The sequence below is a fragment of the Vigna unguiculata genome, chromosome 8, assembly GCF_004118075.2.
Source record: "Vigna unguiculata cultivar IT97K-499-35 chromosome 8, ASM411807v1, whole genome shotgun sequence".
NCBI lineage: Eukaryota > Viridiplantae > Streptophyta > Magnoliopsida > Fabales > Fabaceae > Vigna > Vigna unguiculata.
The window spans coordinates 17,761,553-17,833,641 of record NC_040286.1 but is presented as its reverse complement, the minus strand read 5'-3'; the positions used below and the strand labels follow the sequence as shown (position 1 = coordinate 17,833,641).

Sequence of the window (72,089 nt, the reverse complement as noted above, 5' to 3'; positions counted from 1 at the left end):
CAAAATTAGACTACACCAAAATTCCCTTTATGTTCTTATGATATATTTGAATGCATCATAACAAGGGCTTCAAAATAACATCACAACTCAACTAAAGGCTTAATCTGTCACATAAGGCTAAGGGAAGGTTTCTACCATTTTAAGAACCAAAACTAATACTTGGTAACAAACTAATTTTAACTTGTAAGAAAAATTATCCAGACATACACATGAATTTTCAAGACGTCTCTTGTGATTACAAAAAGTAACGATTCTTATTTTTCAAAAAGTAACACAATCTAACAGAGAATGAGTATGACATAGGAGAAATCAAAAACGCATTGTGGACACATGGCAATCAACTAACATCTCCACCTATCCCCATATGCTTATGATCAAGATGAACCTGTGATACCATAAAACATCCAAGATAAGAAATTCAATAATAAGAAATTCAATAGTAATAGGAAGTGTAAAATAGAAGTCCACCACATTTTAGACATATAAGGACCAAAATAAATTTTACCAAATGTTAAGAGACCTACATAAGTATGCAGCAGAGCTACCAGCATGACAATAAATATGTCCTAATCATTCTCAATTTGTAGTATTAATAAAAGAATTTGGAATCCTACCTAAAGAATTTTTCTAATTATGATGCATTTACTGAAATAATAAGGAAGGGATCCTCGTGTCAAGATTATAAATGAGATCCTGCTATTTGGAATGTGCCTAGTAGAATGTTGACATATCATTTTTTTTAAATTGTTACCTGTAAAGACCATGCTTTTTAAGTTGTTCACAACATCCCTTGGAGCAAGCTCTGCCCTCTCATCATACACGAACACAAATCTTTCCCTGCCTAAATTATAAAGGATGCCTCCATCCCAAATGGGCTCTAGAAATCCAAACAATTATCTAAATAATATTTTTTACTGGAGGCAATTATGTTGCTCATATAAATCTCATTAAGTAGTAACTACATTGATTATTATTATGAAAGCTGTCACATAATCAAAATTACACTAAGACTTGAAATAGATATAACTTGTTGCACATTTTGTTTATTTTCAATTAATGGTGTGAAATATTCATTAAACAATAAATATTTAGTTTTGAAATAATTTACTCACTCAATGAGATGATTCATTACAATACTTTGAACACTGAGAACATATAATTTAAAATACAACACTTTTAGTTTCATGTATACTTCATGATTGCTAATTGATATTTATTTATACATTAATCATCCATTCTAAAATTATAGTGTATCATCCAAGTAAATAATAATAAATGACATTATGAATGACTTAGTAACTATAATAAGGAATCCTTTACTTTTAATTCTTTCTATTTGGAGGTAATCTTGTTTTATAATTATAATTGGTTTAGCTATTAGAATAAAACTACATTATGACCACCAATTGCTATGTGATATAAACAATTAAAACCATAACAGAAATTACCAAACAAATTAAAATTCAAACAATAGTTTTGACTAAAGTTGGAGCATCAAACAATTTTGCAATGTTGACCCTTACTGAAGTAAGAAAACCCAGAACATGTAGGAAATTTAACAAACATTTGCTCAAAACCCTACACATGGTATCTCAAATACCTTTCTATGGTAGTCACTTGCATAAGCTTAATGGGATCAACTTTTCCTAACCTTTCAATATAAATAGGTCTTTTATCCCTATCCACCCCATGATAATCATGTAGATAGTATTGAAGGACTTCATTCAACTCACTGAATTCAAAATCATAAAGATAAAGACATCAATACCATAATAGTTTATAGCATTAACAATGAATTGAACAAACAAAAATGTAAAGATGATCAAAATCAAACATCATCAACCAACATGAAAACAAAATATTATATTTTTCAATTCAAATGACTCACCTCCATAGGTTTCCTTTAAATGTGACCTGTCCCTTAAATTTAACTTGGTATACTCCAAACTTTTATTTCAACTCTAATCCCTGCCATAGGCCTTGTTGCCTCATTCACTAGACACTCAGATGACACCGAATATATAATATTGAAACCTATAATACAAAACAAATCCATACAAATTGATAAGGAGAAAACACAACCTTTGAGTGATTGATGAATTATAGACATTGAAAACATAACTATAACACAATAAATCATCATTATTCCCAATCTAAATTCCACACTGTTTATAAAGCACAAGCTTTGACTAGTTATATGAATTAAGATGTAGTGTGCGAATACCCCCTTTGTCTTTGCTGCCTCAAAATTAAAAGGGCCTGAAACACATTAGAATTTGTTACATGATCCATAAAGTAAACCTAGGGACAACAAATGTCACGACCGGAACCACACACCATAAAGTAAACCCATAGACAACAAATGCCATGACCGAAACCACACACCATAGTAAAGGAAAGAAGGTTTACTTGTATCCTCGCATAAATAACCCTAAATGTCAGTATGGGGAGGAGAGAAAAACCACCACCAAGATTCCAAGAACACACAAACCTAGCATTATGAGGACGAGTTGGCTTAATAAACAAAAATGATTAAAATCAAACTCAAAAATAATGGGAAATAATAAAAATTAAAACTTTTTCATCTTTTTGCTTAAGAACACATCAATGCCTTAGAAAATTTTAAAAACAAACAAAACTGAAGCAACACAATCCAAAACCAAGACACAAAACACGTATAGGCCATACGTGATGAAACTAAGGAAACCCATAACAAATAAACACCAAAAGCTAAAACTTTTTCGATACTCAATAAAAGTAAACCACAAACCATAGAATACATAATTCGTCAAATTCGACAAATGTAGAGAAAACAAGCACCGACAAAACCCAAATATGAAATAACAACCAAAATCTAAAACAAAAAATATAAATGCCTTAGTCAAACTATAAAAAAATAAAAAACCCGAGGAAGACAAACAAAAAACATAAAGGTCATACCTTGAAACTGAGGAAATCCAAAAGAAGTAACAATCGAAAACTAAAATCTTCCGAGAAGTGAAAAAAAGAATAAACGACATACGAAGGAAATGGAATACCTTGACAAAGGTAGAAAATCTTGAGAAAGGAACCACGCAACAACACCCTTACAAAATAAAAAATTATCACAATCAAACTGTGACCTAACATTTATTAATGGATGGAACATCCATCAACTCAATGCACAATATTCCCTCCACCCAGCAATCCCAGAGGCGGGAAAAGGCCAAATGATGAAAAGGAAGTTGGACAAGAATTTTAACTCAAACAAAAAAACAAGAAGGAAGCTAAGCAAGAAGGGTATAACAATCAAAGACTGATTCAAGCTTTTAAAACACAAAAAGCTTCTTCAGGACACATATAATTGACAAAAAAACCTATCAAATGAACATGTGTCAATTATTGAAGTTGGGTATTTATGTAATATCCAGAGGTGTTTGTTTTTATATATTTTAGAAGTTCGCCATTTCTCATGGTTGAACATTGCCCGTAAAAGAATTATACTTGGCAAAACATCTCTTTATAAGTGGTCACTTGTAAAAAGATGAAGACATATTATATTAAAATTATTTATTATAATTATAAAAATAAATATAAGCATAAATGATTTTTACAATATTATTATAAATTAGTTTTGTTCTATTTTGTAGACAAGTTTTCTATTATAAATAGTTATTTTAGTTAAAAATAGTGATTAATTTAAAAAAAAAATGTTAAATTGAAAAAACAGTAACTTTTTGAAAGAAAAAGCACTTAAAAGATAAATTAGTAAGAATTTGTGTATATTAAAAATATTTTTCTTATAATTTTCCTTATTAATATTATAGATATAGATAACATAATAAAGGAAATAGGTTTTAACTTGTACAAATATGTTATATAGGTATCATTCTCTCCGATTTTAGGGTCTCTTAATCTTTATTATCAATTGCACTTGATATGACTATAAAATAAAGAATAGAAACAATAATTAAAATAATTTAGGAAATGATGTAATTTCGATTAAAATAATTAAATTTTAGATCCGGTTAAAGTATATGTCGGTAAAAGTTGTTTCGAAATGAATAACTTTAATTAACAAACTTTATAATCGGAACATATAACGTGTCTACAGTACAATAAACATTAGTTTAAGTTGTACTTATTTAAGTTCGCACTCATTTAAGTTTGTATCTTGTCTAAATCTGTATTTGGAAAAGAAAATTTTCCGAATCAATAATTTTGTGACTTTATTTTCAGAAAAAATTATGTAAAGTCATGTGACAATTATTTTCAATTCGTTCACATGTAGTTGTTGATTGACCATTGTGTAAAATACGATGAAGGGTGAAGAACCCTTAGCTTGATTTAACGGATTTGATGATGAATAAGGAAAATCTTTCAACTCACTCATAAGAATAACATAAAATAACAAGTTCATACTAACATAAAATAACAAGTTTTTCATATAACATATCTCTTATATCTCACATCTCTCATATTTTCACAATTCTTACACATTTCCAACACTCATAATATTTAATAATGTAATTATATGCCCCTAATATTCCATATATTGTAATATGAATCATAAAACTTTATAAGTTAACATCTTAATAAAGTCTACATCAAACTTCCAAGATCAAAATGCGGACTTAAGCGAATGTTTATTATAAACATTCGCTTAAGTTCGCACTCATCTAAGTCCGCATTTCGCCTAAATCCGTATTTGAAAAGGAAAAATTCTCGGATCAATAATTTTGTGATTTTATTTTCCAAAAAAATCATGTAAAGTCGTTTGACTTTATATTATGTTACATTTTATTATATATATATATATATATATATATATATATATAATATGAATAAAATAAAATAACAAGTTCATTCTGTAATATATCTCTTATATTTATCATATCTCTCATATTATCACAATTAGTATAAATTCTCAATACTCATAATATTTCATACTCAATACTCATATATAATTCCTAATATTCCATATTATAATATGACTCTTGAAATTCCATAAGTCTGCATCCCAGTTAAGTCTGCATCAAATTCTCAAAATCAAAATGTGAATTTAAGCGAATGTTTACTATACATATTTGTATAAGAATAAAGGGTAATTATATAGACGGAAACAAATTATTTAAAGAAAATATTTTAAATTTTAATATAAAGGCTTATAAAACAGAATTAAACAATCATTATGAAGTAAAGCTTACAATAAAGATTAGTTCATTTCAATAGGCGTAAGTTAATTTATTATTATTTTTTGTTAAACTGAATTAAGAATAAGTTGTATACGAATATAAAATATTGCGCATGGCATGATGGACTGAAGGTTAAGTTTGAGTGTAGTTTTTAGAACCGAACCTAATGGTTAACTTAAAGTAAATGGTCAGATTGTTTGGGTGATTATGTTTTCTAATGCTATTCTTGTAAATTGATTATAGTAATTGAAAAATTGATTGCGTTTCTAATGTGTAGTTTATGTTTATGACTAGTTGGGAACGAGCTTGTGTGAATTATATAAATTGGAGTAGGTATTAAATCGCAACCCCTTAAAAAAATCACGTTTATAAAGAACCCCTCCCAAAAAAAAAATCCCAATTTGCAACTTATGCTGAGTAAGTCCATCAAGTGTTTGGATTTAAATTGAAAAAATTAAATTTGATTTTTTTCAAATTAAGTTTAATAAAAAGTAAGTTAAGTACATTTATTTTCTATATATAATTATTTAAGTAGGTATGGATTTTATAGTAATATTAATATTTTAATTGATGCATTTTCTTATTTTGTAATATGATATTAATATTATTAGTGAAGCTTATTTTTTTAAATTTTTTGTTATTAAAAAATAAATGAAAACAAAAATGTAATTGAATTAAGAACAATGAAATAATAAGGAAAAATAAAACATGTGATGGCTGTGAAATCCTCTTTAACTATTTCTCTTTTCTCTCGTTTGGAAAGACCTAAAGCCAGCTATTTCCACTCTCTTCCTCTGCTTCCAATTCTCCCTCAAACTTCTCCTCCTTGATCAGTTCTCTCACCATTTCTAAGAAATTTTAACCAGATTCTAGAAGAATAAACTAAATAGAACCCTCTGTTGCTTCCTCCCTCAGCTCCCTTCCTCCTAGGTAAGTTTCCATTTCTGCTTTGGTTCAATTCCAACTAGAATTCACCATTTTGTCTCTGATTCTGGGTTTAATTATGGGATTCTTCCTTCTCTATGTCTTGGTGATGAATTCTCTAGGTTGAATTAAGATTTCTGCCTTCTTACAACTAATTTGACTTCACCAAGTTCAAAACTTAGCAAAAAGGTAAGGGAAGCTAACTCTTTACTCAATTTTCGTGTATAAAGTGTCTTTAAGTACTTGGATTGCATGATTTTGTGTTTGATTGATGTTTGGAACTACTTGCTGTGTGAAATTGGGATTTTGGTATGAATTTCGTAGCTTTGCATGTGAAGAACAAATTGAAATCCTGATAATTTCTCCCAGGCGAGCAGCTCTCGCTTGAGCGAAAGTATCAGAGAGTCACCTCTGTCACTGCGCAAGGTCTCACCTAGGCGAGCTGGGTTCGCTTGAGCAAGGGATCCTCTCGTCTAAGCGAAATAGCTTAGTCTGAGCGAGAATTCGCTCAGAATTTGGGTTGCCCACTGTTTGGGGTCTCGCCCAGGCGAGAGTGGCCCACTTAAGCGAGATCACCCTCTAGCCTAGGCGAGATTCTCTAGCTTGAGCAAGTATCACTGCAAAGTTATGTTGCTTTCTCTATTTTAGGTGAATAAGGCTTTATTAAATGAAATAATGTGATGTTTGCTCATAGTATGCTTGGATAATCACGGTTGGTAGTATATATATATATATATATATATATATATATATATATATATATATATATATATATATATATAATTGTATGGGGAAATTTCATGGAATGAGATTGTGAAAATATGTGATTGAACTAGGATTTCAAGGGAAATTCTAGGGGAAGTATTTAGTGTATGTAAGAACTTAAGGACTCAGATTTGGTTGGTATCCTGACGCTCCAATAATCCATTAAGACTCATGTAGAGTGTAATGGATTATGTCGTGAGGAGTAGTAAGAGGTCCTAGTCTATGGACCCGATCAGTCATAGACGCGAATGAGACTTACCTTGGGAGTGGTTGGGTGATAACCCCTTGAGCCCAAACTCTGCAGAGTTTGGGAACCTTCAGAGGTGCAAGCCACCAAGAGATCTGATGTTGCTTACATAATCCAGATATTGAGTCTAGAGTCATGTATTTGTGTGTTTTGTGGTGGTGACTTAAATAATTCTGATGGATGTGAAAGTACTTGCTTATATTTATGATTAAACTGCATGATTGATTTTTAGTTAGCTTACCCTTCTTGTTTGGGCTTGTTTTTCTTATGTATGTCTTCTTTTGCGATGACCACTTAAGAATTGGTGTGAGCAAACAAAGATCCAGGTGAAGATACTCCACTCTTGGACCGGAGCTGACCCACAGCTACTGGTGTTTGTTTAGTAGCTTTGTTCATGTTTTTGGAATAGAGCATTTTGGGGTGTACATTGTACCACACCTAGCCGGTTTAACCCGACTATAGCCATAAAACCCGCCTATATAGCCCCCAAAGATGCAAGTAATCACCATGTATGAACGATTAACAATACCCGACTTAAGCTGTTAAAGGGTAACCGGCTTAAGCCGCTAACTTAGGATGATTAAGCAAGAACTTGACAAATTCAGAGCACTACCCGCAAGGCCCCTAAGGGCCCACGATAACCGTTCTAAGAGGCCTGGCCCAAGACTCAGGCCCACCTATGGCCTAAATAGGGGCCCAACCCATGACGTGGCTAAGCACAATTAATAATCTATAAATATGTATGGACTCCAGTAATTACAGTGACGAATTCATTACTCCCTTAATTACGAGATTTGACTTTCTGAGAGTTTTTGCTGACTTGAGCATCGAAATCTCTTCCGCAGGTAACCCCTCTCGGGTCCAAACCGGTCCACACCGAGATATCCCTAGACGACATATACCAGCCGAGAGGAAGCCTACTAAGGAGATTGCGGATTGGGGTAAGGTAACGCTTGTGTCTGACATATCTTATTTGTTCTCCGCAGGAACAATTGGCGCCCACCGTAGGGCACGAGATAACACTTTACGGACCATCCCACATTCTCTCGACGATGGTTTCTACTCGCAGCAGAGCAAAAGTTAACAAGCAAGCTGAAGCAGGTCTTGCAGCACCTGCTAATATCACCCTGGACTTGGCCGCTATCCTAGACGGTCAAGCCAAGATGCAACAGGAGCTGGCTGATTTGAAGAAACGCGGTGCAGATGAGATGGATGCACTACGACAGGAGAACTCACGCCTAAGGCGAAAGATTGAGGCCGATCTCGCTCAAAAGGGAAAGGCTAAGGACACATCCGATGCCGTAGGGTCCCCAGCTTTCCAGACCACCGAAGAAGAAAGCGCGTACAATCCTACCCCGCACACCTTCACCACCACTCAACAAACTCCCACCCTCTCAACCCATCATACATACTTCCACCCCACCCTTTCAGGAAACACTACGGCTCCTACCCCCGCCGCCACCTTACCTACCACCCACATCCCACCCAATAACATGCCTTCCACCCTACCCACCACCCAAATCCCACCCTATAACATGCCTCTCACCCTCTCCACCACCCATATCCCCCCTCACAACTTCACTTCAACTTTTCCCACCCTCGTTCACCATCCCATCCCCCCTCACTCGCTCCAATCCACACAACCTAGACGCCGTCATCCTTTTACCGATTTCATCGCCAACACCCCCTCCCTGTCCAGTGGGAACCTTTCACACGAGAACGCTACACATGTGAGACCGACCAAGACGAACACCTCAAGGTCTATATCACCCACGTCGCCCTCTACACTTCTCATGACGCTGTTTTCTGCAAGGCCTTCCCTACCACCCTTAAAGGCCCTGCCCTCGAATGGTTTACCACCCTTCCGCCGTACTCCATCGACTGCTTCGATACCCTCTCCAAGATCTTTACCACTCACTTCACCGGCAGCCGCCCACATCAAACTACAACAATCTCACTTCTCGGCATTAGACAAGAACAAGACGAGACGCTACAGGCTTTCATTGACCGTTTCAGTAAGGCTGCCCTTCGCACACCACACCTCAATCAGGAAATGATACTTCAATGCGATGAACTCACTCTCAAACCTGGCTCCTTCGCCAACAACGTCTACCTCCACCCACCCGCCTCCATGTATGAGTTGAAACTCCGCGCCGTCGATTATGTCCGCATGGAGGAGATGCAAACTCTCCATACAAAATTCTGCAATGACTATACACCCTCTACAGCAATCCCCTACACAACCTTCCCGGCCTGACCCGAGACCCCGAGAAGCCCAACAACACCGCTTCACCAGATATGCACCCCTAAACGTTCCTCGATCCCGACTCTTCGACGAAGCCCTACAGGCTGACCACATCCCACCACCACGCCAGACGACCACTGCTCCCAACGCGGACATGACTAAATATTGCCACTATCAACGAAACCACAGCCACACCACTAAGGAATGTAAAGCACTCCAAGACAAGATTGAAGAGTTGGTTTGTGTTGGCCACTTCCGCCGCTTCATCAATAAAGACGACCACTCTCCTCGATCCGATCACCTTCCTCGTTCTGACCACTTACGCCCTCCCCGCGATTCTCGCCACGACAAACGTCCAAGCCAGCCCACTAACTGCGACTCCCAACCGGCTCGCACCGATATCACCCCTACCGACCCCCCTACGTGACACTATTAACACCAGCTCTGGTGGCTTTGCTAGTGGCAGATCTACATCATCCGCCAGAAAGAGACACCTCCGCCACACACAATCCATCAACCACATTACCCACTCCTACCACAAACGTTGCATGCCCCCCATAACCTTCACAGACCATGACTTCCATGGCCTTGATCACCAGCAGGATGACCCCATGGTCATCACAGTTGAGTTAGAAAACTACGCCGTCAAGAAAGTCCTCATTGACCAAGGCAGTTCCGTCGACATCCTCTATTAGGCAACATACCAGAAACTCCAGTTCCGCACCACCACCAGGGTTCCATACGATGAACCGATATATGGATTCTCAGGGATAAATGTATCTACCCGTGGCTACATCGACCTCCATACCATTTTCTGCGACGGTGCTCAAACCAAAACAATACCTATCCGATTCCTCGTCGTTGACGTGCCCACATGCTATAATGTCCTCCTCGGGCGACCTTCACTCAACACTCTTGGCGCTGTCGTCTCCACACCTCATCTGGCCATGAAATTTCCATCCCCATCCGGCGACATCCTTACCATCCATGGCGACCAGCGGCTCGCACGCGAATGCTACATGGCCAGCCTACGCCCACAACTCCCCATCCTTCAAACCAATCATATTGAACGATCACCCGGCTCTAACATAGCCTTATCTGGAGATGATCTAAACCCCAGAGTAGGCCGGGATTGAGGCCGATCTCGCTCAAAAGGGAAAGGCTAAGGAAATATCTGATGCCGCAGGGTCCCCAGCTTTCCAGCCCACCGAAGAAGAAAACGAGTACAATCCTACCCCGCACACCTTCACCACCACTCAACAAACTCCCACCCTCTTAACCCATCATACATACTTCCACCCCACCCTTTCAGGAAACACTACGGCTCCTACCCCCGCCGCCATCTTACCTACCACCCACATCCCACCCAATAACATGCCTTCCACCCTACCCACCACCCAAATCCCACCCTATAACATGCCTCTCACCCTCTCCACCACCCATATCCCCCCTCACAACTTCACTTCAACTTTTCCCACCCTCGTTCACCATCCCATCCCCCCTCACTCGCTCCCATCAACACAACCTAAACACCGTCATCCTTTTACCGATTTCATCGCCAACACCCTCTCCCTGCCCAGTGGGAACCTTTCACACTAGAACGCTACACATGGGAGACCGACCCAGACGAGCACCTCAAGGTCTATATCACCCACGTCGCACCTCAAGGTTTATGTGTACATAATTCTTTGAGAAACTTGGCGTATTTAGGAATTTGTCTCACAGCATCCAACAAAGGAATGTTTATCTCCACTTTCTTGAACGTATTCAGGATTTCTTTGTCTAACTCCTCCATCTTTTTAGTTTTTGGTTTCAAACGGTTTGGATAGGGAGGAGGAGGAGAATAAGGAGAAGGATTTTCAGAGGAAGTATTAGGGGATACCAACCTGGAGTTATCACTGGGTGCAGGCATTTCAAATGTTGCTTGTGTTGCTTCATCTGATCTTCCTCTTTCATCATTAGGTACAACTTCATTGTCCTTATCTTCATCTTCTTGGGCATCCCCAAGACCTTGTATTTGCTTACCCGATCTTAAAGTAATAGCACTTACATTTCGCGGGTTGATTACAGTTTGTGCAGGCAAATTGCTTGAGCCTTGTTGAGACTTCATCTGATTTAACTCATTTGCCATTTGTCCAATCTGATTTTGCAAATTCTGATTGGTTGCTTCCATTGTCTGTTTCAACTCATTGATTTGTCCCTTCATCATGTCAGCCATCATTTTCATCATTGCCTCCATGTTTGAATCACCAGAGGTTGCAGCTGGTTGTGATTGTTGCCTATGTTGAGGTGGAACATAGACTTGTTGGTGTTGAGGCTGTTGATTTCCCCATTTCTGGCTAGGATATTCCTTCCAATCTGGGTTGTACTTGTTGGAGGACAAATCATGGTTGTATTGCTGCCGAGGTGGTCTATTATTGCCATAGATGTTTGCAGCATATGCCTGAGGTTGTTCATTATCTAACGTCCCTGTCTCTTTTAACATAGAACAAGCCTCTGTAGGATGATTAGTAGAAGCACAAATTCCACATAAAGTAGAAGGGATAGGCTTTTTCTGTAAGTCTGTCAAGGTCCTTACCATGGCTGCTAAGTCATCCAACTTCCCTTCTAATTTCTTGTGATCTGCAACATATGAAGCTTCTACTCCATGGGTTCCCTTCAATAGAGTTATAGAATTACTCCTTGTGGAAAATTGTTGATGGTTCGACGCCATAGTTTCAATCAATTGTCTTGCATTTGTTGGCGTTTTGTCCACCAATGACCCTCCACTTGCAGCATCTATCATTTGTCTATCCATGATACTCAATCCCTCATAAAAGTATTGAATGAGGAGATGCTCGTTTATTTGGTGATGAGGACAGGAAGCACACAACTTTTTGAATCTTTCCTAATACTCGTGAAGACTTTCTCTTTCTTGTTGCCTTATCCCATAAATATCTTTGCGAATAGCTGCAACTCTAGATGCTGGAAAAAACTTTTCCAAAAATAATCTTTTCAGAGTCTCCCAAGTATTGATGGATCCTGGCGGAAGGCAGTATAACCAATTCTTAGCGGCATCTTGCAATGAGAATGGAAAAGCCTTAAGCTTGATATGTTCCTCTGTCACTGTTGTAGGTCTCATGGATGAACAAACAACATGAAATTCCTTCAAGTGATGGTATGGGTCTTCTCCTGCTAATCCATGGAATTTGGGTAAAAGATGGATTAACCCAGACTTAAGCTCACATTCTCCATCTGGATATTGGATGCACATGTTTTGTGTAATTGTTGCATCCGGTGAAGCCAACTCTCTTATTGTTCTTTCTTCCATTATATCTTCTTGAATTTCTGGTTCAGGTGATGGATCAGAAGATATGTTAATCACCGGAGGTGATTCTAGTGGTACACTTTCAGTGGTAGGTTCAGATGATGATGGTGCTCCTTCAGTAGAACACCTGAGTTCAAGTCTCCTACGTGATTTACGCAAGTTCCTTTCAAGTTCTGAATCAAGTTGATAAAATTGACCCGGATTGGCCCGAGTCATGCACTATGCAAGTCCACCTGAAAGTGTTTCCCTGTGTGTTTTTTTTTCTTCCTATTCTTGTTTTAGAGAAAGATTTCTAGAAAGAAATGAGTTAAGATGTCGTTGGGTCTACTCCCAGGAAAGAGAGGTGTGTCACAGTGGACAACTTAAATACCAAGTCTTTTCTAGACAGAGTTTTCCAAACTAGTCTCAAAAATTTCTTAAAAGAAATTCTTAATCAAAACAAAAATAGAACTTTGCTTGGAGTATATTAACAGAAAACTAAAGACTACAAAATAACAAACAATATCAAACGTATATGCGTAAAATAAATAAAAATAAATAAAAATAATAAATAAAATAAAATGAAATAAAATAAAATAAAATAAAATAAATAAAAACAGAATCAAAATAAAAGAAATACTAACCGTATTCCCCGGCAACGGCGCCAAATTTGATATCGCTGTCGTTGACGCGATCAAATTACCACTACTTTAGCAACTTCAGTATTGCCAGTTTGTAGTGAAGAAAATAGTTAGGGTTAAGATAACCCTGAGTCGTCTCACAACGAATATGGAATTGATCTCAAATATTTGATTCTTAAAAATGCAATTAAAACTAGCAATTATAAAAATAGGGGGTTTTGATATGCAAATAAAATGACACGGAAGATTGTAAACACAGTAATAGTAAATAGGTCAATTCCACTGCTTTTTCTAAATAAGATTCTTCATTGGTTATCTAGAGATTATTGTTAAATTAATTATTGTTGTTGATTTACAAATAAATCAATGTAAAGACTCAATTCATTTGTTGGCATCCTCACTTTTAATCAAATTACAGTCTCAATTAAAAGTGAGAATTGTTAGATTGTCCATAGTAAATTTAATCAAAGTACAGTCTCAATTAATTTTACTATGCCTAATCATGTCTATTCCTTTGTTTCTTTACCAAATAGAAAACTTAATTAATCAAAGTAAAGTCTTGACTAATTTTAGTTAAAGTAATTACCTCTAATCAAATTAAAGTCTCAATTATTGGCAAAAACTTATTTAATCAAATGAAAGTTTCTAAACAAAATCAAAGTAAAGTCTCAATTTAATTTAAAAACCTTTTAACTCATATGATTAGCATGCATGTAGATTCAAAATCATTATTTTCTATTCGATTAAGAAGCAAAGGACATAGATAAACAAAAACCACAACAATAATCAAAATAACAAACACATAAATTCATCTAACCTCAGAATCCATTTAAGAAATTACAGTGGAATCAACCCTTAAAAGCTTAGCCCTCCATGGCTTTGATAGAATACATGATGATATGAAAGAAAGAAAATAAAAGAAAGAATGAGAGATGTGGTGGAGATGGTATCTGCCAAAACCAGAGAGTTCTAAGTGTCTAAGCTGTAAGCTGTCAAATTCTAAGTCGTTCTGCTCCCTTAAGTCTCTTTATATAGGCTTCCACTGGACTTTGGGCTTTATCTGTCAGTTGCTAAAATCTTTTATTTTTATTTAATTAATTAGCAACTTAATTGCTGTCAAATTTCCAATTCTGCCCCTCTCATTTAACTATATTTGCAGTTTTGACCAGTGTTGACTGCTGACTTTGACCGGTTGACCAGAGTTGACCAGTTGACCAGAGTTGACCAGTTTGACTGTCCTATCAGATGCTGACACGTGGCAGTGCAGATTCTCTCTCCAGAAATTAGGGTTTCACTCTCACACTCTTCTCCCTCCCTCGTGACGGCGCGGTGCTCCGACGTGGTGGCTGCTCCGGCGAGACGGTGAGGAAGATGGTGGCGCAAGGTGCAGATTCATGGTGGTGGCGAGAACGGTGGCGGCGCTTCGCGGTGGTTCGTCGTGGTGGAGTTATGGTGCAGATTCCGACGAGTTTCAGTGGTGGCCGGCGAGGAGATGGCGGCGGCTGCCATGGTGATGGAAGGAGAGGAGAAAATTAGGGTTAGGGTTTTGGGAGATGAAGATGATGACGTGGCAGAATCTGATTGGTTAATTTGGTGAGGGTAGGATTATGACACGTGGCTTGTTCTGGTTGGCTAATTTTAAGAGGTGGGGATTGCCACATGGCATGATCTGGTTGAGTGGAGTTTAAGTGGTAGGAGGGGTGCAACTTAGTGAAAACTGGGGGTGCAGAACAGGTTTTTGTGGTCCACTTGAGCAAGGAGTGTGCAAATAAAAACTGGGGGTGCATTTAGCTCCTGATTTATTCTTTTTCAGAATTTCTTGATTTTGGACTTATTTTGTAACTTTGAATATTTCAAAATCACATTATTAATTGACCAAAAATAAATTCCAGCTGCATTAACAAACGTTAGAATATCCAATAATATTTTATGCAACTAAAATCAATTTTTACGCCACTTTTACCAAACTTACTCAATAAATCCAATAATCACAAATCCTAATTAAATCAATCTTTAAGCACAGAAAATTCAATTAAATCCCCAAATTTAAATATTAAATGAGGGCAAAAATTTGAACTCATCACCTTCCCTACCACCCTTAAAGGCCTTGCCCTCGAATGGTTTACCACCCTTCCGCCGTACTCCATCGACTGCTTCGACACCCTCTCCAAGATCTTTACCACTTATTTCATCGGCAGCCGACCACATCAAACTACAACAATCTCACTTCTCGGCGTTAGACAAGAATAAGACGAGACGCTCCGGGCTTTCATTGACCGTTTCAGTAAGGCTGCCCATCGCACACCACACCTCAATTAGGAAATGATACTTCAATGCAATGTACTCACTCTCAAACCTGGCTCCTTCGCCAACAACGTGTACCTCCACCCACCCGCCTCCATGCATGAGTTGAAACTCCGCGCCGTCGATTATGTCGACATGGAGGAGATGCAAACTCTCCATACAAAATTTTGCAATGACTATACACCCTCTGTAGCAACCCCCCTACACAACCTTCCAGGCCTGACCCGAGACTCCGAGAACCCCAACAACACCGCTTCACCAGATATGCACCCCTAAACGTTCCTTGATCCCATCTCTTTGACGAAGCCCTACAGGCTGACCTCATCCCACCACCACGCAAGACGACCATTCCTCCCAACGCGGACATGACTAAATATTGCCACTATCAACGAAACCACAGCCACACCACTGAGGAATGTAAAGCACTCCAAGACAAGACTGAAGAGTTGGTTCGTGCTGGCCACTTCCGCCGCTTCATCCACAGAGACGACCACCCTTCCCGATCCGATCACCTTCCTCGTTCTGACCACTGACGCCCTCCCTACGATTCTCGCCACGACAAACGTCCAAGCCAGCCCATTAATCGCGACCCCCAACCTGCTCGCATAGATATAACCCCTACCGACCCCCCTACGCGACACTATTAAAACCATCTCTGGTGGCTTTCGTAGTGGCAGATCCACATCATCCGCCAAAAAGAGACACCTCCGCCATATACAATCCATCAACAACATTACTCACTCCTACCACAAACGCCGCATGCCCCTCATAACCTTCACAGACGACGACTTCCATTGCCTTGATCACCAGCAGGATGACCCCATGGTCATCACAGTTGAGTTAGAAAACTACGCCATCAAGAAAGTCCTCATTGACCAAGGCAGTTCAGTCGACATCCTCTATTAGGCAACATACCAGAAACTCTAGTTCCCCACCACCACCATGGTTCCATACGATGAACTGATATATGGATTCTCAGGGGTAAATGTATCCACCTGTGGCTACATCGACCTTCATACCATTTTCTGCGATGACGCTCAAACCAAGACAATACCTATCCGATTCCTCGTCGTGTTGTGCCCACATCCTGTAATGTCCTCCTCGGCCGACCTTCACTCAACACTCTTGGCGTTGTCGTCTCCACGCCTCATCTGGCCATGAAATTTCCATCCCCATTCGGCGACATCCTTACCATCCATGTTGACCAGCGGCTCGCATGCGAATGCTACATGGCCAGCCTACGCCCACAACTCCCCATCCTTCAAACCAATCATATTGAACGACCACCCGGCTCTGACATAGCCTTATCTGGAGATGATCTAGATCGCAGAGTAGGCTGGGATTGAGGCCGATCTCGCTCAAAAGGGAAAGGCTAAGGAAACATCCGATGCCGTAGGGTCCCCAACTTTCCAGCCCACCGAAGAAGAAAGCAAGTACAATCCTACCCCGCACACCTTCACCACCACTCAGCAAACTCCTACCCTCTCAACCCATCATACATACTTCCACCCTACCCTTTTAGGAAACACTACGGCTCCTACCCCCGCCGCCACCTTACCTACCACCCACATCCCACCCAATAACATGCCTTCCACCCTACCCACCACCCAAATCCCACCCTATAACATGCCTCTCACCCTCCCCACCACCCATATCCCCCCTCACAACTTCACTTCAACTTTTCCCACCCTTGTTCACCATCCCATCCCCCCTCACTCGCTCCAATCCACACAACCTAGACGCCGTCATCCTTTTACCGATTTCATCGCCAACACCCCCTCCCTGTCCAGTGGGAACCTTTCACACTAGAACGCTACACATGTGAGACCGACCAAGACGAACTCCTCAAGGTCTATATCACCCACGTCGCCCTCCACACTTCTCATGACGCTGTTTTCTGCAAGGCCTTCCCTACCACCCTTAAAGGCCCTGCCCTCGAATGGTTTACCACCCTTCCACCATACTCTATCGACTGCTTCGACACCCTCTCCAAGATCTTTACCACTCACTTCACCGGCAGCCGCCCACATCAAACTACAACAATCTCACTTCTCGGCGTTAGACAAGAATAAGACAACACGCTCCGGGCTTTCATTGACCGTTTCAGTAGGGCTTCCCTTCGCACACCACACCTCAATCAAGAAATGATACTTCAATGCAATGTACTCACTCTTAAACCTAGCTCCTTCGCCAACAACGTCTAGCTCCACCCACCCGCCTCCATGCATGAGTTGAAACTCCGCGCCGTCGATTATGTCTACATGGAGGAGATGCAAACTCTCCATACAAAATTTTGCAATGACTATACACCCTCTGTAGCAACCCCCCTACACAACCTTCCAGGCCTGACCCGAGACCCTGAGAAGCCCAACAACACCGCTTCACCAGATATGCACCCCTAAACGTTCCTCGATCCCGACTCTTTGACGAAGTCCTACAGGCTGACCACATCCCACCACCACGCAAGACGACCACTCCTCCCAACGCGGACATGACTAAATATTGCCACTATCAACGAAACCACAGCCACACCACTGAGGAATGTAAAGCAATCCAAGACAAGATTTAAGAGTTGGTTTGTTTTGGCCACTTCCGCCGCTTCATCAACAGAGACGACCACCCTCCCCGATCCGATCACCTTCCTCGTTCTGACCACTGACGCCCTCCCCGCGATTCTCGCCATGACAAACGTCCAAGCCAACCCACTAACTACGACCCCCAATCGGCTCGCACCAATATCACCCCTACCGACCCCCCTACGCGACACTATTAACACCATCTCTGGTGGCTTTGCTAGTGGCAGATCCACATCATCTGCCAGAAAGAGACACCTCCGCCATATACAATCTATCCCTCCTCACAACTTCACTTCAACTTTTCCTACCCTTGTTCACCATCCCATCTCCCCTCACTCGCTCTCATTCACACAACCTAGACGCCGTCATCCTTTTACCGATTTCATCGCCAACACCTCCTCCTTGCCTAGTGGGAACCTTTCACATTAAAACGCTACACATGTGGGGACCTTTCATCGCCAACACCCCATGCTTCAAACTAATCATATTGAACGACCACCTGGCTCTGACATTGTCTTATCTGGAGATGATCCAGACCCCAGTCAAAGAAACCATACCACTGGAACTCCCTAATGGACGCCCCATCAAACTCGGCACTGGATTACAACATGAGTAGGGCGACATCCTTACCCCTACCCTCATCAACAACACATATCTCTTTGCTTGGTCAGTTGCCGACTTACGTCACGTTGACGCTCAAGTCGCATCCCACAAACTATCCATTTATAAGGAGGCCCGATATGTCTCCCAGAAAAAATGCAAACTTGGTGAAGAACGTTGCTTAGCGGCCAAGGCCGAAGCCGACAAGTTGCTCAACGCAGGGTTTATCGAAGAAGCCCACTACACCACCTGGTTCTCCAACGTGGTTTTAGTCAAGAAAGCTAATGGCAAATGGCGGATGTACGTCAATTACACGGATTTCAATAAAGCCTGTCCTAGGGACGCCTACCCCTTACCCAACATTGACCGACTTGTCGATGGTGCAGCCGGTAACAAAGTTCTTAGTTTTCTTGATGCATACTCTGGTTAGAACCAGATTCCCATGGCCATATCTGACATGAACAAAACCGCCTTCATTACAGACGACGCCAACTACTTCTACAAGGTTATGCTGTTCGGCCTCAAAAAGCAGGAGTAACATATCAACGACTAATGGATAAGGTCTTCATCCATATAATGGGCAAGTGTGTCAAGGTATACGTCGATGATATGGTCGTCAAATCCCCAAGTCATCACCAGCACGCTCAAGACTTGTCCACCGTCTTCTCTGCATTAAGACAATACAACCTCCGCCTCAATTCTGAAAAATATGTGTTCAACGTCAATCGTGGTAAATTCCTCGGATTCATGATCACACAACGCGACATAGAGACTAATCCTGAGAAGTGCAATGCAATTATTGAGATGCGAAGCCCCAACCGTGTCAAAGAAGTAGAACGCTTCATAGGCCGACTAACCGCCATCTCCCGCTTCCTTCCCAAGTTAGCCGAACAAACCCAACCCATCATTCAACTGCTCAAAAAATCGGCCAAGTTCACGTGGAACGACGATTGTGAACAAGTCTTTCAAAAACTAAAAACCACCCTCACTTCACCACCCATCCTCCATAAGCTGGACACCCATCAGCCCCTACTCGTTTACATCACCGCTAAGGATCACACCGTAAGCGTCGCTCTAGTTCAGGAGGTCAATGGCACTCAACACCTTGTATACTTCGTCAGCCGAACCCTATAAGATCCCTAAACGAGATACCAGATGGTGGAGAAGTAAGTCTTATCCCTAGTACACGCAGCGCGACGCCTACGTCCCTATTTTCAAAACCACAACATCATCGTCAAAACTGACTACCCCATCCAGAAGATACTACAGAAACCAGACCTTGCACGTTGTATATCGTCTTGGGCCATCAAATTATCCGAGTTTAACATCTGCTATGAACCCCAGGACCCCATCAAAGCTCCATGCCTCCTAGACTTTGTCAATGATCTCCTCGTCGGTTTATCCCTCGCCCGCGAAGTTGGTGTCAAATCACTCACATGCAAAACCGATTCCAAACTTACTGTGGACCATCTAAATGACGAATCCCAGATCAAAGACCCTACCCTCCTACAATATTATCACCTGGTCCGAAAAGTCATCCAATATGCTTTCGAACAAGTCTGCATCCAACACATCCTCAGATCTGAAAACGTCAAAGCCGATATATTATCCAAACTCGCTAGCATTGAGCTAAAAAGCCACCACTGATCACCCTTACAACAAACGCTATCCACCCCTTCCATCACAAACACTTGCCATACCCTAACCCAACACCAAGCTGACAATTGGACAACTCCCTACATCCAATACCTCCAAATCGGTAACCCCCCACCTGATGCTGACAAGAGTTGGCTAACTAAAGTCGCCAGGTACACGATGATAGGTGATGACCTGTACAAACGAGGATACAACCAACCACTTCTCAAATGCGTCACTGCAGAACAAGCTCAGAACATCATTAAAGAGTTACATGAAGGCATATGCGGCTATCATTCTGGCGCACGCACCATGACTACTAGAATCCTTCACGCCAGTTACTTTTGGCCGACCATGGAGGCCGATTGCCATGCTTTTGTCAAAAGATGCATACCTTGCCAGAAACATGGCAACCTCATCCATCAAAAACAAGAACAACTCCATTCTATATTCTCCATACTAGGGACATTCTCGGCCCTTTCTCCCCGAGAAAAGGCCAAGTAAAATTCTTGATAGTAGTCGTCAACTACTTCACCAAGTGGATAGAAGCCAAACCATTAGCCACCATTATAGCCCAACAGGTCCAACAATTCGTTTGGAAGGATATTATAAGCCGATATGGCGTCCCACATACAATCATCACCAATAATGGCCGGGTGTTTATAGACAAAGAACTCGCTAAATTCTATACTAGCCTAGGCATCAAATATGTAACCAACTCTGTTGAACACCCACATACCAATGGACAGGCCGAGGCAGAAAATAAGGTTATACTAGTAGAACTGCGTAAACGGTTGGACAACGCCAAGGGCCGATGGCCAGAAGAATTAATGGAAGTGTTGTGCGCCTACAAGTGTACCCCTCAATCAGCAACAAACGAATATCTGTTCAGCCTAGTATACGGCATAGACGCCATGATACCAGTTGAAATTGGTGAACCATCTCTACGCCGTGAACTATACGACCTAGTCCAAAATCATCAAAACATGAGCACCCACCTCGACCTCCTACCTGAGTTAAGAGAAAAAACCCAGATACGCAACTTAGCTACCAAACAGAGAGCGACCAGAAAATATAATGCGAACCTATGCCAAAATCGTTTGCAAAGGGAGACTTAGTTTGGAGAATGGCCAGTGGTGTAAGAAAGAAGGATGACAAGTTCTTCGCCAATTGGGGCGGCCCGTACCGAATACGTGAAGATGCTAGAGGAGGCGCGTATAAGCTTGAACAATTATCAGGGGAAGAAATACCCAATACAAGGAATGTGTCCCATCTCAAGTTTTATTTTAGTTAAAGACATGTATTGTAACACATACTTGTAACCCTGGGTGTACTTTTTTTCCTCACCTGGTCTTTTTTCCCTAAGGAGGGTTTTGGCCAGGGAGTTTTTAACGAGGCACCCCAAATCTCATAAATAAAACAAATGGTTCTTAACCTCACGTCCACTCCTTGCCTTAATGTTTAATTCGTTTTAGTTCCCCACCCTTACCACAAGTAAGCGGCCTGGGTCGAACACCCTTAACTTAATGTTTAATTCGTTTTTAGTTCCCCACCCTTAAGCGGCCTGGGTCGACTACTCCCATTAACCAAACAAACAACAACAATAACACATATCCAGACAAATAAACATAAAACATAGCGTATAACATGCATAACAACATCACCAAATAAGCGCGTTCTTATCATGAATGTTATCGTCAAACAACCATAACAAACATATCCACAAGTATGCATCACATTCAAAAGTAATGAAAAATATTGTACGAGTTATTACAAACTTAGGATTCATTAGCAATAGGAATCATAAAACTACACCCTAAGCCGCCTTGTCGCCTTCACCCTCCACGATCGCCCCCACATTCGCATCTTCATCCGCCATGGCCTTCTCTACCTCCTCTCTAGGGTGGCTCTTGGCTTCATCGATGAGCTGGCCGTCCATTACATCTTTGTTCACATCAAACCTTGGATCCACCACATCAACCTTCTTGCAGAAGAAGGCCGCCTGCCTCACCCCTTTCTGAAACCCATTGATGTGCTCTTGAATGATGCAGCTTTTCAACTCCTCGAGCTCGACTTCTACCCCTTCATGTTTTTCTTTCAATTCGTCATAGTCCGCCTCAAGGTCGGCTATCCTCCCTTTAAGCTTCTCCTCTGAGTCCAAGCAGCGAACCTTCCAGGTCCCTAACCTCTTTTTCTCCTCCTTCCACTCTTCCCTCTCCTTCTCTCATGCAGCTTTTTCTTCCGTAAACTTGTCAACCTTTCCTTGCAGCTCCTCCAACTTCTCGCGATTCCCTTCCTTCAGCTCTCTTCGGTACAACGACCCAACTCAGCGATCCAATATTAAAGCCTTGTTGCTAAACTCCACCATCGTCCTCACCAGGTGTTCCGACTCCACACTATCAATGGAGTTAATCAGCGTCTCCGTCATGTTAATCTCAATATCTTTCCTAACGGTTGTCTCTAGCAACTCAATCAAACCGGCTTCCGGCCCCTTAGCGCCACTAGATGACCCCTGCCCTAACAAGGCAGCCCTCACCTTCTTAACATCTTTGCCTCTGCCACGCCTGGTCGGCAACTCGGCTTTCCTCTTGGTGCCGCCATGTACATGCACCTCCACCAATGACTCTTGTAAATTTAAGACCTCAGTGTTTTCTGCCACTTTTGCTTTAACAGCCTTCTCCTTCCTCAGCGCTTGGAAAATGGTCAAATTCTTCTTCCCAACTTGAGCCATTTGTTTTGCATTGAACACACCAAAGTTTGATTAGTTTAACTTAGACACATTGAAACAGTTGAAATCACAAACAGATACCTTCAATATCAATTATCGGATGAATCAAATTATAAACCCTAACTAAGCTCTTAGTGGACAATCTATCCGTAAACTTCATCAGCACCTCCACCACCTCCCTATCCGCTGCCGATAACTCATCGGTACTCATATCCTTATACCGCCAAGGGTTACCCATCCAGCTAAAAGGGAATTTGGTACTCCCAACTGCGTTGAGGAAATGCGACCTCCTTCCCTCCTTCACTACAACTTTGAAAAACCCATCTTTGAAGTGTTTGAACAATTGCGTAAATGCATCCAACCTGCTTATACTCGGCCTGCTCACCAAGGATAGCCATGTTGTCGGTTGTCGAGGCCTCGTGTCGTAAAAGTATAAAAATGCAAGGGGAGACAGCTGCAGATACAACGATTGACAAAGGACACGAAAGGCCTGCAAGTACGCCCAACTGTTTAGATGTAGTTGAGTAGGCGCTACGTTTAATAGGCGGAGCACCCCCATAGCAAATTCGTCTAGCGACAACCTAACATGCAGTTGTGAAAAATGGCACATATACATATAAAAAAAACTTGTCGGTAGCTCCTTCTTGCCCATGACAAACACGCTCAACAACGCTCACCCGCTCCAATGACACTATATCACAGGAGTACAATTCAGCATGAGTTCAGCAACTTGGACCATTGGAACAATGACGACTGGTTTCGAACATCAGCCACAACCCAATCGTAACCGGCCTTGGCTGGCCAGCTACTTTCCGCTATCTCCTCGGGAGGGTCTTCCCTCACTTCAGTTATCGTCTCCATTGGAATTCTCCCCACCACATCCATTGGGCTAACACTCCCCTCCTCAAGATGCCTACCTACATTCTCTCTAGACCGCATACTCCCACTACTTGACGATGACAACGACACATTATCACTAGTACTAGACATACCTTTTTGAGAATGAAATATGCCGGCAGATACAAGAGACTAGTCGGACAGTTCTAATGCACGCAAATCTCTGATTTCAGAATTCTTACAAATAAGCCAACAAAAACAAACTCTCCATGCAATCCGCATTTATAAGCGATGATTCCAAATGACACAACATTTTCCCGCCAAAAGTCACAACCCATATGAAGCATCATAATGCACACCAAAGGTCACAATGCTCAAAAATGACGACGCAAAACCCTTTTGATTAGACATCTGACATCTGCCACCTCTTCACCTATCTCAAACCTATTCAGATACCAAGCCTTAACACTATTCCTCACACTTAAAGGCTGAGGGACTGGTGTACCACACCGAGCCGGCCTAGCCAAACACGCTTCTAATCCTTTTCTGCTATAGCTATACCGATCGGGGGACTATTGTACCACACCCAACCGGTTTAACCCGACTATAGCCATAAAAGCCGCCTATATAGCCCCCAAAGATGCAAGTAATCACCATGTATGAATGATTAACAATACTCGGCCTAAGCCGTTAAAGGGTAACCGGCCTAAGCCGCTAACTTAGGATGATTAAGCAAGAACTTGACAAATTCAGAGCACTACCCGCAAGGCCCCTAAGGGCCCACAATAATCGTTCTAAGAGGCCTGGCCCAAGACCCAGGCTCACCTACGGCCCAAACAAGGGCCCAGCCCATGATGTGGCTAAGCATAATTAATAATCTATAAATATGTATGGACTTCAGCAATTAAAGGTACGCATTCATTACTCCCTTAATTACGAGATTTGACTTTCTGAGAGTTTTTGCTGACTTGAGCATTGGAGTCTCTTCCGCAGGTAACCCCTCTCGGGTCCAAACCAGTCCACACCGAGATATCCCAAACGACATATACCAGCCGAGAGGAAGCCTACTAAGGAGATTATGGATTGGGTTAAGGTAACGCTTGTGTCTGACATATCTTATTTGTTCTCTGCAGGAACATACATGTTATATCCTTTCCTTAGCATAGGTCATGCTAGTAGTTGGACATTTAAACGGTTACTTGGGATGACTGTATTAAACTCATGTGTGCTTATTCTGACTATCTGCTTTGCTAGATCATAATATAATGTTTTGTTTAGTAGCTTAAAAAACTATTAAATGGGATGTTACAATTGCATCGGAGGAAAAGAAATACATATTATAAATAAAATATTAAAATATAAATATAAGACAGGAAAATATAATATCAAAATCAATATAATATAAGTTACGTATAACTTATAATTCGATCTCTAATTGAGTTTCGAACATGATCCATATCTGTTGAAGAGGTAACAGATAAAGTAATGATTGTTCTTCACTTATATGATCATCATTCTCATGCTCATATATATTGTAGGTAGGTGACAATAATGTTGATAGTAATAAGACTTATCGTGGGTAGTTGAAATTTAAATGGAAGAAAGGAAAAGTAAAACTTCATTCAATAAAAAAACACAATTGGTGTTGCTTTGAATGCAACGACCATTTAGGCATCTTTGACTCAACAAAACGTAAGAAAAAAATAAATAAAATTCAAACAAGTGAGTGTGATTTTCAATGACTCTTCAACGAACATTTGGATGCTCAAATGGTGAAACAAACATATTCCAAATGGCATTGGTTCAATATTCGCTATGATCCACATGACTTAATGTAATAAAATTCACAAAAAGCAAAATGTTTATAAAGTTAAAATGACGATAAAAGTTTCATGGGTTAGAATCAACCCATAAGTTAATTTTTAGAGTAAAGAAAACGATTAAAAAATAATACATAAATAATATTTATTCAATTCAAATCCAAATTAAGAAAGTTGAGTTGGACTTAAGACATGTTAATTTAGGTTGACACCATCTCAAGTTTGTCAATATTGCCTCGGTTAGGATGAGCTCACGTTAGGTCAAGATAAATCAAGTCCAAGTCAAGTCAAGTTAGGCTTGTTCCAAGTCATGTTGAGCTAGGTAAAGAGCCCTTATTTCCCCTAACTTTCTTTCTTTTATGTACCCATCTTGATTGTTTATTATTACCTAATTGTCTATTATTAGTGTATTTTCATTTATTGGACTACATTGTGCTAGTAATCCAGATTTTAATTAATTTGGATTTACTTGAACTAATGGAAAAGACAAAATATAACCAATGGCATCACATGCAATCAACATATATAACCAAAATGCAATGTATTTTCATCCAGAACTAACCTTATATCAAAAACCAAAGTTGACAACGAAAGCACATGACAAGAGTAGTGAAAAAAAAACCCCATCTTAGGGGCCTCATCGTTGTGGATGCAGATTGACCTTGGAAGCTTGAAAATGTACTAATCAGGAAGACCATTCGGTCAAAACGAAAAAAAAAAATAAAAAAGACTTCTTATACATGGTAACAACTAGAATGTGAGTCAAAGGAAGCCAAAAACACCTTCGGAGCTTGTCGTCGAAGTCGTTGTGTAAGCTTGAGAAGAAACCACAAAGGAGTAGTGCAGCAAAATAAGACTTGTGCTACTTCTTGTAAAGTTTTAGAAAGCTTATGAAGTCGGGCATGATAGGGACCGACATCATTTAAATTGTTGACGTTGGAGACTAGGTAGGCCGGCGTTTAATTCATTTTTGGCATCGGAACAAGAAGGAATTGATGTCAATTTTGTACAAAAAGTTACAAAAATGTTACGAATCATGTTTAATGTGGTGTTATGCTTGCTTGACATCCTCTGGGTGACGTTGTATGTGTTTTTTGTGACATTGTATGCGTTTTTGTGTTAGTTTATATGTTAGTTTTAGATTTTGTTTTCTTAATTATTTTTTTATGGAGAAGTTGGTATTAAAACACTTTAAATAAAAGCATGAGATTAAACTGCAGCTATTTATGTGATAAAACATAATACTTTAAATAATATAATTTTGTATACTTTCATTTTTATTATTAATAGATGTAAAAAGTAATAAATAGAAGAAAAACAAACAAAAATGTTGACAAAAGAAGGAAGCCTAGAGATTTTGAATGATGATCAAGCAAGAATGAAGACAAATTGTTAAATATTTAAAGTTATCTTGTAAAATAAATTAAGTATTGTTGTAAAGTAGTTTTACTTAACTTAGAATCAGCAACATAAACTTCATCTCTCTAGGTTCTCTCGTTTTTGGAAAAAACGCAGTGATAATCGATTATCACTAATGATAATTGATTATGTGTGCAAAATTTTATTTTTCGAAATTCTATTGGAATAATCGATTATCTCCCAGGATAATCGATTATCCTGTTCAAAATTTGTTTTCAGAAAACCTAATGGAATAATCGATTATCATAAGTAATAATCAATTATCCTTGGCCGTTGGAACATATCTGTTCAGCTTTTAACCTAATTTTCGAAACCCCTATTTAAAGAACTGCAGTTCAACTTCAAAACTACCTTTTTTGAGAGCTAGAGTCCTAGTGTTGTGTTTGCAAAGAAGTTCTCTGAGTGTTCTTGAAAAAGCTTTGAAAAGCCTAATGTGGGTAGAGCAATAACTTTTCCTAAGAGGGTTTCTAGGAGATTGAGTGCTGCTGTTGTTGCTAGGAAAGCTAGGTCGAGTTCTCTGTGTCATTTAGACAAAATTCTTTCATCTCTTGTGTCTTCAAGAGAGGTGTTTTCTTTTCTCTATTCTTTTATTATCTGATTATAATCTGATATTTTTAGTGATTGAGTTAATCTATTTGTTTAAAGAGATTAACAATTGGACGTATGATTTTTTGATCTAAACCAGTATAAATATTTGTGTTAAATCTTCTTCCTTATCTCTTTATTGTATCTACTGTTGCATTTAAAAGAACTAATATTAAATTAATCGGTAAAATTTTAAAAAAAATTTAAAGTATTAATTTTAATATTAAAAACCAATTCACCCCTTGATTTTTTCCAAACGTTAGACATTTCACTGCGCGATATCAATAAAAACCATTATCATAGTACAACATTATAACGTTAGACATTTCGCTGCACGATATCAATAAAAAACATTATCATAGTACAACATTAACATTATAGAAATGATTGTACATATATACTTTTTAACATGAAACTTCATAAAGTGGATAAAGAACTTTTTAATTAATTAAGAATATATCAAATAATTAGCACCATTGTAATTAATTGAGGTAGAGAAAAAAGCATCCCAACCTTTTATTTTATTCATCCAACCAAAGTGCATGCCAAGCAAATCAAAACTATGCACAAGGTATGCTTTTTATTCACAACCTAACTTATAGAAACTACTGATCATCGTCAACATCACAAAAGCTCATTCCAGTGGGGAAAGCATACATGCACATTTTTTATTATCAAAATGAGGAGAAAGACCTACTTCACTCCTCACTCACTCATCGAGTCACCCCACATAATACAAATTAACTAATTCTCCATTATTGTTACATGAGATATTGACACAGTAACCTCATACAAAATCCCTGTTTTGGTTGGCCTCCACCTTTCCCTTCCCAGTGGTGAAGACAAAGTCAAGATTGTAGAGCACTGGGACCATGGTGAGGGAACAGAGGAAGACCAAGACAGGGCCAAAGATCCATAGCAGCAGAGGGAGTCCTGCATAGAAGAGTCTGTTGCCAACAGTGTTGAGAATGAAACCTTTCTCCAGAATCTCATTGATGTACTGTGGGGTGACCAGAGACATGGGGTCCTGAGGGGTGTTGATTAGGATGTTCACTTGGTTTATGAACCTTATGGAGAGAGAGTGGCAGAAGAATGAGAAGAGGAAAATTGTGAGGAGAGTCACGTATTTGAGGGCCACCATGAACTCTCCATGTGCTCCATACACAGCATCACTCAGTGGCTTCTTCACGCTGTAGGTGCTGCTTATCACTGCTGCTAGGCCTGAGCAGAGGAGAATGGAAGTTGTCGCCATTAGAGTAGCACCCATGATTGTGTTCCTCAGTGATTGTACGGCCAGGATGTTTTTCTTCTCATTGTCCTGTGTTAATCAACATATAAATTTCAATTACCAACTTCTAAACACTTCAAAACAAAAAAACAAAAAGTTAAATCATCTAATATTAATAATCTCTCAGACCCTGAAAGGAATGTTTAAAGGATGGTCATACTTTAATCAAATATTAATTCAAATTGGGATGCTTTCCAAAACTATCTTAAATAAAATAAAAAATTTAGAATTTACTTGAATTTTTAAAAATGTGTTTTTGTTGTATACAAATATGGAGGGACTATTTAATAATACCTGAGAATAAATAGTATATATATAGAGAGAGAGATATATTTATTGTAAAAATTTGAGTACAATTTCAATCCCAGATTAATCAATGCTCTTCATTTTATGAAACAATAATTATTAATTGGAAACGTACAAGTAAACAGAAGATCATACAAGGACAAATGCTACTCTGTCTTTTTTCTTTCTTTTTTGTTATAGGAAGCAAATGATAATATACTATTTTCACTTGGAAGAAAAACCAAAAATATTAATAGTTAATTTTTTTTAATATATTGTCTCTGGGTAAAATATATGTTGTATTTGTTAATAACAATGCATTTAATTCTCTTTTTAACTATTTTATTTATTATTTAATAAAATTACTTATCTTTATGTGCTATGATAAAAATATCATAAAAAATATGTTTTTAGACTTATTGTTCAAAATAATAACCATGCTTTGGTGATGGGGATAAATTATAACTAATATAAGAAAAATATTTTTCGAGAACTAGATAAATAAGCAACACGATAAAAATTACCAACATAATAATGCAATAATTTCATTTTATTAAAAGGAATACGAAAAAGATTTATAAATAATATAACTATGGTTAATGGTTACAATCACACTCTCTTTTACTTTAGGAATGATGAAAAGACCTGGTGAATGTTCTTGTTGGGGAACATTCACATAATATAACAGATTTGGTTTGGGTAAATAAGATAAGATTTGAGATTTGTTTTAATATTCTTAAAAATTAAAGGATATGTTTCCGTACCATGACAAGACTTGTTATATGCATAGAGTGAAGAATTCGCAAATATAGTTATTCTTTTTCTCACTGTTTAAGAAATTAGATATATAGTTGAAGTTATGTTCGTTTAATTATGATTTAAAAGATAACTTTTTTTTTTGTATCTTGGGACATTGCATCGTGGGACAACGTTTTTAAGGAATAAGAAAGATTAGGAAACACCGCATGTTGTTCACGACTCAGCACGCACTAAATCCGAATAATGTTGATTTGTTTTTCAGGTTGTGATATATGTACCCGCAGGATATCTATCTATATTTTATCTGTTAAATAAATATTTGTCCAGTATTTATATTTATATTTGTGCAGGTATTTGTTATATGGATATCTACATATTTTTTAATATTCACGGTATCTATGGGTATCCACAGATATTTACAAAAAATAATTAATATTTAACAATATATTTTAATCATAAATTCAAATAATAATAAATACATAAAATTTATAAGTTCCAAACAAAGTACATATAACTCATTTAAATAGTGTTGAATGACCGTTTACAAAGATATAAAGATTTCTTTTAAAACCAATTGATAAAGAATAACTCATTTGATTTCAATGTGTTAATGTTTTAATCATGTTTTTTTTTAAATTTTTTTAATCTAAATTAAAATATAGCGGGTACGGGTATCTACGGTACGGATACTATAATACCCGTACCTGCCCCTTTAACACATGGGTATAAAAAAATACTCGTATTCGTTATCCGCAGGTATCCATTTTTAATATCAACTTCCTATCCGTTGCGAATTTTATTCGCAAATACCATGGATACGGATTTTTTTGACATTCCTAAGTACACGTGTGTATATATGAGAAAGTTCAACTCATACACATAATTTTTATAAAATACTTTCTTTTAAAATGTAATCACATAATACTTTGATTGTATATATATTAATTTTTATGAAATGTCATTAAACTTACAACTAAATAGTTCATAATTATATATTTTGTTGATTTTGATAAATATGAATGGAGTATATATGATCTTTTAGACATAAATTTAGTGATATAAATTTTCAATTCAACTATTAGATAGTAATATATATATATATATATATATATATATATATATATATATATATATTCAATAAAAGTTATTGAATATATTTTTATAAACTTAAGGAGACAGACGTGTTCTTACATGTATGTGTACAATTTAAATATTAAAATTTAAAATAATAATATAAAAATTAATTAATTTGTATTTAATTTAATAACAGTGTACAAGAATTTTTCAATTTGACAAAAATGAGGATGACACATACAATTAAATTTTATAAATATTAAAATTAAAAATGGAGTAAAAATTTAATATATTTAAATCTAATTTCTAAAGCATTGTTATGCACGTATATCTTTGAATATATTATGATTAATTCGTGGATTTGTCATGAAATTTATCTATTTATGGATACTCTGTTAACCACCATAAGAACATTCTGTGTTTTTCTGTTTATGCATGGTTTGTTAAAGGGGCATTTATATGTATCCAGAACAAGAATAAATAAATAAATGCTAAATGCCAAGGAATATGAAATTAGTTAACTTGCAATATCCTCAGTGGAATTATTCCATGAACTTATTCTCCAAGGAAATGATATATGCATAAATATTCCAATACAAGGTAATAGATAGTGTTCATTGCCAAAACTTTATACAGAAAAATATGATTCCTGAAATGCTGAAACCGAAGGTATAGAATATAATACACTGTTCTCATACCTTCACCAATCAGAATTATCGTAATATAACTAATTATTTTTTGCTGTATTTCTTTTTTATTTTTTGAAGTGTAAAATTGTTAGCTAAATTGTAAAAACAGTCTTATTTAGTGGTAATTCACTCTAAATCACCTATTTAGTATATAATTGATCTCAGTAAATATTATTAAAGTCTATAAATATTACACTTATTTAAAACTCAATTTTAATATAGTTTAATATTTCTAACAGGGCTTTACTTTATGTGATTATTATCTTCCTTAGTACCATCAATTTAAAAAAGAGAAGAAGAAAAAGCACTCAAAACCACTGGTATCAAAATGTTTACACTTTTTATGAAATTTAGGTGTTTATATTTTCATAAATTGTATGATAATATATATGACCTAGTAATTAAATTCAAAGTATTTTATAAAGTAATATACAAAAAAATATCGGCATCCTAATTTGGGATCTAAGACCTTTTCACTCATTATACCAAATTTATATTTTTATGATGGTATTTACAGATTAACAATTTAGAGTTAACATAGAACATAGATCAAGACCAAAGAAAACTGTAGAAATTAACCTTTTCCAACAACTAAATTAAGCTTAACGGATGTACGATTTGCTTTTTCTTTTTTTTTAATAGGCAAAAACGCGTGTAAGATTTGTAAAATTATTACTAGTAATTACAAAAGAATGTCACTAACACGTCATTTATTTTTGGTACAATTATAAATTAACCTTTTAACCTGCAATTTTTCATTTGCCACATAAGTTACAATCTGAGACAAGTTTCTATCGGGCATTTAACCGTGTGAAGCAAAAGTTCTTGTAATGACTTGAAAAACAAATCATGATAATAAGTAATGGTAAAAAAGGATCACACCCATGGGTATATTAATAAAACTATATATATATATCACTTCCAACCCAAAATAAATTTATAAGTCTTATTTATTATAAGACGTTCAATTTTTCCATTTATACTTGAATTTTCAAGACATACTTTGGAAAATGAATGGAGAATTAACAAAAAAGAAAATATGAAAAGAAAGAAGATATGTACCTTCATCATGGCATTAACCCAATTTCTACGACCACTGGCATTGATGCCAATGATGGTTGTGTGTGGGTGAGTTCGAACCTTATGCCACAGCCAGAAATGGTAGCCAATGCTTGTAAGAAACCCCAAAGGCACCAATATCACATCCAAGTAGCACTTTCTCCATTCCATGATGATCTTGATTTAAAGGTTTCAAGAGAGAGAGAGAGAGATAACTTTGTAGAATTGCTTAACTTTCTCTTCCTCCTTTCTGATAAACTGTTTTATGAGAGAGCAATTTGCGTTTAAAATTGGTGTCACTCTTCTGTGATCTATGGCAAGCTCCAACACCATATATATATAGGCACATTACAAGAGATGTACGTGGACTTATTTCAAGGTGTTGTTCTAAGAATAATCAAACACCCCTACTTTATCACTATATTACAAACATTGGACTATTTTTTTTATTTCAGGTAGTGGATGACTTTTTGCACCTTTGTCGCCTGCTTTTTTTTTTTTTTTCCCAATTAGTTTAACTTTAATCATTATTTATTACACGGTTCTCTTCCACATTCTAACAATAATAGTGCTTGGAATTATTGTACACACAATAATTCTATATCATATATGTATACCAGAAATTTATACACACATTGTATAAATTGCTATTTGCCCTATTGTTTATTTATACATCTTTGATTTTTTTTTATTAAGGTGAGTTGTCTACTTTGATTCTTTATATTTTGTTCATAATTATATTTTTATTTTTTAAAATTAATCAAAATTAGTCTTTTTATTATTCTTTCTGCGTATAAGTTCTTATTTTTATTTAATATTAATATGGACAATAATTAAGATTAGAAACTAAATCTTTACTCAAATTTTATAAAATTTCAAGGATTTTAGCTTATATAAAATTAGGATTTGAAGAGAAAAAATTAACTTATATAAAATTACTATTGACATGACACTACTGAAGTTGAAACAATGGAGGTCACTAGTAATTAGAAGACAGAGAAAAATCAACCTTGGTAGAAGAAGTCAACATTCACCCTCAAGTTGAATATGAAGAAAATTGACTTACTTTTGGAAAGTACATGGTAAATTTTCAATTAATGAACCAAGTAGTGCACCAAAGTTTTATCACTATTACACAATAGGGCTTTTAAGTCTTATACTTCTAGTTTTTTAAGTCTGTTGTACATCATATTTAGATCTGACATAATTAAATTTTAAACATGTTATCAACCAATAGACTTAAATCTTAGGTTTGTTGTAGACCAACAAATTTAAAATTTAAATTTGTTAGTGACCAACCCACTAATTTTAGTTTTTACAAGTTCCTTACAAGAAAAATAAGAAATACTACACAACATAAAATCTTGAATCCTATAAGATTTCTTGCAATCTTTTGTGAAATCCTATCACAAGAGATGGTAAACGTGGCCAAAGGAAGGGGTCGAAAGACAACGAGAACTCATAGCTTTCTCTCTATCCCGAGGCCAAACTCACACTTTATGGAGCTATAACATACATTAAGTCTGTTGGGAGAGCCCTCTGGAACTGCAAAAGCCTTTGCCTCTATAACAGCCTCATTTCAAAGAAAAGTGTAAGTTACATTGATTTGGTCTTTGGGTTCATTTTCTTGAGCATACCTTACGAAGAAGGGAAGAGAGTAGCCTAGGACAAGATATCTGATTTACGCAAGGCCAAGCGGACCCTAGTTAAGAAACCAATCACAAAAAGCATAGAAAAAAAATGAAGCAAAATCACTTGAAAAATAAAGTACAAAGAATAACTCCCTCTAAAAGTAATGTCAAATTCAAAATAAGAATGAGATCCAACACTTGAATCTTAACCTTTAGAAAATATTTTAAAGAGAACTACAAGAAAGATCTTTTCGCTTTTCAAATGGGTAAAAAGAAAAATACATAAACAACTATTTTGAATTTACTATTTAAGACAACATAGAGACAAATTATGTTGAATTGATAAAATAAAAATGTTGAAATCTATTTTAACGTATTAAAACAATATAAAATAAGTTGTTGAAAATATTTAAATCAATTGGTTGAAACTTGGCGAATTTGACCTAAACAAAAGCTATAGGATTTTAACCAATTGAAATGTTTAAGCTTGTGTTTCTAGAAAGGTCGTGAACATTGCAACGAGTTAAAATCAATTTTAATAAATTGCAATCGTTTGAAAACAACTATAGCACAACAAATAACACAATATCAAGCATCACATACTCACCCAAACACAACCTAAACCTAAGAATTACAACTCAAAACAAGATTAACTACAAGGTCAACTCTTCTAGACATCCATCTTTAAATCCAAGTGGTTGGGAGCATTAAATTAAATCAATAAGTGTTGCTTAAATCTTCAATGTTAGCATCTTAAACTCATTATCATTCCTTATGCCAAACTAATGACACCTAATGAAAAGGAAAGTTATGAGAGGAACATCGACAAATGATAGAGTAAAAAGTTAACTTATCATTAAAGGTAAAAGAGAATTCCCCTACACCTCATAGTTCACTTATGTGGTCATGAACATATAGTTCAACAATAGGTGAGGATACATATCCTTTATAAAACTAGTCGACAACACAAAATGTGAACTCTCAATTTTTAGGTGCTTACTCTAGGTATAATAATTTATAATGTACCTAGAAAAGAATAAAATATGGCACTAATAATATATGGAGCCAACTATTGTCATAAATTTATTCCCTCATTTTGAAAAATTCAAGCACAATATATACCAATGGTATTGGATGAAGTCTCTTAGGAGCTCTTTGATAAAACGATTGATGTCAATGTTGGTGACATGGTCATTAAGTCAATCATCATCGAAGATCCCCTCAAAACTTAGAAAAGGTCTTCAATAAGGTACGACAACAAAACATAAGACTAAATTTTAAAAAGAAAAAAAAAAGTGTTTTTTGGTGTAGGTGGTGTAAAATTCTTTAGATTTTATTACACAACAAAGGTGCAAAAGTAAACCCTAACAAGTATGCAACCATGTTATCCTTAAGGAGCCACAACAACATTAAAAAAGCTCAATGTTTGAACAATAAACTTACCTCACTATCTTAACTCCTCCCAAAGTTGGAGAAGAATGTCAAGCCTATTTCAAGTTGAATAAGGGTTCACAAAAATTTGATTAGAAACACAAGTGTAAAGAGATGTCCCTAAACATCAAGCATGACATTGCCTCTTTACTCGTTAGTACACCATAAAACACAATTTTCATCATCTACTTATTTGTTTCCTCTCCAATTTTACGATGAATGTTTAAAAAATATATCAACTTCATGAACAAAGCATTCAACTTGCCAAGTAGTGGTATCGAGAAGCTCGTCCTCTTCCTCATTCTGTCAACAAGACGGTTATTCCTTTATTTTCATAGTTTTGATATTATAGTTACAAGCTAAGGGTTAAATAAAATTGAATTAATAGGGAGGATGGTAATGTGGTCGATACAATTGTCATAACTCAAACTACAATATGAAAGTCGAGGATCATGAAGGTGTAGTTCCTAATAGACTTTTTTGCTGGGATGTCTAAACTCAACGAAAAGCACAAATGATGGGCCTTAAGCGTTGATGACTCCTCAAATAAAAAGGAAAATGGAGTTGGTGTTATATTTGAAGGACCTAATTAAATTATTTGACTTCAAGACAACCAACAACTAAATTGAGTATGAAGCTCTCATCATTGGTGTGAGACTGGATAACGAGATGAGAGTCAAGGAATGGAGTGTCACAACAACTTGTAGCTTCTCACTAGACAAATGAACCAATAATACCAATTTAAAGAGTTTATATTACAAAACTCTTTCATACCGCTAAAATGGACAACCAAGTGACTATTTACTCGATTAATTATTTAATATACTTCTGAATGTGGAGGACTTATACTTATTTACTCTCGAGTATATCATAATTACATTTCGATTATCACAAATATTGGAACTCAATTAAGTATGAAAACTAGTCAATCACCTTAGTTAAATAGAGTGGAAGGAGTGCAAGTAAGAAATCAAATCTATTTTCTATTACTTAGTTTTATACGTGGAGTCCAAAAGATCTCTAAATATAAGCATTTATGAAAAGAAATACTAAATCATTTTTCTTTCACTTCTCATACTATTATTTTTAGGTATTACTAATTTGAGGTCTAAAATATTTTTGTAGTTAACCTACATTTAATAGCCAGACACTACACCCAAAACTCATCTCATAATCAACAAACTCAACAATAAAATTTATTCCTCTCATAACTCGTCTAACTACATTCATCTATTCTATAAAAAATGAAAAGAATAGTTAGAAAGTTAAGATGCAAAAGAAAATTTAACTAAGACACATTATTTCATCTATAACAATTAATAATAATGATTAAATTTTGTAACTACTTTATGGTGTATACTTTATTTACTTATTTAACCTCTATATCTCTATATCCATTTTTAACCAAAATTTTAGTTAAAAAGAACTATTACACGCAGTTAAATCAATAAATTAAGATCAACATATCATATATGGTTTAAACCATTTTAGAAAAAATAGTAGACCAATAATTAGGTTAAAACTAATTATCTTATAAACTATTTTTTTCAAACGAAACTATGCTAGTTGTAAGAAACATGGGTAATATGAACGCGACACGTGATTTTTTCAGAAGAAACGCAATCGCTCTAAGTGTCTCACACTTTGCCGTTTCATTTAACTAAGCAGTGCCGTTTCATTCACACCTTTGTCGTTAACGACAAGTTTCAACAAATTAACGTTTGTTTGGTTTGGCGTTTAGTGCTGCTAAAATGGACAAGTCTAATTTAGTAATAATAAACACATAAATTTGTATAATTCATCATTATTTTTTCAATCTCCTAAATAATTTAGATTAACGAAACAAAAATACTTGCATAGACAATATCTTAATTTTGAAATTGGCATCTCAATATTTATTCTATTGTTAAAGTACTGCAACAGGTTTTCGAATATTCTTTTAAATACTTTTTAGAATATTCAAATACTGAAATTTATTTTCTTATTATTTCACATTAAATATTTGCATAGACAATATCTGAATTTTAAAATTGGCATCTCAATATTTATTCTATTGTTTAGAACTATCAAAATGTGTTGGAACTCGTGAGTCAATTTGGCTCATCACAAGTTCGATCAGGTTTGATTAAAATTTTTTTACAAATTGTAATATGGGTTGATTTTTGACGCAGCTCACCTAGAACTCGGTTCACTTGGGTTGAACCGGTGGTGAGCCGGATTGGCTCACCAACCCGCAAATAAAGGATCGCATAAGTATTTTTTTGTTAAGTTGGGCTTTGCATTTGAGTTATGTTAGGTTAATTTTTTTAGCCAACACATAGATAATTTGTATTTTTGTGATTTTGGTTTGTATTTGGATTGTATTAAAGTTTATTTAGATTTTAATTAGAATTATAATTTAGTTTTGACTGAAAAAAAAAATAATATTTTTTTTTAATTAAGTGAACCCGTGAGCCAACCCATTTAACCCACCAACCCGTGGTGGGCCGGGTCGGGTTCGAATTTTTTGGCTCGCTAATAAGTGAGCCGGGTTGAGTTGGCTCACTAAGTGATCAACCCATGGTGGGTCAAGTCAGGTCGAGTCGGGTTACCCGTTTTGATAACTCTACTATTGTTAAAGTATTGTAACAGGTTTTTGAATATTCTTTTAAAATACTCAAATACTTTTAGAATATTCAAATACTCTCTGGTTCGAAAGTATGTAATCTTTTACCCTGTGTTTAGATAAGAAATTTTAACAATTTAAAAAAATACATGGTATTTGAATTACTTACAATTGAATTATCTTTATTTCTTAAATAATTTGTTTCGATGGAGTAATTGAAATATCTTGAATTTCAATTATTATTTTTTTTTTTGGAAAAAGCAAATTAATTTTTCTGTTAAGGAAAATTCTATTTTAAAAATATTTGGCTAGATCTTTGGATCGAGCTAATCCAGCTCGACCTTCCGCATAAGCTAACTAGTTTTGACCTTTATCCAACCCAATCGTCCAAACCCTTGATCATGGTCGACTCCGCTCATCCTTCGTCCCGAGCTAAACTAACTCAACCTTCAGCATTGAAGGTTAAGCTAGGTTTGTCCAAGTAACTATTTGTAGAAGGTATATTGTAACTCTTTGTAGAAGGATTAGAGTACCACAAGTACTCTATTTTATTTTATTTATTCATTTTTTGCTGAATCAAAGGGTAGAGCCAAGTTGACTACGCAAAAGGTCGAGCAGAGTTGACTCCAGTAAAAGGTCTAGTCTACTTGGCATCAGTCAAAGTTTGATACTAATCAGCTTGGGCCAAAGGTCGAGACTAGTCGATCCTAGACAGAGGTTGAGACTAGTCGGGCCTAGTCGAAGGTTGAAACAAGTTTGCCTTAACCGAAGATTAAGATGAGTCGAATTAGGATGAAAGTTGAGAATAGTCGGGGTGAACTGAAGGTCAAGCCGAGTAAGCCAAGTTAAAGTACGAGCCTTGGGCCGAGCAAAGTCATCTTGGGTAGAAGGTTTAACTGAGTTGGCCTAACGGAAGGTTGAGGTGAGTCAACCCTTAACAAAGTTTGAGACAAGTCGACCCTAGTCGTAGGTAAATACAAGTTAGCCTTGGTCGAAGCTCTAGATGAGTTGACCAAGGCCATAAGTCGAGATGAATCGATCTTGGTCGAAGTTTAAAAATGAGTCGACACATATCCAAGGTTGAGTCAAATGGGTTAAAGAAAAATTTTGAGTCAACTAGGCTCGAGCCAATGGTTAAAAAAATGGGCCAAAGTTCAAGACTTGCATGCACGGGTCAAAGGTCGAGTCGAGTAGGCCCGGGCCAAAGGCAATGTCAAGTCACTCAGGCTTGAAGATCGAGCCATGTCGATTTAGGCCGAATTTTGAGATTAGTCGACTAAAGTCAGAGGGTTGAACCGAGCCTATTTGGGAAGAAGGTTAAGCTAAGTCGGCTTGATCGTAAGTTGAGACCAGTTGGCCTGGGTTAGAGGTTGAGACAAGTTGGCCTTGACCGAAAGTCAAGCTAAGTCGAGACGAGTTAACCCTAGTTAAAGTTTGATACGATTTGGCACCACCTAAAGGACGTGTCGAGTAGGCCCAAGGCTAAGGTAGAACTGAGTAGGTTTGGGCCGAATGTGGAGTCAAGTCACTCGAGACAAAGGTCCAGCTTAGCTGGACGAATTGAATTGTTGAGTTGAGTCGACTTAGGTGAAAGGTTGATTTGAGTCAGTTAGGCAGATGGCCAAGATGAGTTGCTCCTGGCTATAGATAAAAACGAGCCAGCTTTGGCCAAATGTCGAGTCAAGTCGTTCTGATATCATAGTCGAGTCGGATTGACCCGAGCTATATGTAAGAACGACTCGACCTGAGTTGAAGATGTGACTTGACTTTTTGGATTTGTAAAAGTTTTTCATCTTGACCAATGAGAAATTCCACAACTTGTAAAATTTCAATTTTCTTCCTTGTTGAGTGAATTTCAAATTTTACTATTTTATTTATTTAAAATACATTCTTAAAATTTCTCAATTTCAATTTTTTTAAGTCATTTCACCGTCGTTTTATTTCAAAAAATTTCAAAATCTCCAAATAAATTAATTACTTTCTGAAATTGTAAACTCCAAACACAACATTAAATTTTATGAAGATAATTTATATACCCTTTTCCCTACAAGCATTTTTTAAAACTAAAATATAATGAAGTTATATTTTCAAAACAAACAATATTCTGAACACAATAATTTACCTTAGTGTTTGTCAAACTTAAACTTAGAATATTAAGTTTTTAAAAATATATGTTTTCTTTATTTTAGTTTTTATTTTTTAAAGAAAATTATGGTTCATTTTGTTATAATTTTTATTTTTTAGAAAACGTACCATATGTTAACTAATATAGTATATTTAAACAAATTGATGAATGAATATTTTATTGAATGGCAGCCAAGCCTTTAAATAACAGCAGAAATACAATTGTAACTGACACAAACAAAATAACAGAATAAAAAACAAATCCCGTAACAGACTCAACAAATATATTTCAACAAACCCTCCCTTAAACTAATTGCACCCATGCACTTTGTTTAAAGTTGGAATTTCGCACACTCCAAGCAGTTTTCGAAATTTCAGAAAAGAATCCAATTTTAAAGGCTTGGTCATAATATCTGCAATTTGGTCCTGTGTTCCGCAATGAACTAGCTCAATGACCCCATCTCTTGTGAGGTCTTTGAGGAAGTAAAACCTTACATCTATGTGTTTACTCCTTCCATGCATAACTGGGTTTTTGGACAATTTGATAGTTGAGCAATTATCACACATTATCAGAGTACTTTCTGTTTGATCCAATCCTAACTCCTTTAGGACCCTTCTCATCCAAATTGCTTGACAAGCACATCCAGCTGTTGCAATGAACTCATCTTCTGTGGTGGAAAGTGTGACAATTGGTTGCTTTTTGGAGGACCAAGCAACACTGCCTTCACTCATTAGGAACACATATCCTGATGTACTTTTTCTATCCTCCACATCTCCAGCATAGTCACTATCAGTAAAACCCAATAGCTTCTCAGTTCCTCCTCTTTTATATAGAATCCCATAATTTTCAGTACCCTTTAAATACCTAAGAATTCTCTTAGCCACTTTAGCATGCATTTCTGTTGGTTGAGTCATATACCTGCTAATTAAGCTGACCACAAACATCAAATCTGGTCGGGTGGTAGTGATGTACATCAAACTACCAACCATTTGTTTGAAATGAGTTTCGTCAATTTTGACTCCCCCTTCATCTTTACATAAATTATTTCCTGGCACAATAGGATTGTTGACAGAATTACTTTCTTCCATGCCAAATCGCCTCAGAATTTCTTGAGCATATTTTTTTTGGTATATGTAAATCCCATTAGAACATTGCAACACTTCAATGCCTAAGAAAAATCTCATTTTTTCTAAATCTGTCATCTCAAACTGTTGTTGCATGGATTTCTTAAAATGATTCATCATAAGCTCATCATTTCCTATGTATATAAGATCGTCTACATAAACACTGATGATAAGAATCTTACCTTCTTTGCTCCATTTGAAAAAGAGTGTTTGCTCATTTTGACTTTGCTGAAAACCTTCACAAACAAAATAAGACTCAATGCGGCTAAACCAAGCTCGTGGTGCTTCTTTTAGACCGTATAAAGCCTTGTGGAGTTTATAAACCATATGTTCACTTCCTTTCTTCTCATATCCTTTTGGTTGAGCAACATACACGTCTTCCGTTAAGGTTCCATGTAGGAAAGCGGATTTGACATCAAATTGATAGATACTCCATCCTCGTTGTGCAGCAATTGCTATTACCATTCTAATAGTATCCATCCGAGCTACAGGGGCAAAAACTTCATTGTAGTCAATACCATGCTTTTGTGAATACCCCTTAGCCACGAGGCGAGCTTTGAATTTATCCACTTCTCCATGTTCATTTACTTTGGTTTTGTATATCCATTTAACTCCAATCTTCTTTGCACCATTCGGTAACTCAACTAATTTCCAAGTATGGTTCTTCTCTATAGCTGTGATCTCATCTTCCATGGCTTGCCTCCATTTAGCACTTTTTACTGCATCCTCAAAACATATTGGATCTGCAGAATCTACCAAAGCCATATGCACGATATCTTCATCTTCTGACAGTCCTTCTCCTGACACATAATCTTCCATCCACCTTGGAGCATGTCTTATTCTTCCATCTTCATCTACAACATTTTGTGTTGTATCAAGTTGATCTCCAATCTGATCAGTCTCTTCAATTTCGTTCTCCTCAGTTGGGTTTGCATCAGTATGATCATATTCATAAAATTCGTTATTTCCACCTTCTGAATCTACTTGCAAGTTTTCTTTGGAGGCTGCATTCCAATCCCATTGTTTTTCTTCTTCAAAAATGACATCCCAACTTATTAAAACTTTTCTTGATGCAGGATCATATAACTTGTACCCCTTTGATTCATCACTAACACCAAGGAGAACACATTTAACACTTTTACCTTCTAATTTGGTCCTCTTAGCATCTGGAATATCTGCATGTCCTACACATCCAAATACTCTAAAATGCTCAACAGAAGGTTTCTCACCACTCCACGCCTCCTCTGGTGTCATTCCTTTAACTGCCAACGTGGGGGATCGATTTAGAACATATGTTGTCCACTTCACAGCTTCAGGCCAAAACATTTTCGGAACTCCCTTGGCAGACAATATTGATCTAACTAGGTTCAACACCGTCCTATTTTTACGCTTGGCCACTCCATTTTGTTGTGGAGTATAAGCTGTAGTTAATTGCCTCTTTATCCCATTCAATTTACAAAAATCATTGAACTCTGCTGAATTGAATTCTCCTCCTCTGTCTGTACATAAACATTTGATAGCCAAACCACTTTCTTTCTCAACGAGCATTTTAAAACACTTGAAATGATGGAATGCTTCTGATTTTTCCAATAAAAAATATACCCAAGCTTTTCTAGAATAGTCATCTATAAAGCATAAGAAGTACCTTTTTTGACTATTGGATGCTGGTGTAATAGGACTGCAAATGTCTGCATGAATCAATTGTAATTTTTGGGTTGCTCTCCAATGACTTTGTTTAGGAATTGGCTCACGATGTTGCTTCCCTTGAACGCAATCAGTACACATAATTGTAGAGGTAGGCAGCAAAGGCAAGCCATGAACCATCTCGCTTTTCTGAAGCAATTGTAAACCTTGGTGGCTGAGATGAGGTATCTGCAATGCCACAAATGAGGAAGTTCTTGTGTTGTGGTGTTGAAGCATATTTCCGTTTTTTTGAAATCCTTGCAGGTAATATAAACATCCTGTTTGGAGTCATCTTGATTTGTAAGATTAATCCTTTGTGAGGATGATATATATTGCACCCTCCTAACTTAAACATGATGGGTAACCCTTTCTCTTGCAGCTGGCCAATACTCAATAGATTATTCTTGAGCTCAGGTACGTAAAAAACATCTTGTATCACATGAGTGACACCATTGACATTCAGCTTCACATTTCCTTTGCTAAAAACGTTCATCTTGGTGTTGTTTCCAAGCTTTACTACATGTCTAAAAGATTCATCAATCTCATTGAAATTTGATTTATCTCCACACATGTGATTTGAGCATCCTGAATCGAGAAACCAAGCATCTTCCTTGCTTGTTTGATGTTGAGGAAGCCCAACGTGAGACATTAGCAATATTTCTTCTTCTTCGTCAAATTCTGCATAATTAACTTCCTTGTCCAATGAAGGACGTTCATACTGGTAGTGACCTAGCTTGTGGCATTTAAAACATTCAATCGTTGCTCGATTGAAAATTTGCCTTCCTCTTCCTCTTCCCCTTGTGCCAACATTATCTAAACGCACTGTCAATGCTTGTTCTTCTCCGCTTGATTTGATAAACTTTTGCTCATGAACAACTAGAGAGCTTTGTAGTTCATCAATAGTAAGTTTGTCAATGTCCTTAGATTCCTCAATTGAGACAACAACATAATTGAATTTCTCAGTTAAGGTTCTAAGGATTTTTTCGACAATAGTAACTTCCTTCATATCTTCACCATTACTCCGCATCTTGGTCGCTACATTCATAATACGAGCAAAATATTCAGTTATGGTTTCACCCACTTTCATTTCCAGAACTTCAAAGTCTCTTCTCAGAGCTTGGAGAAGAGAACGCTTTACTCTAGCATTTCCAGCAAACTTTTTCTTCATTGAATCCCATATCTGCTTCGATGTGCGTTTTTCCAGAATTTGCTCAAGAATTGTTCTATCAATGGCTTGAAACAAATAGTTCTTAACTTTGAGATCTTTCGTAATCAGATCCTCCAAGTCCTTTTGTTGCACCTCAGTCAACTCCACTCCTTCTGCAACGTCATAACCACACTCCACCAGATGCCAATAACCCTTTGATCTTAAAAGGTTTTCCATAAGCATGCTCCAATGGTCATAATGACCATCGAAACGTGGTATGGCAGGTTGCACGAAGCTCTTATCCTCACTCATTTTATGATTCACTCAAAGTTTTTTATATCAGGCCCCAAGATGGAGCTCTGATACCAATTTGTTAACTAATATAGTATATTTAAACAAATTGATGAATGAATATTTTATTGAATGGCAGCCAAGCCTTTAAATAACAGCAGAAATACAATTGTAACTGACACAAAAAAAATAACAGAATAAAAAACAAATCCCGTAACATACTCAACGTAACAGACTCAACAAATATATTTCAACACCATAAATATTTAGATAGTTACGAGTGAAGAAATAAGAGAAAAATACATGTTATCATTTAAGTATTAATAATGAAGATAATTATACTTTTTTTTTATTTGTCTATATCTATCTTGTTTCATTATCATCTTTAATCTAACAGGATTTATTTGATATGTTACATTTATTAAAAATAATCTATTTAAAAATAAGTTAAAATTTTTGATATCAGTGACGGACCTTTATATAGGCGCCATTCCCTATTTTTTTTTAATATTTATATAATTTTATATATGGTTTCAAATATTTTTTTTTAAATTTAATATATTTAATATATATATATATATATATATATATATATATAAATAAAGAAAAAAAAATTGTCTACATTTATTTCTCAATTCTTTTAAAATTTAAATACTTATTTTATTAATCTTTTAAATGACTATTTGTTTAATTTAACTTTTTTTATTTTAACTGGTTTTTTAAACATAATCATAATAAATGAAAAATAATTACAATAAAATGATAAAAATTATTTATATTTAATTTTATAATTATAAGAATGGTAATAATAATAATTTTATTATTTTTTCTTATCGTAAAAAAATTAAATATAGTGATTTTATTTGTTTATATACAATTTATTTTGGGTTTAATTATTATTTTACTTACTATTTTCATCCAAAAATATTTAGTTAGTATTTCAGTTTTATTTAGTTTCAATTCGGTTTCGATTTTTGAAAAAATGATACAATTTGATTATTTTTTGCTGAATTTCTTGAAACAGAATAAGGTTTTTTCATCAAAATTAAAGTTGTGAATAAGAACTATTTGCTTCGTTGGTGTAATTAACATAATCCTAGTGTAAATTTTGATGAAAAATTATTGATATGCTTGAAAAAATTTAACGAAAATGACCAAATACCATCAATTTTAAAAAAATTGGGGCCAAATTAAGACAAAAAAAATTAGAGGACTAACTTGACATTTTTAGATAAAAATATGAACAAAAAAGTAATTCAACCAAAATTTTGACATCCCAAAAATATTGATTGAAGATCCGTTACTAGATGATATATATATATATATATATATATATATATATATATATATATATATATATATATATATATATATATATATGAGAATAAGTTGTCCAAATAAATTAAAAAAGAAAAATATGAATTATTTATTCATGAAACAATTTAAGTAGAAAAATATAGTTAAAGATATAATATCTTGGATAATTTTATTTAATTATTAATTTTTATATTAATATTATAATAACTAAACTATAAAATAAGCTAAGAATAATAGTAACAAATATTTTTGCTATTTTAAGAAAAAAAATATCAAAAATTATAAAATAAAAACTTTAAAGTTACAATTTTTATATTATATATTTAATAAAAAAAATTAAAAAACGAGGTTGATTGACCTATGTAATATTTTTAATTGTGAATTAAAATCTTATTGATGGATCAGATGAAGTTGTAGTTAAAACAAAAAATCTAATAAAAATAATATAAATAATAATAAACTGCCTTTATTATTGAAATATTTTCCCAAAACGCGAGAAAATTTAAACTTTATTAAAAGCGTCAAAATTCCAAAATTCCTAAATTTGTACAACGTCTACCACATTCTGAAATTATTAAAAACAAGTCACTTATTACAAAAACATCACAAGGATGAATCTGTGAAATTTCCCTATAGCCCCTTTCAGGCTTTAAGCATCAACATGCTCACCTGCAACAACATCTTCTCCCATGTAATGAGTTACATGATCATCGCCAAACACACAAATATGGTGAGTTCAAAATAAAATAATACACCACAAGGTACATTATAACAACAAATTAAAACCCCAAACACTTTTGCTACACTCCAATCTCATACCCAAACATTCACATCTTCCTATGGACACCTCTTGATTCTACACCCTTTGATGATTACATTGATCGATCCTTGCTACCATGAGTGTCTACTCGCCTCTCTGACTACAGGCCACCACCTATAGTCCACACGTGAGAATGATCTTGTCACGACCACAATCCGCAACACCAAGTGGAGTTCCCCAATATGAACCGCAATTCGAATTTGTCCCAAGACTACCAAACTCATCGGATAACATTGAGGAGGGAAATCTTTCAGAACCCATCTGTACAAGCCACGATCTCGCACACTCAACTGGACTTCCAAAACCACCAGGCTACAACCTCGAGTGGCCACGTGTTACCCCAATACAAGCTACACTCGTAACTGGGCCCTAACAAAGCATCGCATCAAAACCTCCATCCAAAGCTGTGTAGAATCCTCCCACGCAATCCAACTCCACCCAAAACCGCTTGGCGCTTAACGCACGTCGCTGGGCGGAACCTGGTTCCAAACTGCCTCAGCCAGATCTTTTTCGCCTGGCGAGATCACCCTTTCCGCCAGGTGCCATGCGTTGCAGGCTTCTCTGGTTTTCCCTTATCGCCTGAAAACACACCCCAAGTCGCCAAGCGCCACACCAGTAGGATCATTACTACTGGTTTTTGGCACCTTGGAGCAAGTTGAACCCCAAACACTCAACATACAATCAATAACATCAAATATGCTTATCTAGTCATAATCACATGACTAGATCACAGTACAACACAATCCTAAACAACTAAACAATATTCAGGAAGAACACATAACCATTGCCCCAAAATATCGCACGAGCAATAAAACAACAACAACAATAACAACAACAACAACAACAACAATAATAACAATAATAATAATAATAATAATAATAATAATAATAATAATAATAATAATAATAATAACAACAACAACAACAATAATAATAATAAAACAAAACAATAAAAGTAATAAAAATAATGAAAATAATAATAAAATAAAATAAAATAAAATGAAACAATAATAATAAAACAATAATTCTTATAAGATAAAACAATAATAGCAAAATAATAATAATAATAATAATAAAATAAATTAATAATAATAAAACAATAATAATGATAATAAAATCATAAATAAAATAAAAATATAATAATAACAATAATAATAAAATAATAGTAAAATAAAATAATAATAATAATAATAATAATAAATAAATAATAAAAATAAAATAATAATAGTAAAATAATAATAATAATAATAATAATAATAATAATAGTAATAATGAAAATAACAACAATAATAATAATAATAATAATAATAATAATAAGGTTTAATTAGTCGGATGATACTCACTTTCAATTAGATGTGTTAGGTTGGTACTTGGTTTTAAAAAGGTGTCAATTGAGTCCCAACTTTTGAAAAGATACCTCAATTAGATCCTTTTTAGCAAAAAAATATTAACACCGTTAACGGTATTGATATTTAAAATGACTTACAAAATTAAGTATTGATATTTATGTCAAAATTTAGTAGTAAAAGTTATTAATTAAGTTAACAGTTTTAGTAATTTTTGTATGAAAAGGACTTGATTAAGACACTTTTTCAAAATTTGGGACTAGATTGACACATTTTTAAAAGTGGGTACCAAACTGACAATCTGAAAAAAAGTGGGTACCATCCGACTAATTAAACCTAATAATAATAATTGTACCGCATTTAGAAGAAAAACTCTAAACATCACGGCAAGTAAAAAAAAGAATCATAATAATCACAAGAGCGATGGGGTCACATAGAGAACTCAATATAACGAAAACCACAAGCACACATATACTCTCTCTAAAACATCATACAACAATCATCAATAGGTTAAACGATAAAATAATTTGGTTTAGGAGAAGGCTTTCATGCATCAATATATAACGCAATTGCATATAATATCATTAAAACAGGAAATGACAGCTCCCCTAACCCGGATTCCTTGCTCACGTTGAAATTCCAAGCCCTTTCGTAATTGCAACCGTATCCCACCCCTTTGACTCCACTATTTCCCACTCCAAATGGCCTCCCAATTCACTATCAACTTAGTTTTCCAATGCATGTTGTTGGTATATACCAAAAGGACTCTACCTCTCCCTAATTCCACTCTTATTCTCACTTTCCAACCCCAAATTTTAATTGCCTTAATGGATAAAACAAAATTATATTAAAATAAGATTAATGGTCATTCAATTGGTATTCTATGATGATTTCTCAGCCCTTCCATCTTCTCCTCAAGGAAGCTAGGGTTTCTGACCCTTCTCATTCATGACCAAAAAGGAATTGGCAAAAATGGACCTATTTCACATAAGGTCAAGGTTTGAACAAACAACCACACAATTGCCAATCCAATGCACAACCAATCAACCAAATCATGGTTTGTGATAATTACTATGCATCTAGAATTATATTATTACTCCTCAAGGTCCAACATATTATTAAAATATTAAAATAATTAAATTAACACCCTAATGTCATATATAGGACTCAAACCCAAGTTCTTTCATAGTAACCAAATACTCTCAACCACTTGAACTCCTACTATTTCTTGTCTTCTCTCTTCACATTAATTAACTTAGTGATTCCTGTCCTCACATTTATTAATTAAATATTTATTTATTTAATTTTCCCGGGTCGTACACCATATATATAGGTGTAAGTCAAATACATATCGTCATACACTAAAACTAGAGACACGAGTGTCATTGTTGTAGTACAAAGTCACTTAAGCGAAAGGAGAAATCACAAAGTAATTAAATGCATGTAAGCATATTAGGCAGCCTAAAATGAATTAATCTTGCAAACTCTAGGGCCAACAAGTTGGGCTCATCCAGGTAGTATAAATAACATTGTTCACGAAATAAGTAGGCGATCTGAATTAATACTTTTTCATCGTTACATCCAATAACTAACTTGGGAGCCAAAGTGTTTTTAAAGTACCCTCGTTGAGGTCATACCACCCCAACCGGAAGAGAAAATCTTGACAAGAATAATGAAGAAGACTTGTGATCTGCAAGAGAGGAAATAAAGTGTTCACGTAATAAATATGAAGAAGAGTAGACACAAAAACTACTTGATATGTCTCGATTTAAGTAGAAGATTTATGTCTCTCAATAGATGTAATGAAGAAGAAGAGGGAGAAGGCCAAGAAGAAGAAGGCCAACCTCAAACTCACTTCAAAATGATTGAGCAAAGAACCAACCAATGTACAACCAGTACGGTTAACACATCCACATTATTGTAGGGCTCAAGGAGACATCCTTTCGTAGATGGTATTATGGATACACCTCTTCCCCAAGGATGGAAGGCACTCCACATGGATATGTATGATGGCAATACTGACCCAAATTACCATATACATGCCTACCTTACCCAAGTTAGCTTGTATACAAGCAAAGATGCGATCTTGTGCAAAGTGTTCCCCACTTCCCTCAAAGGCATAACCCTCACATGGTTCATGAATCTCCCTCCTTTTTTCCATAAACTTCTTCAACACTCTAGTCTCCCACTTTAGGTCACAATTCGCCACAAGCAGACCACATCATCTCACCTCCACAACCATAGTTAAAATATGTTAGGAAAAGGGAGAATCGTTGTGAGTATTCATGGAACGCTATCGCAAAGGTAGTAATTAACATTCCCGACCTTAGTCTTGAAGTCGCCTTCCATCACATGGTGACGACTCTATGATTGGCCCTTTCGTGGATAGCCTAAGTAAGAGACCAACCTTGGGGATGGATGAGTTGCGATATAGATCAGTAAAATATATAAGGATGGAGGAACTAAAAGAGTTCAAGAACAAAGTGTTAGTTTTGAAATGGTGATTTAAGCCAAGAAGGGGGGGTTGAATTGGCTGTTTAAAACTTTTTGATAGCTTAAACTCTTTTCAATTGAATCAACTAGATTGGAATTTTAGGATGTAAAAGTTGCAGACCAGTACACTTTCAATCGGTCAAAAATTAAAAAGCAGACTAATTTTTTCTTCAGCTATGAAACAATCAATTAAAAAGACAAATCAGTCGGTTAAAATACTAAGAATTTATGCAGAATACAGAATTCGCAGATTTAATTGAAACAACAATCTTTTACATACAAGACATGTTCCAATCAATATTTCTAACTATTATACAACCCCAGATTACACAAGAACGCATTAAAACACAACAAAGAGTGGATTACTTGATTTTCTTGAGATTTTAAAGTGGTTCAAAGTGAGTGAGATGAGGGAAAGAGAATTGCACTATTGTTTTTATACTAATTCACTCGATCACAGAGTTACATCCAGTTTACCAGGACAATCTGAGGCCGGTTTCCACTATATTCAAAAGTTTTACAAATCAAACACCAAGATTAGATTTTTGAACAAAGAACCACATAAGATTTTTGACTCACAAAAATCTGGACAACCACCCTACAAGAATCACTCTTACAAACTTGAAATCACATCAGGCAACCAACCAGAGGCACAAGAATATCCAAACCTGATGGTGGTTGTCCCTAGCCAACCATACATGTGTTCTTTAAGCTACTCACAAGCCAAAATGCCTCTAAGATTAGCCAAGATCTTCAAACAACAAGTTGCAACTGTGTATTACAGAGAAAGAGAGTTTTCCAAAGAAGAATGACAAGATCTCGCGCTCAAAAACTCAAAAACGTGACTCTGCTATCGAAAACATAGCATATATAGTGTTATTTAAGTGAAATCAGTTGATTGAATTTTCCATACAATTAGCTGATTTCACTTGACTTAAGTGAAATCAGTTGATTGAAAAATAATTCAACTAACTGAATGCATTCATAGCACAAACTATATACTGCAAGCCTTTTAACCTGTTAAAACCCATGTTAACAAATTAAAAGAGACACACTAAGGCTAACAAGACATCTAACTCATGTCATATAGCATACCAACATTATATAACACTAAAACATTACATTTAACATATTATTTTTAGATTTAACACTCTAAAACTTAATCTTCAAGTAGATCATCATCAATCTTCATCAAACACATATGATATTCATGCACTTGGCTTTATCAATTATTTGCTTCAAGCTTGCTTGTGCCAACACAAAGTTAGGGCAAAAAACATACATGAAAATAAGCAAGACTAAGACACCACACACAAAAATGACGTGTAGACCTCCTCTACCCAAAGCACCAATATTCACCAGGTACACCCCCTTAAATGTCCTCAAGTCCTGAGTGCTGGAGGAAACTTTGCATTCTGACTTCATCACTACCCTAAGGAAAGCGAGTTCAGCCCCCAATGCGGACACTACTCGATAATGACAATATCACCACAACTTTTGTCATATTACTGAAGAATGCACAATGCTCAAGGATAAGATCAAGTAACTTACCTTCTAAGGGCTCGATGTACATGACTTATTGGATGTTTTCTGTAAGACCGGTGGAAATTAATTAATTAAATAATTAATTAATTAATAAATGCGAGTAGTGAGAGCCTTTATGACATTAAATATTGATTGATGTGACGTGGAAAAGTACTAGCTCAAGTGGTTGAGAGTACTTTATTGTGTGAAATGACTTAGGTTTGAGTCTTATTTATGCCTATTGTGTGTTATTTAATTTATTATTATTTTAACAATATGTTTGATCATGTTGAGTGATAACATAATTATAAAATTATGTGAATTATCACAAAAAATGAATTAATTGAATGGTTGTGCATTGAGTTGATATTGGCATGGTTATGGGTTCGAACCTTGGTGAGACCAAACTAAACTTTCTTTTTGCCAAAATTTCGTTTGGCATGAAGGTGAAGGGGCAAGGAAACCCTAGCAGCAAGGGGGGGGGGGCTGAAAAACAGACTATAATGACCCAATGAATGGAAATTACCACCAACATTAAACCATTCTCGTTTTTATGCCATTAACCAACATTAAGTCTTAATTAAAAAGACAATTAGTGGAAGGAAAGATGGTTTCTGAGTTGGCTATTGTAGAACATTGTGAGGAGTGAAAATTCAGAGAGAATTGGTGGTTCTGGCGTGAAGGGAAGAGCGTGTTGTAGGCAGCGTTAAGGAAATCTTTGGTGATCAAAAAGGGGAGCTCTTAATTATCAAATTCTAAGCAAAGGAAACCAGATTAGGAGAGTTGAACCCGTAATTTATGTTGTTGTGTTAATTGTATGATGTATGATGTGCAATTACATGCTTCCTTTTGAATCAATTCGCAAATTATGGGTTTCTGGGAAATTTTCTAGAAACCGCCTAGCAGACGATGAATTGTTGCCAAGTGACTCATCCTCTTTTTGCTTGTTTTCTAGGATCTTGAGAGGATCTGCCTGGTGGAGAGTGTTGTGCCGCCAGGGGACACATGACTAACTAACCTAGTTTCTGGGTTTTGGTTGAACTGCCTGGCGGTGATGAACTACTACCAGGCGACATGAGCTACTTTTGACTCGATTTTGGGTTTTCAGATGTTTTGGATGATTTTTAATCGGTGGAAAGGGTAGTCAGATCATTACTTGATGAAATGGGAGTGATTAATTGCGATTTCATGAGGTGATAAGGGAAAAATTGTATGATCATGACATATTCTTATTCTAGCATTGAACATTTGGGGATTTTGGTTTCTGGAGGAAGTTTCGTGAGCCAAAGGGCATAAATATAGACTCTTGAAAGTATAATTTAATAATAGTACCCATAAGTGTATGATCAAAGTGCATTGGATGGAAAGTTTGTGAGACAGGTATGAAATGGGGGAGTTTGAACTCTCGCTAGTGTAGGACAAAATTCTGGGTTGCCCAGAACTGATGTACCGCCTGGCAGCACGCTAGGTGCCGCTAGGCGACAAAGTAGAGAAGGAGTTCTTGCGTGGCTCTTTAGTTATACTGGCAAGGTTGGGTCCCTATGGAAGTGGAATTTTTAAGAAACCAAGTATGAATCTTTAGATAGTGACTAAGATTTGTTTAGTTAGGAATTGATGGTGTGGATTAACTTGGGGTTTAAATTGGAAATTTGAAGGATTTTATTAATAAACATATTGCAGTAGGGGTGTGATAAAATTAGAGGCTTGTGGGATTAAAAGTGATGTACAAGAGGTATAACCATAGGTTTGAGTGCACTAGACTTGTTATTTGCAATAAGTTGGAGATTTAGGTAATATTAGGGAATATGTGGGCATGCAGCAATAAGGTTTGGGAATGACACACTGTGAAACAGAAAACATGAACTTGTGAAAGCTTAATTATTGGTGAAATCGGGTTAGTAAATCTAACTAGAAAGGGGAACATAGTTAAGAAGCTAATCTTGTGGTCTTGAACCAAATCAATTTGGTGGTAAATGCTATAGACGTGAACCAAATAAACTCAGTTTAAAGTGTAGTATATTCACATGTCCAGGTTGGGGTTGTAAGCTGTTCATAAAGCTTAATAAACCAGTACTGCGAGAGTATTGGTGTAGCGCCTGGCGGTGGTGTTTGACCCGCCAGGCAATAGCTACAAAATAGTGGGATCCTGGTTCGAGTGGCGCTTGGTAGTGTGGGAGGTTCGCCAGGCGATAGCGGCAACGTAAGTGAACTCCTGGAACGTGTGCGCTTGGTGGTGAGGGTAGTCCCGCTAGACAATGTCTGCAGTGTTGGTGTTTCTAGAGGCGCAACACTCCAGGCGGCACGCATCCCCCACCAAGCGATCTGGAAGCGCAGCGCCTGACACCTTCTCAACAACGCTAGGCGATCTGGTTTCAACAGAATGATGTGTTTTAGTGACATTGCTTGCGTGATCTACAAGGCTTTAAGTGATGCTTTAAAGGTTGGCTTGCTAGTGTTCCTTGTGTTGTGGCTTGGAACGTATCCCAGAAGTTCTGGCTCGGGATAAGGGTTAAGCACATGGTATTCCTTGAGTTGTGGCTTAGAATAGCATCTCTTGAGTTGTGGCTCGAGATGGCAAATGAACACGAGGAACTCTTGAGTTGTGGCTCAGGTTGGCGAGTGTTGCCGGTGTGAGTGTGCTTGTTGTGGCCCGCACGGATGGGTCCAGATAGATTGCCTTCCTCAATAATTAGTTGACGAGTTTGGTAGTCTTGGGAGTTACGAACTATGTTCGTATTGGGAACTCCACTTGGTGTTATGGTGTGTGATCCGTAGCATGGTTTCCCGCACGTGCTCTATCAGTTGTGGCCGATAGGTATGGCATTAAGACATCTTGAGGTACTCACTAGAAGAAGTAGAACACGATTAACATGGTTGTGGCCATGTGGTATGAAATCAAAGGATGAAATTTCTTTGGTGTGATTATGTTATATATGTAAATATATTGTATATATGTTTATTCTGTTAGCTCACCCTATCTGCTTGTGTGTGACGATGATTGTATACGCGGTATACGTGAGTAGATGATGTTACAGATGGATCTGGTGAGGCGTAGAGCTGGAGTGGGGGATAGTCTTGGGAAGAGTTTTTATCAGATTTTATTGTGTCTTGGAATAAATTGTAATTTGTTTCATTACTAAACTTTGATCTTGTAATGGAGTTCTATACTTGTAAATTTGAGGTTGCTTTTAATGATGTAATAAGTTTTAAATTTCTCACGATTTTAGGAAATAACGTTTTAATAAATGAGGTTTATTAATTATTTATATATTTTATTATTTAAATCCATAATATCCGGTTGAGATGTTACATTTTTCCCAAATAAATGATGTACTTTATTAACTTTTTCATGAATTTGAAAGCCAATCAATGGAATTGGTGCTTTCTCATTCTCTTAATGTCCATTGAATGCTTTCTTTAACCTTTGACAAGGATGATTATCGTGTAAAAACCTTTGATGGCGCAAATATATGGTCTTCCTTCCGTTTTTCAATTGATGAGATGTAGTGTTTTCTTCACAAATAGTAGGGGTGGGCATGGATTGGATTTTCAATGATCTAATCCACATCCATTTTAGATCCAAATAATTGGATTAAATTTTCAACCCAAATCCATTTTTTTAGCAAAACTAGTTTGAATTTTTTTTAAATCCATATCAAAATATTTGGATCAAGATTTAAATCCAGTCCAAATATTTGGATCAAGTTCAAAATCCAGAATCCATTCTTTATAAAAGAAATTTAAATTGAATTTTCTAAAACTTGTGTCCTTAAGGCCAACATGACTCAGTCTGTACAGGTCATCGGGCACGACTCGTTTGAGTCGTCAGACCGACCCATCCTAGTCCATTTGAGTCTTCGGGCCCACCGTGCCTGTTTGGGTCATTGGGCCCGTCGTGCCCGTTTGGGTCATCAAGCCCACCTAGCCTGTTCGGTTCTTTGGGCCCACCTGGCCCGTTCGGGTCTTTGGGCCCGCTTAGCCCGTTCGGGTCTTCGGGCCCACTAGGCCAGTTCCGGTCTTTGGGCTAGCTTGGCCCGTTCAAGTCTTTAGGCCCGCGTGACCTGTTCAAGTTTTCAACCCCATTGACCCGTTTGGGTCTTCGGGCCTGCTTGTCCCGTTCGAGTCTTTGGGCCCGCCTAGCCCGTTCGAGTCTTCGAGCCCGCCTGGCCCGTTCGAGTCTTCGAACCCGCCTGGCCCGTTTAGGTCTTTGGGCCTTCTTGGCCCATTCAGAACTTTGGGTCCGCTTGGCCCATTCGGGTCTTTGGGCCTGCTTGGCCCGTTCAGGTCTTTGGGCCCGCCTGACCTGTTCGGATCTTTGTGCCCGCCTAACTCGTTCGGGTCATCGGGCCCGCTTGGCTTATTCGTGTCATCAGGCCCGCTTGACCCATTCGGGTCATCGGGCCCGCTTAGCTCGTCCAGATCATCGGGCCCACGTGGCCCATTTGAGTCATCAGACCCGCTTGGCGCATTCGGGTCATCGGGCCCGTTCAGGTCATCGGGCTTACCTAAATTTTCCTGGTCGTTGGGCCCGTTCGGATCATCAGGCTCTCCCGAATTTTTTGAGTCATTGGGCCCGAACGACTCGTCTAGTTTGTCGGGCCCTTCTAGCCCGTTCATATCTTTAGGCCCGTCCAAGTCTAAATTTAGCCTAGTCCATCTCAACCTTTAGCCTAACCCAACTAAAAATTTAAACTGAAATTTTGGATTGGATTTCTTGGATTATCCATATTTGAAAATCTTGATTTATAGAATGGATATCCAATCCATAAAATATATAAAGATGTAAATTAGATTGAAATCCAGATCCATTAAATGGATTTTAAATGGATTGGATTTTTAATAAGATAGATTTTAAATGGATTGGATCAAAGCAAAAGTAGATTGGATCAAGAAAATTAGATTTTTTGCCCACCCCTAATAAATAGGACATGCTTTATTACCCTTGACACTGTCCCGCGACAAATTACCGTAAGCTGGAAAGTCATTAATGATGCAAAATAACATTGCATGCATCATGAAAGTTTAAGAAGCAACAACATCCAATACTTCAACACCATCAACCAAGAATAACTTCAATTCTTCAACTAGTAGATTGAGATATACATCTATGTCATTCCCAAGCTGCCTTGCACAGTCCAGAAGATAAGTTGTAAATGAATAATATAACAGGCCAACAACTATGATTGGTACTTAAATTACCAAATGGATTCATTCCATTGGTAGCTAAGTCAAACCGAATATTTCTACATTCTTGATTGAAGTGGGGAAATTCCTCATCAATATTTTTCCATTGCATTGAATCAGCTGGATGACAAAACAATCTGTCACATCTTCTCTCAGTTGCATGCCATTTAAGGTTTTTAACGTCTTTTGGATTTGCAAACAAACGCTTAAGTCAGGGCACGATTGGAAGATACCAAACTACTTTCAAAGCAAATTTTTCTTTCTCTATTTGACCACTATCTTCACTGTTTCTTTTTTGCTTGTTCCATGATAACACACACTTTGGACATTTCCTTAAATCTTCAAATTCTTTCTTGTATAATATGCAATCATTAGGACATGCATGTATCCTTGTATACTCTATATCCATCGGACAAAGAATTTTCTTAGCGTCATAATTTCGAGTGGGTAGAGTATTACTCTTGGGAAACATTTCATTCAAGAGCACTAGCAATTTTGTGAAATTTTTATCCGTCCACTCATTGGCCGCTTTCAAATTCACAAGTCTTAAAACCGCTAACAACCGCGTGAACTTAGTTTAACCGACATACAATAGAGTTTCCACATCAGCAAACATCGTTTCATACACATGCGTTTGTGCCAAAGCTTCTACGCCAACATCATGTATCATGTCCTCCATATTGTCTTCTTCCACTTACTCTTCGCGTCCCTCTTCCACGGTGGAATCAACAACATGTTCAGTTCATGAAATAGTTAGAAAGTCTATTAATTCACCGTGCCATGACCATATTGTATAAATTCTAAGGAAACCATCACAAATAATATGTTCCCTAACTTGAGTTGCATTCAACTTTCTCCGACTCAAACAGTTGACACAAGGACATCTAAACTTCATCTCATCATCACTTCTACCGTCATAACGTTGCGCAAATTGTATAAATTCTTTTGCTCCTTTCTCATACTCAGCATTGATGCGTGGTGAATTAATCCAATCTCGATTCATACGTATACATACTAAACTGAAATTGCGTGAATAATTTCAATAATCTTTGAATGAATGCTCACAACGCTTTATTCATGAAATTTTGCTCGCATTTCGCATTAGTGTTCAGTATACACGAAATGAAAGTGATTATCAACCACAATCAAATATGCACCCGAAGATCAATACAAAACACAACTGACAAATATTCAAGAACTTTGAGATATATATATATATATATATATATATATATATATATGTACTAATAAATTATTAGAAAGTGATTAATCATCTTAAACTGTCCAATCGTTTAATTCAAGATTCAACACATATAAATTATTAGTATTGTATCCCCTTCCATTAATCTTTAGAAAATATAACTTCTTCGAAAACAAAACTCGGGAATAATATATAATTTTCATATTGAATCTCCAACGAGAAACTAAGGCTAACTCACACTATATGAAAATCAAACCATATATTTAAGCAAATAATTAATCACATATAGTTAAACACCATATATTACAAGATCATAGCCTCACGGTATAAATAGGAACCTGGGAGCGTGAGAAGCGAATAACGAGTGAAAACGGAAGAGGATGCAACAACATGAGAGCTACAGAGTCCACAATGCAATAACACCTGATGATGAAAAATGCAATCACAAAACTCAAAATACTATGAAAAATAGCACAAAGAAGAAGTAAAGCAATACAAACTAACCAAAATGAATAAAAAATAAAACACGCAAAAAAACATCATTGACAACAAGAGGTGACAATGTAATGGTGGTTATCTGTAGTAAAGGGTGGCGCGATAGAGGCAGTGAAGTATGACAGAGGCAACTACAATAAGAATTGGCGACGAGAGCTATGGTGGTCGGTGGAGTCACGTAGTGGTGGTTCAGGTTCGCGCATAGAATTTTGGGATGAAGAGGAACAGTGGAATTTCACGAATTTTGGGACCTAAATAAGGTATATGGCCTCAATTCAATTAATAACCAATGCCTAAAGTGGATATGGCCTTGGTCCTATTTTACCCAAGGCCAAAAACTCGGTTGATAGTGGCAATTTTGAAATATTGGGGAACTCTGATGCATTATAGGCTTTGGTTGCCTTATGACTGAAGCAGAAAAGCCCTTATAAGCTTCAATTGCTTTGTGACCAAAGGCAGAAAAGTTCCCAAAATTACAAAAATGTTACCGCGTCCATATAGTCTTCGGTTGCTCCATAATCGAGGCCTATAAGGCAATGTAAAATCCTAAAACTACACTAATGTTAGTTGTTTTCTTATGTAAATCTCACAAAATATTTTGAATTTTACTTGTTCCATATATTTTCACTGATATTTCAAAATTGTTTACTAATGTGTTTGGGTGAGGTAACTTAAGAGAGTAATTTATTTATTTGATGAATTTAAAGCTTTTTTAAAGTAAAATGAGTTGTTTGGATAAGATAATTAGAAAGAAAGTGAAATTTTAGAATTTCATTAGAGTAATTTGTTTACTTAAAATTAAAGAATTTTTAATCCACATAAAAGGAAAATTTGAAATTCTTCATATTCTCACATTCATATTTTCATCTTCGTAGCATGGGTCAATCTAGTTCTTAGGTTGACTTAACTTATTCTGACTCGGGTTGACATGGTTTGACTTTGCATAAGCCCAACTTAGGGATATCTTACTCAATTTAGCATTTTATAAATTGAAATAATCTTGTTTAATATAAATTTAGGAAAAACTTTGCAAATATAAGTAAAAAAATCTTGAAGAATTTCAACAAAAAATAAAATCGATCAAGATTTATATAAAAAATTATAAATATTGATATTTTTTAGTATTTTATAATTATTTGATATTTAAGTTTTTTTTTTAAATTTAGTGGTAATTTAAATACTTTATCCAAAGAATAAAAATAAAATTCACTAAATTTTGAATTATATTATTCAAACGAAACATTAATTTAAGAAATGAAACAATTTGAAATTATATGAATTCAAATTCAATGAATTTGAATACATTAGAAATTATGAATTTTTTTATCCAAACAATAGGTTAAACTACTCATTAAATTGCCTTTTTATATTTATTTTCCAACTAGCTTTATGAAATCTTTTATAAGGTATTTTAAATCTCCATCCGTTTTAAAATTAACATGTTATTTTATAAGTCAAACTAGTATAAGGATAAAAGATATAAATATGAGAAAGGAAAGAATATATATATTTTTTTTAATTTTTACTCTTTTATATAAAATTTGAATTGAAGAAAATTTTAAGTAATCAAATTGTTTTTATAAATTTATAAAATTTTAATTTGTTTATAATTTTTTATTCAAATAACATTTTTATTATATGACATTTAATTTTTTTATAGAATAAATTACTTATTAAAAAAATTTCATTCAAATAGACCATTGTACTTTAAGTTAATTCCCCTTTTAACAAGAAATTGAATGCAGTAAAAAAATAACCACCAAAAGACTAATAAATCCCTTACAAGTCATTTGAAGAGACGTTAAAAGAAAGGGTCAATTGCCTTTGCCACTATCAATGATAATTAACCATCACTAGGTGAAAAGGTGCGATAACAATTCACAGAACCCAAGCCTAATAAAATAAATTTCACCCTCAAACTTTTTAAATTTGTTAATTTTGATCCAAGATTTAAGATAAGATTAAAAATTCAAATTCACATGCTCTCGAGGATTTGAAATCAATCACCATTTCTATTTATGTAGGGTGCAATTTTCTCTGATCATTGCAACATCTGGTTTTGTTTCTCTATTGATTATGTTTTCTTGCCAATGAGCATCTTCGTTTGTGGAAGTCAGGGTGAAAACTGAGTTGGTGTGAACAGTGTGGTGTTGCATGTCTATTTTTCGTTGGTCTTTGATCATTTGGAGGGTAGATGGAATTATTTATATTTTTTTCCACCATGATTGCGGGTCCTCAAGGATCAAAAGTGTTAAGTGGATCGAAGAAACAAAGTTGATGTAGGTGCTTCTACATTGATGAACATTAATACAATAGATTTAAGAAAAAGGAAGAAAACTTAGACACATTAGATTTATATGTTGGATTGTCTTATCAAAAGTAATCATAGTTTCTTATATAGTAGACTAGATGCCCATGGCAAAGATAAAAAATCAAGAATAAGAATTAATTAAACTCATAGGTGGAGTTAATGTTTGTCCTACTCAAGCGGGGCAACATGTGCTTCTCACATGCGTTCGACATTAGTTGATTGTTTTAAATCTTAGTCACCGAAGAACAAAACAGGTAAACTACAAAAAAATTAACATTGAAGTTAAATTGAGCTTGAGATTAAAGGTGAATAGGGATGAGAACACTAAATTATTATAAATTATTAAGTAGTGGTGTAGAGCTGTCAAAATGGGTTGGAACTGCGAGCCAATCCGGCTCACCACGGGTTCGGACCGGGTTAGGTTGAAATTATTTTACAAATTTCAATACGGGTTGATTTTTTACCTGACTCATCTAGAACCCGGCTCATCCGGGTTGAACCCGTGGTGAGCCGGGTTGGCTCACCAACCCGTAGATAAAGGGTCATACAAATATTTTGTTATTAAGTTGGGCTTTATATTTTGGTCATGTTAGTTTTTTTTTAGCCAACACATAAATCATTTGTATTTTTTTATTTTGGTTTCTATTTGGATTGTATTAAAGTTTATTTAGATTTTAATTATAATTATAATTTAGTTTTGACTGAAAAAAAATAAAAAAATTGTATTTTTTTTAATTAAGTGAACCCATGAGCCAACCCGTTTAACTCGCCAACCCGTGGTGAGCCGGACCGGGTTCGAATTTTTTTGGCTCGCTATAAAGTGAGTCGGGTTGGATTGACTTACTAAATCATCAATTCGTGGTGGGTTGAGCCGGGTCGAGCCGGATTATCCCTTTTGATAGCTCCATGGATCTTAATAAATAAGGGTGAGGAGTTTCCGTATCCTAATCTTATTAATTTATCTATTGCTTTCAATGTTTTTTTTTTAAATATATATGGGTCATTTTGTTGTTGGTGATTATGGAATGTCCAACATTTTTTTATCATTAAATAATATATATTATTAATACAATTTTACAGACAAATTTATCGATGAACTTAAAAAAAATACAATTACCGATAAATTTATTGACAAATTTAAAAAAATGTTAAATTGTTGACGGATACTGTTTACCCACTTTTGTTTCTTTTTCACTCCAAATGAGTAAGGTGTAGACACTCCCATCCAGTGTGTCAATTCATTTCAATTTTAATTTTGAAACTGTTCGATTATCTTGAAATCATTACGTTGTTGATGCCGTAATGTCACACATTACAGTAATTTTGATGTGATGCTTAGTAATCTTAGTATGTGATGCTTAGTAATTTTGATCTTCATACAATACAATATGTGCACCGGTAACGAAAGAGAAAAAAAAAACACAAAAAAATTTATACTAGTTTGATTCTTTAAAAATCTACATCCAGTTTCTAGCAACCTTAACTAGAGTTTTTCATTATAATATCAAAAGTAATATTACAAGAATTCTCTTATGCAATATCTATACACATGATACACTAAAGACTAGAATGCGCTTCAAGATTTTCTACACAAGACAATGTACACACAATTGTCTAACTTTATCACGTGATCAATGACAAGAATACAACAGAAAAGAAATTATGCAAACAAAATTTAGAGCAACTACACCTAGGGATATTAACGGGGCGGGTAGGGTACGAGTAGTAGCTCTCTCATACCCTACCTACTGAATAAATATCTACTTCGTACTCGTACCCATATCCATGTGGGTATCCATGGATATCCACGTATACCCGCATATATTTAAACAAAAAAATTTTAATATTTGACAACAAATTTTAACCATGAATTAAAATAAAAATACAATGCATAACATTTATAAACTTCAAACAAAGTATAAATAACTCATATTTAAAGAGTGTTGAATGACCATTTACAAATAAATGAAGATTTTTTAAAATATTGATAAAAAATAACACATTCAAAATCAATTTGTTAATGTTTTAATCATTTTTTTAATTTTTTTTAATTTAAATAAAGTATAGCGGGTACAGGTATCTACGGGTACAAATACTATGTTATTCGTACCCGCTCCGTTAACATGCGGATATAAAAATACCCGTACAATTACCCATGGGTATCCATTTTCAACATCCATTTCCTACCCGTTGCGGGTTTTATTTGGATACCTGCAAGGACAAATTTTATTAACATCCCTAACTACACCGATATGTGTTGGTGTTACAATCCAACCTAAGCCAAGTTAAGATGCACTTGAATTAACATGGTCTTTATTAATCTTGATATTTTCCAGAAAACACGTAAGGAATGCTCCAAGAAGTTCCAATCACTCTTGCTTAGATTTTGTAAAAGTGAATTGTCTTTTTGAAATCAAAATTTTGGATTTTAAAGTGAAAACAAGTATATAAGTAGTTTAATCAATTAGGTTAATGATGCAATTGATTAAATTTTGATTTCTAGAAAAATTGAAACTTTCCATAATAATCGATTATATTACTGTTATAATTGCTTAATTTACAAAACATAATATTTTATTAATTAACACATTGTTAATCGATTAGATTATTGATCTAATTGAATATTTTGTCCGTTAAGTGAGTTATCATTTGAAAATACACCTATTTTGTAACGTCCCATTTAATTAATATGCGTAATTAAAGAAACGTCACACAATTATAATATAACCATGTAGTCCTGGAGTTTAAACATAACGCCGTACAGGCCAAGGCACACCAAGATGCAACCAAAAAAATAAAATAAAATAAAATAAAAGAAACATGTTAAACATTTTAATGGAATCCTAGAAAAATGTAAAAGAGAACAAGTACATGGGTTGTAGCCCTAAGGATAGCCCAAGAAGGACAGAAAGTCCGACCCAAGAAGACTAAGCAACAGGTTCGCCTCTCCCTTGTTGACCACAGTTACCTCTCGCGTCTGCTCCCATCAATAGAATTGATGATCATCGCGAAGATAGAAGAACAACATACAAAGCAACCAACAAGAACGGGTAAGCTAGAGCCAACAACAATTTCATCATGCAATCAAATGTACCTTTATAGCCAATATACACATATACAATATACACATATCACTCAAACATGTTATGACCCTTCAATCAATACACTAAGACTCGACTCATCCGGATACATATAGCCTGGTCGGATTCAGCGGATGCTTGCACTTGTGGTGGATACCTCTGCTCACCCCCGAGCTGCTCACCCCCGAGCTAAGTGTTATAATGAATTAAATTTCCCTCACACACAAGGTTAGCCCTTAATGAATTATGGGCCTCCTACTACTCTCACCACATGAGTCAGTCCACTCTAAGTGAGACTAACTGACTCCTTAGAGTGTCCGAATGCAACCTTACCTTGAATCCTTACCAGACCATATAGATGGGGCACCACCATGGACACCCACTAACAGGGGCCATGGAATTACGTCCCGACCACTGAAGCACGACCCTGAAAGTCTCACCTAGAGACTCCAAGGAATTACGCACTGACATAGACCGACTTATATAAACAGCCAAGAATTTTCACATACATCACACATGAAATATCATGCCAACACCCATAACCAACTCCTCAATTCTCATACGTTGAATCATTACCAACTCGTTATTCCCAACCATGAGTAAAGTGTTTCTCCTCATAACATAACCATGCCACTGGTTTACCAACCATCAAGATTTATTGTTGCTCATGCCAAATTTGTGACTACACGCACATATATATGCATCCAACTTCTCATGTACAACTCATATAGAAATCATGACAAGCTCACAATTCCCCACAAATAAACTCCTCCCAACATGCATACTCATTTCCCTCATGCCATCATATAATAATACAATAGAGCACAGTTGAACCATCAAAAGACAAGAAAACTCCAAGCTAAATGCAACCTCGCTCAACCTGTCGCTCAGGCTAAGGAGTCTCGCCCAAGCGAGAGTCTCTCGCTCAGGCGAGTCCTCTTCGCCTAGGCGAGAGTTCGCGAATCTGGAATAGGGCGCTCTGCACATTCTCGCTTAGGCGAAACTCGCCTCGCCTGGGCGAGACGCTCGCTTGCTCGAAATTGAGTAAGCCGCCTGGGCGGCCATTTGCGCGAGGAGGCCTAGGCGAGCCTCTACTCACCTCGCCTAGGCGAGATGAGCTCGCTTGGGTGAGTTTAACAGTCGCCGCCACTGCCATGCCTATAACAGTCGTATTCTGCACATGCCAACAACAACATCAACCATCTCATGCATTCACAGCAAAATACCAGTTCAAGGACCATAAAAATATACTGTAAACAGCTTACGATCACATTAAACAGATTAGACAGAGAGGTTCTAGCTTCCCGTACCTGGATAAAGCTAGCTGGAAACCTCGACACCCAACTGTGGAGCACGAACAACTTCTAAGAACAGACTCAGAGTTAGAAAACAATGAATAAAAGCGAGTCGTTACGGAACCCTGACAAAAGCTACGAGAATAGACCAAGGAAGGATAACTACTAGTTGGAGAGCCCTTACGTGAGCTAGAGACGACCAAGCTGAATGCCAACGGAAGGTGTCGTGAAACCCTAGCAGAGGAGGCGGCTGCAGCTCTAGGTTCTCTGAAAAGAGTGGAAAAGTGAGACTTAGGGCAACGAAATATGATTTTGTATACTGGGCCAGCCCTTAGGCCCACTTAAAAGGGCAGCCCCTTTAATTTAGGGCAGGCAGAAAAGGATTATTCTTAATGGGCCTTACATATTTTGTGCCATTTGATTCATAAACTGTTAAACTTTGATTATATTGACTTTAATGACATTTCAAGTTGGCTTTACATTCATTCTAGTCTCTACTCCTAGCCAAATACTCTAACACACACACCTTAGGCATCCTTTCCACCTTGATTTATATGGATATCGTCAAAAGCATAGCTTCAAGTCAAAAGGTCCTTGTGTGCCGCGGCAACAAATCAATCCTCTCGGCCCACCAAATCAATTGGCTAACAAAACCCCATTCTCCAAAGCCTCCAATTAAACTGAGTTAGGGTTAGATTTAAAGTAAGTTTGGCCAACTACAAGACTTTACTTAACTATTAAATATTTTTCATAACTAAACGAGTCTTTAAAATATTTTAAATTGGTAATTTATTTCCAAATATTTTACATTTATTATAAATTGGTTGTAACCTAATTTTTACTATTTTTAAAGTAAGAGGAAGGTTCCAACTCGACTTGGCCAACTAGGCCAACCTAATCGAACTTGGGTTCAACCCGAACTAACATTGTCTAACATGTATTCGATCTTGGTTGACCTTGTTTCAACCTAAATTAACTTTGCGTGATCTAACCTTAGCCCAACATCAACCGACCTAGGCCAAACTTGATTGGGTTCGACATCAACCTGCCTCAATTCGTCCCAATGTGGGCTTCAATCAACTCAGCCAAAGGTGGTTCGACTCGACACAACCAAAGGTTGGTCTGACTCAACATGATCATAGGTGGGCCAAATTGAGTCAGTCAGATGTGGGTCAATTAGACTTGGCCCAACATTATTCAACTCGACTCGATTTGACATGGTTGTGCTCTGCTTGACCTAATATGGACCAAACTCTACATAATCAAATGTGGGAATAACTAGACTAGGCTTAGGCCAAACTTGACTCGGTTCAAAATAGACCTAACTTAACACAACTCAATGTGGTTTCAACTCGGTTCTACCCCAGGTGGGCCTAAATTGACACAACCTATGGTGGCTTTGACTAAACTTGGCTAGAGATAGGCTCAACATGACTTGGCCAAAGATAGGTTCAACTCAACTTGGCCTTAGGTAAACCTTACTCGAATCGTCTAAATGTGAGCTTAACTTAACTCATACGAGGGTGGGTCCAATTCAACTCAACCACAAGGGGACTCAGTCCAACTCAACTTGAGGTGGCTCTAGCCGACTCAACTTGAGGTGGATCCAACTTAACTTGGCGACATGACTTGAGTAAGGCCTATCTTGACCCAAATTGGACATGATTCCTCTTGGTTTGACTTGGGCCCATCTCAACCAACTTAAAAATGTGTTAATGTAACCTAACTTGACCTAAGTCCAACTCGACTTTGCTCTAACTAGATTTAAGTTTGGATTAAATAAATGATTTTCATGTGTTACAAGATTTTTTTAAGCAATATTTTTTCATTTTTATTTTTAATGAAGTTTTTTTCTTTGAAAAGTGACTAATTTTATGATGATATGAACCTTTTAAACCTAACTTTGTGGGATAGAATGAAACCATGTGGATTCGGCCAAATTCACATGTCTAATAAAAATATTTCTAAGTAATTTTGAACTTTATTTAACAACATTTTCAATATTTTCATATTGAATAATAATAAGAAAATATATGATATATTAATTAAGAGTTTCTTTCACTAGTGCAGATTTGACATTTTACTTCGCCTTATAGGCCTCGGTTATAGCGGAACCGAAGCCTATAAGGAGGCGGTGGCATTTTTGCAATTTTGTCCAACTATATTGCCTCGGGTGAATGCAAAACCGGTACAGTAAGAGGTTTTAGGCCTCGGTTGCAAAAGAACTGAAGCCTATAAGGCAACCCAGTAACCAAAATTTCAAAAATGTCATCAGCGTCAGCACTTTTGGCCTCGATTATTAATTGAACCGAGGCAATATGAAGAGGTTTTTGGCCTCGGTTAAAAAAGAACCGAGGCCTATAAGTCAGCCAGTAACCCTAATTTCAAAATGTCACCTGCGCCGCCACATTTGGCTTCGGGTCTTTATTGACCGAGGCCATAAAGGGACTTTTGGCCTCGGTTATTAATTGAACCAAGGTAATATGAAGAGGTTTTTGGCCTTGGTTAAAAAAGAACCGAGGCCTATAAGTCAGCCAGTAACCCTAATTTCAAAAATGTCACCTGCGCCGCCACATTTGGCTTCGGGTCTTTATTGACCGAGGCCATAAAGGGACTTTAGGCCTCAGTTATTAATTGAACCGAGGCCATATGCCCTATTTAGGTTCCCAAATTCGCGACTTCGCATTGTTCACTTTCGTCCCTGAGCGAAAACTTTGCGCGCGGTGGATGCATTCTTGTCTTCGTTTTCTCGTGCGGTGGTGTTTGGTTCGTCATTGGCGAAGGAGGCGTGCTCGCGGCTCACGGCAAAGGCGTGATTTGGTGGTCACTGTCTTCCTTTGTCTGCGGTGGTGACGGCGGCACAGTGGTAGGGTTGCCCGCAACAGTGGATTGAAGTTATGCTTCGAACGACGGTGGAGGTGCTGGGTCTCTAGATCTCTTGGCTCTACTGGTTCATGGTGGTTTGTCGTTGTCGCATTCAGACCATGCAATGGTAACATGGGTCTGAGCGTCGCGGTGAGTTGCTCGTTCAGTGCTGGTGAAGGTCTGGCTGCGACAGCGTTTGTCGACGATCTCGGTGGCGAGGACGAGCATAACAGTGCTAATGGTGGTGCGAGTGAAGTACCCCTATGGCTTCGGGTCCCAGGGAACTGAGGCAGAAAAGTACCCCCTATGGCTTCGGTTGATACCCTAGGCCAAAAATCACCCTTTTTTGTCTCACCCGATCGGTTCTAGAACCGGGGCAGAATATCAAAAACAATCGGGGCCAAAAGTCCTTACTGCACTAGTGTTTCTTGCGTCTACCATTTAAATTTAAGTCACATATTAAAAAATACATTTCGATAAAATAACATGAAATGCAAGAAATGATAAAAGCTAAAAATAAATGATAAGATATTTTCTTTTGAAAAAAAAACCTTAATATTTGTAAGAACCCAAAACAAAATACTAGTACGGGTTATTTATGATCTCTGTCGAGGAAGCAAAAGAAAAAAAAAGTTTTTTTTGTTTTTTATTTACATACACCTTTTTCTGTGATCAACGTGATAATCAACCCTTTATTTATTTATAAGTAAAGAAAATGCAAATAAAAAATATCCATGCACACTACATGTAAATGAGCACCAACTTTAAAAAAAGTTGGTCAAAGCAAACAAGAAGAAGAAAGTTAAAGAAAAAAAAAAAGTGAGTGATAAGAAAGTACAGGGTTTTTTCCTTTGAGATAAACAACCTGTTTCATGGATGAAGTGATGTATTATTTCCAGATGTTTGATGAATAAGGAATGTTACTTGAATGTGCCACTTTCTTGCAAAGCAAGAATTGGACAAGAGGATAGTGGGGGAGTGCATAATTGATGAAGACATTGGCTTTGGAATTATATAAATCTCGAAAGCCATGTAGATATGCACATGAAAACATTTAGATAAAGAATTTTGTATGATGAATGGAGAAAAAACTAAAGAAAAAAGTGATGGAATGTATTATGCAATGAAAATGTGAGTGAGTTGTCCAATCTAATGAAAGGTAGACGTAATGGGGTGCCGTGTGAAGTGGGTTGCCAACGAGCCTTTGCAATAAGTTTCCACATTGATATCCACCTACGTCCACTGTGTCCTAGTGCCCCAAGACCAAGAGACCAAGCACACATTTCTCAATTTCATCTTAATGCTTTCATCTACCATATGTTTTCTAGGTTAAGATTTAGTATCTAGGGTTTCACATTGGAACTATATTTCTCTTTCTTTTTTTTTAACTATAGATACTTTTAGATGAATTATCCTATCACAAACAAATAATATTATTATCTACAATAATATTTTTTAAAGTAATTGAAATACCTGACTTTTAGATAAATTTGAATATATTACAAGATATTATATTAATTTATTATTAAAATAAACAAGATCAAACTAACACAATCTTTAAGAAACAAAAATTGAAAAAATTACCATGGAATTAAACTATATACCTATTTCATCTCTGTATTTTATAAAAGTAGTGTAAAATATTCTCCGAAAGAAAAGGATGTGGGGATTATATATAATCTAATTAAAAGTTTATTTAAAAAAAGTGAACTTTAAACTTAAGTCAATCTTATAAAAATTAGTTTGTAAGAATATATAGTCAATGTGAAATCTCTAATCAATTATACTCCATATAAAATTTGTTGAAATGATGTTTTACATGAATTTAATTAAGTGCATGAAGAAAATAAATATATAATTTAGTTTAAAAACAAAACATATTTTTTAAAAACAACATATAATTTAGTTTAAAAACAAAATATTTTTTAAAAACACTCCACATGAAATATGTTGGGAAGATGTTTTACATTACTTTAATTAAGTGCACGAAGAAAATAAATATATAACAGTTTAGAAACATAACATATTTTTTGAAAAACACTCCACATGTTCGAATGATGTTTTACATTACTTTAATTAAGTGCATGAAGAAAATAAATATATAACTTAGTTTAAAAACAAAAAAAAAATTTAAAAATAGTTTAAATTTAACTCCAAACAATATTCTATTTAAAGGAATTATCTGAATAAAGAAGTACACATTTTTATTTTAGCCGCATTTAATAGTTGTTGCTTAATTGAAGCAAGCTGTTCCAACTTACCTAACATGAGCACCTAATCTTGGATTGGCTTCATCAGATTAAAGAACCAAAAAATAGGAATATACCTAATGGGATCCTTAGCACAGCCAATTAGTAAGTGCACCCAAAAGCTGCATTATGTTATATTAACGAACGCTGAGAATTATATATGATTAAGAAACTTCTAATTAATTATGTTAAATCTTTATTTTGTCGATGCAATTACATTTTGTTTGATTCTGCAATATGTTATTTAATTCACAAAGGTTGGAACAAATTGCTAGGCAAATAACTTCTTTGCCTCAAATCTCGCCCACGCGGAAAGAGACGTGACTCTAATAAGTTCTAAACCTAAAGTTAAAAACCATAAAAAACTGCGAAATTTGGCATTAGTGGTTATATTATTTATTACCATTTTTCTTATTACCTAAAAAGGAGAAATCACAATAAGCACTTGCCACCCGTGTCTTTGTCCTTACACCTTTTCTGCACCCAGGTGGAAATCTAACGTGTTGCACTTGTGAATTGAAATTCTGAGAGCTCCAAAGTCACGACGAGGATTAAAGTTGTGGATTATGGTGGTTTATGAAGAAGATTATTCGATCACGTAAAAATATGTCAAAAAATTATCTGTAACGAATAATTGGTACATAGTTCACCATCCCATTCACGCTAACCAGGATTCTTGTTAGGCCATTTAGGAAAGGTAGGTCAATGAAGAAATTAATGGAAGAAATGACAAAAGTCGATTTATAACCCTCTTCGCATATCTTACGTTTATTTCATGGGTCGACATACAAAACGTTGACAGGAAAGAAAAAATCTGCAAGAATTTCCATGAATTTCATTTTGTCTGCCAGAATAAATGGAAAACTAAAAGAAAAGAAACTTAGAACTAGTGTCGTAAAAGACTGAGAATGTATATTTGTTGAGGAGATCTA

General features: G+C 36.2%; 2 protein-coding genes across 2 annotated transcripts; both read right to left on the bottom strand.

The window, feature by feature from the left end:
* Positions 1-28,286: 28,286 nt before the first annotated feature.
* On the bottom strand, positions 28,287-33,261 carry LOC114195225. The gene is made up of 2 exons (XM_028085621.1): positions 32,944-33,261; positions 28,287-29,104 (listed from the first exon to the last, which is right to left on the bottom strand). Exons 1-2 carry the CDS (start codon positions 33,109-33,111, stop codon positions 28,574-28,576), a joined length of 699 nt encoding a protein of 232 aa, XP_027941422.1. The 5' UTR covers positions 33,112-33,261; the 3' UTR covers positions 28,287-28,573.
* Positions 33,262-43,630: 10,369 nt separating this feature from the next.
* On the bottom strand, positions 43,631-44,998 carry LOC114194951. Its single transcript, XM_028085353.1, has one exon. It carries the CDS (start codon positions 44,996-44,998, stop codon positions 43,631-43,633), a length of 1,368 nt encoding a protein of 455 aa, XP_027941154.1.
* Positions 44,999-72,089: the final 27,091 nt, after the last annotated feature.

Bases quoted from the DNA above. Each gene is read 5' to 3' on its own strand.
- LOC114195225 (XM_028085621.1), bottom strand. From the start codon at position 33,111: ATGGAATGGAGAAAGTGCTACTTGGATGTGATATTGGTGCCTTTGGGG. The intron at 29,105-32,943 runs GTACATATCTTC...TGATTAACACAG, and splicing joins GGGTTAATGCCATGATGAAG to GACAATGAGAAGAAAAACAT.
- LOC114194951 (XM_028085353.1), bottom strand. From the start codon at position 44,998: ATGAGTGAGGATAAGAGCTTCGTGCAACCTGCCATACCACGTTTCGAT.